This window comes from Nicotiana sylvestris, chromosome 2, assembly GCF_000393655.2.
Source record: "Nicotiana sylvestris chromosome 2, ASM39365v2, whole genome shotgun sequence".
Lineage (NCBI taxonomy): Eukaryota > Viridiplantae > Streptophyta > Magnoliopsida > Solanales > Solanaceae > Nicotiana > Nicotiana sylvestris.
Window position 1 is genome coordinate 13717719 of NC_091058.1, and position 72089 is coordinate 13789807.

General features: G+C 36.8%; 3 protein-coding genes and 1 non-coding gene across 5 annotated transcripts; 2 read left to right on the plus strand and 2 right to left on the minus strand.

Moving 5' to 3' along the window:
• Positions 1 to 24696: 24696 nt before the first annotated feature.
• Positions 24697 to 40894, plus strand: LOC104211667 (uncharacterized). Of its 2 annotated transcripts, XM_009760762.2 has the most exons (17): positions 24697 to 25319; positions 25412 to 25530; positions 25899 to 25944; positions 26715 to 26787; positions 26874 to 26931; positions 27668 to 27763; positions 28051 to 28168; positions 28235 to 28501; positions 29279 to 29380; positions 29483 to 29840; positions 29932 to 30045; positions 30905 to 31542; positions 31644 to 31840; positions 32421 to 32643; positions 33484 to 33603; positions 36304 to 37077; positions 37624 to 40894. In XM_009760762.2, exons 1-17 carry the CDS (start codon positions 25224 to 25226, stop codon positions 40690 to 40692), a joined length of 6468 nt encoding a protein of 2155 aa, XP_009759064.1. In that variant the 5' UTR covers positions 24697 to 25223; the 3' UTR covers positions 40693 to 40894. The 2 variants fall into 2 exon arrangements, with proteins under 2 accessions (XP_009759064.1, XP_070023817.1); XM_070167716.1 differs by lacking the exon at positions 25899 to 25944.
• A 360-nt stretch (positions 40895 to 41254) lies between these two features.
• LOC104211666 (amino acid transporter AVT6A-like) lies at positions 41255 to 45553 on the minus strand. Its single transcript, XM_009760761.2, has 6 exons — positions 45299 to 45553; positions 44445 to 44969; positions 44158 to 44310; positions 43738 to 43941; positions 42527 to 42992; positions 41255 to 41834 (listed from the first exon to the last, which is right to left on the minus strand). Exons 2-6 carry the CDS (start codon positions 44872 to 44874, stop codon positions 41696 to 41698), a joined length of 1392 nt encoding a protein of 463 aa, XP_009759063.1. The 5' UTR covers positions 44875 to 44969; positions 45299 to 45553; the 3' UTR covers positions 41255 to 41695.
• Positions 45554 to 60427: 14874 nt separating this feature from the next.
• LOC138882689 (uncharacterized) lies at positions 60428 to 63813 on the minus strand. The gene is made up of 5 exons (XM_070163306.1): positions 63142 to 63813; positions 62252 to 62410; positions 61593 to 62203; positions 60866 to 60906; positions 60428 to 60627 (listed from the first exon to the last, which is right to left on the minus strand). Exons 1-5 carry the CDS (start codon positions 63811 to 63813, stop codon positions 60428 to 60430), a joined length of 1683 nt encoding a protein of 560 aa, XP_070019407.1.
• Positions 63814 to 66496: 2683 nt separating this feature from the next.
• Positions 66497 to 66603, plus strand: LOC138886599 (small nucleolar RNA R71). The gene has a single exon (XR_011405649.1). It is a non-coding gene; the product is annotated as a small nucleolar RNA R71 (small nucleolar RNA).
• The last annotated feature ends 5486 nt before the right edge of the window (positions 66604 to 72089 follow it).

The following is a 72089-nucleotide window of genomic DNA, read 5'->3' on the forward strand; positions in this document are numbered from 1 at the left end:
GCGGAAAATAAAAGCATGACATCGGGTGTCACTAAGGCATGAGCAAATACTACAACTATTCTGAAATATAGCAAGACTAACATAGTCTGAGAGTAGCCAAAATACACTAAAAGGAATATAAAGAAGGAGAAAAGCAGGACTGCGATCGCCAGTCAGCTACCTTGCTATCTCCGATGAAAGTCCGCAACTAGAATAGTCAATAGCCGCTACCATGGCCTGAGATACCTGGGTCTGCATACAAAGTGCAGGGGGTAACACGAGTACACCAACTCACTAAGTAACAAGTCCAAACTATGGACTGATAGGTAGTGACGAACGTAACCTCAACAGGTAATAGGAATAAATTGTGCAGGAAAAGTAGGCATGCTATCAGTCCAAGTATACAGCTCAAGCAGTAAAATAAATACCGATCTGAACAATGTGAGATATAAAGCTCAACTAACTCTACATGCCAATGCACAGAATGTATAAAATGCACCATGTGCTCCCACTCTCAAGTGCTCAATCACTCGGTACAGCATATGGCCATCCGACCTAGAGAAATCCATCCTAAAACATATACAACACTGACTGCAAGTCAACAAGTACCGAGGAACAAAGGTAATCCAACCTTGAGAAGAAATCCATCCCCAGGTGTATATATATATACACACACTCAACCACTCAGTACCGCATATGGCGATCCAGCCCAGGGAAATCCATCCCGGAACATACTCATCATTAAATATAAGTCACTCAGTACTGAGAAAAAGGGTAATCCAACCTTTTGGAAAAATTCATCTCTAGATATCAATACTTCGGACAAATCTATGTCCAGGGAAATCCATCCCTCAAAATATCATTTGCGCTCACTAGGAGTATGTTACAGAATCCAGAGGGGCTCCTAAAGCCCAAGCGCTATCAAAATCATTAACATAACTGGTGCGGCATACAGCCCAATCCCATAACTGTCACTCATAATCAGGCTCTCGGACTCACTCAGTCATCACTCTCTAGTCTCACACACACGGGCTCACAATGCCATGAAACTAGCCCGAAACAATGATATGATGTGCCAAATAATAATAACTGAGACTGAGACATGATATGATATGTATGAATAAGATTGAGTACAGAATATCAATGAATCTAATGAAATGACAGCAACTAACGACCATTTGGGTTTCAACAGTATTGGCGTGAAGCCCTAACAGGATATCTAGCATGATTTACAGCACATTTACTTAATCACATGATAGAAACACGGATATCAGCAAAAAAGAGTCACTAAGCGGTGCCATGGAATGAACCAAGCCACAATTCTCACGGTGTACGCCCGCACGGCCGTCACTTGGCATTTGCGTCACCTCAATACTAATCACATAACACATAGTTCGGGGTTTTAGACCCTCAGAACCAAGTTTGGAAGTGTTACTTACCTCAATCAAGCCAAAAATCCTACTCTGCGGCGCCCTTGCCTCTCGAACCGGCCTCCAAACATCCCAAATCTAACCAAAAACAATACAATGCAATCAATATAGGCCAAGGAACCAATTTCATACGAAAAACTATCAATTTAGACCAAATTTCGAAAATCACCCAAATCTGGCCTCCAGGCCCACGTCTCGAAATCCAACAAAAATCACAAAACTAGAAAGTCCTTTCACTCACGAGTCCATACATACAAGATTTATCAAAATCCGACTCCATTTGACCCCTCAAAACCTCAATCAAACTCTCAAAAAATTTCAAGCCCTAACCCCTCATTTTCACCCATAATCTTCACTAATTACATGATTAAACAACGGAAAATCATCACATACACGAGTATTAGAGCTCAAGCCCTGAATTCCTCCTCAAAATCGCTCTCAAAAGCTGCAACGCCGACTAAAAATGGTGGAAAAATGACCCAAAATTCGCGAAGTCCACCTTTTATACATTCTGCCCAAAACTTTCGCATCTACGGTCCTCATGTCACTCCTGCGACGCCTCACCTGCGGAAAACCCATCGCAAGTGCGGTTCCCACTTATTTCCTCATAAACCGCTTCTACGGTCCAAACATTGCACATGCGGTCACGCAGGTTCACTCTACTATTCGCACATGCAGCTCCTGCCTCAGCTTTCCAAATTCTGCATCTGCAGTTCACCTTCCGCATCTGCGACCATCGCACATGTGGTTTCCACTCTGCAGGTGCGGAAACATCAGGAGCAGCAGCTTCAACTGCCTTATTCCACTTCCCAACTCTCCGTTAACCATCCGAATTCTTCCTGAGGCCCTCGGGACCTCAACCAAAAATACCAACATATCACATATCAACATACGAACTCAGTCGAAACTTCGAAACACTCAAAACAACATCAAAATACCAAATTACTCTAGGATTCAAGCCTAAGAATTTCTAAACTTCCAAATTCCGCATACGATGCCGAAACCTAGAAAACCTCGTCCGAATGACATCAAATTTTGCACACATGTCACAAATAATTCTACGAATCTACTCCAACTTTCAAAATTTCATTCCGACCCCGATATTAAAATTTTCCACTACCGATCAAAATCGCCAAATTTTCAACTTTCGCCAATTCATGCATAATTCTACCAGAGACCTCTAAATCACATTCCGGACGCGCTCCTAAGTCCAAAATCACCTAACGGAGCTAACAGAACCATCAAAATTCAAATCCGAGGTCGAATACTAAGAAGTCAAAACTTGGTCTAACCTTTCAAATTTAAAACTTCTAGCTGGGACCATTCTCTCAAATCAATTCTGGATAACCTGAAAACCAAAATCGATGATTCACATAAGTCATAATACATAATACGGAGCTACTCATGCCCGCAAAAAACCGAGCGAAGTGCAATTGCTCAAAACTACTGGTCTGATCGTTACAAAATCTAGTATTGTAAATAAAACCAGTACATCAACAATTTTGTTTTATTCTCGTTTTCTTATTTATTAACTAAATAGAAAAACAAAATAAGAAGAAATCTAAGTTAGTCAAATTTTAGAGAAAAAGAAAAAGAAAAATGAGATATATGTGCAGGAAATGGAAGGGCCACCTTGGCGTAACTGGTAAAGTTGTTGCCATGTGACCAGGAGGTTACGAGTTCAAACCGTGTCTCTTGCAGAAATGCAGGATAAGGCTGCGCACAATAGTCCCTTGTAGTCCGGACCTTCTACGGACGCCGTACATAGTGGGAACCTAGTACACCAAGCTGCCCCTTACGTAGGAAATAGAAAATGCTTAAGTTAATATTTTAATAACTAACTTTTACTAGGTATAAGGGTCGTTTCGCATAATAATGGTGGGAGGATATCGCATGGGGAAGGATCTCTCATGGATTAATTAACTATCTTATCTTCTACATAAAATAGTCAATTCCAATCATTTGAGCGTAAACTTTATTTTGAGCCTTGGAGCAATAATAAAGTTATCTCTGTATGACCTAAAGGTCATGGATTTGAGCCGTAGAAATAACCATTAATATTTGCACTATGGTAGACTGTCTACATCACATCCTTAGGGGATGCGGCCCTTTCCGAGATCCTGCACGAACGCAGGATATCTTATGTACCGGGATGCCTTGTGTACCAGATTGCCTATTATTTCAAAATTAGCTAATACTTATAATCAAATTTCAGATAAATACATATTAAATTTAATCATAGAATTATTATCTTTATCCCTTGTACCATACGATCCCTTATTGGAGAAGGGCATCTTTTTAAGGAGAAAATAACTCGTTATGTTTTTAACCTATTGCGTGAAATAGAGGAAGTAGAGGACGGCACGGTATGCAGGTAGTAGCCAGAAAATTAAGAGTCAGGAGGTCTAGAAAAGGTAGAAGGAAGTAGGGGTCTAAATAGGGATTGGCAATGGGGCGGTGAAGGTGCGGGTGGTGCGGGTTTAGACATATGCCGGGCGAGGCAGGTTTGTACGTATGCGGGTGCGGAACGATGCGGGTGGGTTAAAATAAAAAAAATAAAAAATTTGCAGGTGCATCGCAGGTGCGGGTGCGGGTTAACTAGTTATCTGAGGAATTAAATAACAGAAAAAAAAAATGATGATAACACATTACTAATTCGTTTTAGGGCGTTCATATTTAATTCTAAAAAATATAGTCATGACTTTTCGCATATGAAGATTAACAAACTCATTTTTTTTATTGGCGTAACACACTAATTAGTTTTTGAATTACGAGTTCAATAGGTTATATTATCAACGCTAAAAGTTGGTTCCCAGATTAATTATATTTGTGTCTAAATTAATATGGTTAAACAAAATATAGAGTAATGTAGCGTTTTTGTTTTAAGGTCATTTAAAAATATATTTCTAACTTTAAAAAATAATCAAGGAAACATAAATTTTAATCAACGTATATTGCAGTTATGGCAGTTATTTCATCTCTTATGCATAACAAGTTTTATTTTTTGTTAATGTCTCTGGTTAGAGCTGAATTTGTATGGTTACTGTTAAAGAATCTAAATTTAAATGGTTATTGTTTAACTTATGTATGCTTATAATTGATGAGAAAAAATAAAAATAAAACAAATTGAAAAGAAGAAAAAGATTTGTGGTGCGGGGCGGGGTGGGGCAGGTGGATGCGAGTGTGGTGCGGGGCAGGTGGATACAGGTTAAAAGAGCTATGCGGGGCGGGCAGGTTGAGATTTTGCGGGTTAAGATAGAACCTGTCTTGCACCGGTCCCGTCCCGTCCCGGACCGCTTGCCATCACTAGGTCTAAACATAGAAAATAGTAGTACTGTATTTGGTACATAATGATGCTACTGTCAGGGGAAACGGTCAGACATAAATATATATCTCCCAATTTAACAATTTCTTTTCTACGTGGTAAATATTTATTTTTAAGAAAATTGGTTTGTATTGCCAAATAAAAATAATTAAACATTTTATATTCTGGTTTTGTTAGGTTAAGAGAATATTCCTACCTTTATCTTATTCAATACTCTTATTAAATGTTTGAGAATACTTTGAAGCAGAAATTAGTATTTGAGTGTATATTTTTCAAAAGTACTTTTCGAAAACTATTTTGGAGAGAAATTATTTTTTTCCTGCTTTTCAAAACTATTTCTGCTTCTACCTAAAAGTATTATTTTTATTCTAAAAATTTGACCAAACACCTTAACTTAAATAAAAAGTAATTCTATTAACAAAAAAAAACACTTATGACCTAAAAAGTTTTTTCTATTATTTTTTCTATTATATTACTTATATATATATACTATACATGCACCTCCCCGTCATCGTGTGTGCCTCTTGGAATTTCATTTATTCCAATGTTAATTTTGGAATTTCATATTCTGCTTGCTGACCTGTGTTGTATCTTGTGGTGAAAATATTTTGACTTTCAATTGTGTTAGACGGAAAAAACAGGATTCTTATCTATAACTCCCATTGCATTCTTGTACTGCGAATGTGTTGATTTGCAGACCTTTTTTTAAAGTCTTATTTTGTCCCTTCTTTTGCAACTTTTTACAATAAATGCATTGTTGTACTTTTGTAAATCTAGCGAATGTTTGAGCCTCTTTTCAATGTCCAAAAAGGAGAAAATTTTATTTTGTGTCTCATACAACTGACACTAGTTGTATGAGGCAATTTTTTTGTCTCACAATTTTGTTGATCCAGAATTCTGTGGACCCAGAAGTGTAAGATTGGGGTCCACAAATTTGTGAGACAAAAAGGAGCCTCATACAACTAGTGTAAGTAGTTGTATGAGACACAAAATAAAACTTCTCCCAAAAAGGCATTAAGGTGTTGATGTCACAGTAAGGGGTCGTTTGGTAGGATGCATTAGATAAAATAATGCATGCATTAGCTTTATGTATTAATAATACCTTGTTTGGTATATATTTTGAACTTATGCATTAGTTATGCAAGCATTAGTTATGCATTCTATTTGGTATTATCTTATGCATAACTAATGCATAGAACATTATGGTATTAGCAATGCAATGGTTTTTAATGCATTTATTAGCTTAGTTAAAGACAAAATTGTCTTTCAAAATTTATGCTTGATTAAAATGTGCTAGTTATTATATTAATGCAAGTTTAAAATAATCCAAATAGTGAGAAATAAAATTATATCTCTAGTAAATAAATAAATACTTAGCATATTTCTTTTTTTATAAATAAATATTTAGTTCTATATTACAATATAGGTAGACAAATCAATTTTTTTTTAAACTTTTTCATATAAAAACATTTCTCAACATATATATGTTTCTTTTAAAAAGTTAGAGCGATGGACTGATTTTGACGATATTTTTGTAAACAAACAATTCTTTTAGAAATTGTGCAATTTAATACATCAAACCAAACAATGGATAAAAAATATGTCAGCATAACTAATATCAGTATAACTAATGCAAGCATAACTAATACCAATATTACCAATACACCATAATCAACATTATTCTTATGCACCCTACCAAATGAACCCTAAATGACACCTCTTTTGGAAATAGATATGTGTCAGCTTCTCTTTTTTGGGCACATGTGCTCTCAAAATTTGCTTTTTTTATAATAAAAAATAAACTTCTTCCTATCTTAAAATTCTCAAGCTATATAACCCTTTAAAACTATTTAAAATATGAATTAGGAAAAAAAATTAAAGCAAGCTGGTCTTTGTTTTTTCTTCCTTCACGGCAAGGATTCTACTCATGATTTTACATTTAAAAAATAATTTCTCTTTAGTACTTCAGCACCGTGTTCTAACCAAAAAGAAAGTAGCAAAATTTTTCAGCCAACCACTAAACTAAAAGTAATTTTACAAATAGCGTACTGCTATAAAGATGGATATTACTTTTATAAGTAAAAAAGTGTTATAGAAAAGTAAAATATAACATAAAAATTGATTCCAAAAAAAATTTAACTTTTATAGTGAGTGAATTTTTATATGAGAATATTGTTATAGAGAGATTTAACTCTATTTAGCAAAATAGTAACGATAAATGCTTTGGAAAATCTTTTCTTCTTAAAGACACTTATTATAAAACTAGAGATAGCATTATTTGAGAATCAAATACTGCAAATACTAAATAGCCATTGGGCCTAGACTTAGCTTGGGCATACCTATATTAGTGTAAAAATAGCACGATATAGCCAGTTTTCGGACTGGTCATTCAAAAATAGCCAGCGTTTACGAAGTCAATGAAAAATAGTCACTATTTTGCTGCAACAGAGACCGGTCCAACATAATATACTGGAGTTCGGTGCACCTGTGTATGAACTCCAGCATATTATGCTGGACCGATATACTTTGCTCACTCCAGTATAATATACTGGAGACTGGAGCACAAATTAAAAATTACACAGTGAAAAAAACAGTAAAGAAGAGAATTGGAAAAGTTATCAGCATTGCCCTTTTCTTTAGTTGCATGTCATCGATCCTTATATAACAATCATTCAATATAAAAGCTATATTTTTGCCGAATCGATTTTTATGTTATAATATATGTTATAACGATGTTATGTTATAATATATGTTATAATCGATGTTATGTTATAATATATGTTATAATCGATGTTATGTTATAATATATGTACTCGATGTTATGTTATAATATATGTACTCTATAACAAAAATATCGAAACAAATGAGACTGTTATAGACGGGTTTGACTGTATGAGCAATCCCCCCAGAGTCCCCTACGTGGGGCATTTTCATATATACCCACTTTTGGGGTCACCGTTGAAGTTATACCTGCATTGCACAAAAAATTTCAGAGTCTACCCGCTCAGATCCGAAGTAATTCAATCTCTTCAATGCAACTTTAGAAATCAAATATGAAGTTCTTCTAATTTCGGATGCAACTTCAGAAATTCGAATCTTAAGAGGTTCAATCTCTTCAATGCAACTTCAGAAATCAAATATGAAGTACTTCTATCTTTCAAATGCAACTTCAGTGACTTGAATCTTAAGTAGTTCAATCTATTGAATGCAAATTCTGATATCGAATCTTAAGTTCTGAAACATAAATTTGTTCTTCGATTTTCAATAATCCAGTACACGATTCAAAGCCAAAATCTACTCCAGATGAGCTTAAATTTGAAATTACTTTCAAATATCATAAAGAACAAATCTCAATCATCAAATTGTCAACAACGACAATAAATTTAACAAGCTCACTTTGCAACTAAAAAGAAGAAGAAGAAGAAGAAGAAGAAGAAGAAACTCTAAGCACAAAGAACAAGAAAACAACAGTAAAGAAGAAGAGCAAAGTTTATATGTTTGAAGTTATCTAAAAATTGGGTATCAGTTAAAAAATATTCAAAAAGTGAATGCAAATTCAATAGGCGGTGCAAAATTGGGTGCACCATGAAAATTTTACCCTCTACGTTACCCGAGTTCTTATTTTTTGTATTTTAGTTATGGTAATCTGACTTTAAGTATAATATTAAGCAATATGTTACTGAAATTTCTTGAAATACTAATTATCATATCTTATTGGTCTAGAAAAAGTATCTGCGTGAAAAATAGAATTACATATATCCTAATTTCTGAAGTATCGAACTTCATTTTTTATGTATTATAAATTTTTAAAAGTAATTTAATTTAAAAATTAAATTTTCAATGTCCAAAAAGGCATTAAGGTGTTGATGTCACACTAAATGACACCTCTCTTCGAAATAGATATGTGTCAGCTTCACTCTTTTTTGGGCTCATGTGCTCTCAAAATTTGCTTTTTGTTACGAAATAAAAGCAATTTAGTAAAACATGAACAAGAAATAAAGACAATTTAGTAAAACATGAACAAGAAATTGAGATAGAGAGAAAAGAAGAGATTTTCTTCTTAAATTGTGTGTATTTTCTTATCTATTACAAAGCCTTTATATAGGCATGAAAAGTGAAGAAAATATGTCATGGAATATGTCATTGAACATAGAAAATATGTCATTGAATATGTCATTAACCATTTGAGAGAAAGATCATGGAAGAAGAGTAGACATCCACCATATTTTGATTTTTATCATAACACTCCCCCTTGCATGTCCATAAATAATGTGCCTCGTTAAAACCTTATTAGGAAAAAACCCTATGGGAAAAAATCCTAATGAAGGAAAAAGAGTACACATATTTAGAAATACGCCTTTTGGTTGCTTCGTTAAAAACCTTGCAAGGAAAACCCTATGGGACAAAACCTTGTAAGGAAAAAAGAGTACAACGCGTATTAACTCCCCCTGATGAGATCATCAGTTCACATCGTTGAGCCTTCGTATCCCAATCTTGTACACTAGTTTCTTGAAGGTTGACGCCGGTAGATATTTGGTGAACAAATCAGACATATTATCACTTGAACGGATCCATTGCACATTAATATCACCATTCTTTTGAAGATCATGTGTGAACAATAATTTAGGTGAAATGTGTTTTGTCCTAACTCCTTTATGAATCCTCCCTTTAATTGGGCTATGCATGTTGTATTTTCTTCATACAAAACTGTGGGTAGTTTATCACACTTTAAATCACATTTGTCTTGAATAAGATGTATAGTAGACCTCAACCATACACATTCTCGACTTGCTTCATGAATAGCAATTATCTCAGCATGATTAGAAGAAGTAGCCACGATTGATTGCTTAGTCGATCGCCAAGATATGACAGTGCCACACATGTAAACACATAACATGTTTGAGATCAAGCCTTGTGTGTGTCAGATAAATACCCCACATCGACATAACCAATAAGATCGGTATTGCAATCATTGCCATAAAATAAGCACACACCGGTAATCCTCCTTAGATAACGCAATATGTGCTTGATTTCATTCCAATTTCTCCTTGAGCGGAGCTATATCTTGCTAAGACATTAACTGAAAAAGTTATGTCATGCCTTGTAGTGTTAGCAAGATATATTAGTGCACCAATTGCATTAAGATATGGTACTTTAGGACCAAGAAGCTCTTCATTATTTTCATGAGGTCAAAGTAGATCTTTATTTATATCGAGTAATCTCACAACCATCGGGGTACTTAATGGATGTGCTTTATCCACATAGAAGCTCTTTAAAATCTTTTTAGTGTATGATGATTGAAGGACAAAAATTCTATCTTTTATATATTCAATTTGTAGACCAAGACAAAATTTTGTCTTTCCAAGATCTTTCATTTCAAATTCTTTCTTTAAACAGTCTACTGCTTTAGGAAGTTCTCCGGGAGTTCTAATGATATTTGAATCATCAACATACATGGCGATTATAACAAATTCAAGTCCATATCCTTTTATAAGGACACAAGGACAAATTGAATTATTCTTATACCCTTCTTTCAATAAGTACTTTCTCGGGCGATTATACCACATGCGCCCTGATTATTTCAATCCGTATAAGGATTTTTGAAGTTTTATTTAATAAATTTCTTGGAAACCTTAATATGCTCCAAGACAATTTAAATCTTTTCAATGATATCCACTATACGCATATCAAGTTTTTCATATATTGCCAGATTAAAACCTGAAGTGACTATATCCACTATAAGAGAACATGTCTCCATATAATCAATGTGAGGATATTTACTAATTTTCTTGTGCCACAAGTCGTCTTTATGTCTATCGACTTGAACCTTTCGCACAAGAACACATTTATACCTCAATTGACTTTATACTTTCAGGTGTTGGACTATCCGTCCAACTTCACATTTTTCAAGTGAAGTCAATTTCATTGCGTATTTTTTATTTGGCCAATCTTTTATCCGTCCAAATTTCATGACAGATTTGATCTCAAGATCCTCGTCAATATTAATCATATTGAGCGCTACCTGAAATATGACATTTAGCTTTGGGTCAGCAAATGCGTCTGGCAATAATTTGTAAATGAATTATCACTTGAACTTCAAGTTTATATTTTCTTGTACGAGGATCTATATGTATTCATAATAATTCATTTCACGTATCACTTTCTCAGCTGCCCATTTTCTCCCCCTAATGTTGGGATCACCAACACATTTCCCAACCATCTTTGGGAACTCATCTTTGTGCATTTTGGTGGCATAATTAAATCATATAGCACATCCATATTTCTATATAGAAATTATTTGGTTCCTGACCCTGAACCGATTGTGATAGGGAGAAATTTTTATAATTTGGCTAGATGCGTACAAGTGCTGCTGTATATTAAATAATAAATCTCATACCAAATTTTATTTTTGGGAGTTTTGTTCTCATAACCAATGATTTAGCTATAATTGGAGGCATACAATTTCTGCTAAACCAACTTGGATTTAAACCAGTATTATTAAGATAAATCATCATAATTTATATTCTGGAATTGTTGTGATGACCCAAAATGTCATCTTTAAATTAAATAATCATTTCGGTATTTTTAAGACCTTAAAAGCGGTATCAATAATTCCTCGACTTGCGTGCGCAGTTCGTATAATTTTCCGGAAGGTTTTTATGTGAAAAATGGATTAAATTGTGAACTAGAGCTTTAAAACTCAACTAAGTTGACTTCGGTCAATATTTTGAGCAAACGAACCCGGATAAAAGTTTTGACCATTCCGGTAGTTCCGTATTGTGATTTGGGACTTGGTCATATGCCCGAAATAGAATTTGGAGGTCCCTAGATTAAATTATCGTCATTTAATGGAATCTAGAAATCTAAGGTTAAAGATTTCTTAGGTTTGACCGGAGAGTTGACTTTTTGATATCGGTGTCAGAATCTAGTTCTAAAAAATTTCCTAGCTTTGTTATATCATTTATGACTTGTGTGTAAAATTTGAAGTCAATCGGACTTGATTTGATAGGTTTTTGCATCGAATATAGAAGTTGGATGTTCTTAGTTTCATTAGGCTTGAATGGGGGTGTGATTCACGATTTTAGCATTGTTTGATGCGATTTGAGATTTTGACTAAGTCTGTATTATGTTTTAGGACTTGTTGGTGTATTTTGTTGAGGTCCCGAGGGCCTCGGGTGGATTTCGGAAGGTTAACGGATATAAAAAGGCTGCTGAATTTTCTTTTACAGCATGTGAACAGTACCGTGTACAGTACCCCGTGTACAGTACCCCGTGAACAGTATCGTGTACAGTACCCCGTGCACAGTAAAAATGCGTGAACAGTAACCCCCGAATTCTAGACAGAATATTTATTTCTGATTTTCCATTTTTGTCAAATTGGAGCTCGGGAAGAGGAGATTTTCGGGAGATTTTCAGAGAAAACAACGGGGTAAGTGTTCTTAACTTAATTTTGGTTAGATTACCCGAATCTATTACTAGTTTTGGTATTAAATCTATGAATTTAGTTGGAAGAGTTTGAAAACTCTCTCGGATAGATTTGAGGATTTGAGGGTCGAAATGTTATCGAAATTTAGTAATTTTGGTATGGTTAGACTCGTGGTTGAATGAGGTTTCATATTCCGTATTTTTTGTCGGATTCCGAAATGTGGGCCCCACGGGGCAAATTTTTAGTGCAATTTCGGATTTTTAATGGAAAATGTAGAATTTCATATGGAATTAATTCCTATAATTTTTATTGACTGAATCGAATTGTTTATGACTAGATTTGAGAATTTCGAGCACGAATTCGCGAGGCAAAGGCTTGTTGGAATTTTGAATTGGTTGCAAAGCGAGGTAAGTGTTTGGTCTAACATTAACTTGAGGGATTAGGAGTTGTGTCTTAATTGCTACATGTTAATTGTAGAGTACGGCGTATAGGCATGGTGACGAGTATCTATACGTTGGTGTCAAGCATGTCCGTGAGTCTTGTATTATAATTGTTATGACTCTGTTGTGGTTTATTGCGCTTCATATGTTATTATCACCATTGTTCCCTTGATAGGATGTTTGTTTGATATTATTGTTGCCTTGCCAGGATGTTTGTTTGATATTATTGTTGCCTTGCCAGGATGTTTGTTTTGATAGTATTGTTCCCTTGTCGGGATGTTGTTGAAATATTATTGTTCCCTTGCCGGAAAGTTGTTATATTGCTCTTGTTCCCTTGTCGGGATTCCTTGTGATTATTGTTGGCTTGTAACTGGGAGCGGGTGGTACGCCTACCACAAGATATAATGAAATGGGAGCGGGTGGTATGCCTACCACAAGATATATATAATGAAATGGGAGCGGGTGGTACGCCTAGCACAAGATATATAATGAAATGGGAGCAGGTGGTACGCCTACCACAAGATATATAATGAAATAGGAGCGGGTGGTACACCTACCACAAGATATAATGAAATGGGAGCGGGTGGTACGCCTACCACAAGATATAATGAAATGGGAGCGGGTGGTACGCCTACCACAAGATATAATGAAATGGGAGCGGGTGATACGCCTACCACGAGATACATGAAATGGGAGCGGGTGACACGCCTGCCACGAGATACATGAAATGGGAGCGGGTGGCACGCCTGCCACGAGATACATGAAATGGGATCGGTTTGCACGCCTGCAACAAGATGTGAAAAGAAAGTGAAATATGCTTTTGTTTCCCTTATTCTTGTTAGTGATTGGATTTTGATTCCTTTATAATTCTCTTGATATTCTATTTTTACTTTTTTATATATGTTCAATACTCCAAATTTCAACAATTGTTACATTTTTTTAACTCAATTGATTTCTCAACTAAATTTTCCTTAAACCGTTTGAGGTTGTACTTTACAAAAAAAAGAAATTTCTACTATGTTTTGATTTATTGATTTCTCGTATTAAAGGTGAAGGATTCATTTGATATTGTACTTTAATTGAAAAGGGTATCTTCTTTATCAAATGATTTCTAAAAATAACTTCATATTTTCTTGTTGATTTCCTAATTGGGTTGGAAGTTGTACTCTACTTTATGTTAAGTGAATGAGGCGTCACAAGGTGACATTTACTCGAAAGAATTATATTCGAAAGATGCTTATTTGAAAGATATTTTATTTAAAGGAAATATATTCGATATATATTCATTGAAAAGCATATTATCTTGGAGATTATTACTTGAAGGATTTATAGGCGAAAGATTTATATTTGAAGGACTTGATGAATTGATTGCACTTGTATCTATTATTTGTTGAGAAACATTTATGGTGTTCTTGTGGCCTGCTATTTACATCACTGGTTGGTCATTGTTGCCATCATTGTTATCTGCTTCCTATTATTTTTGTACGCTATATTACACATGTTTATTTGGTAGTCTGGTCCTAGCCTCGTCACTACTTCGCCGAGGTTAGGCCAGGCACTTACCAGCACATGGGGTCGGTTGTACTGATACTACACTCTGCACTCTTTTGTGCAAATCCCAGTGTTGTAGACTTTAGACCGCAGTGAGATTGCTGTTTTCTTGTTCATCAGGCGATCCGAGGTAGTCCTGCAGGCGTCCGCAGGCCTTGGCGCGTCTCCTTCTATCTACTATTCCTGTTTCTTTCATGTATTTCCAGAGATAATATTGTATTTATTTCTTTCAGACCTTTATTTGTAGTACTCCTAGACAGTCTGTAAAGTTGTGACACCAGTCTTGGGTAGTTTTGTTATGGTTTGGTATTAGCAGTATTATTAAATCTCTACAATGCAGTCTTCCGCTCAATTCTATTGTTATCTAATTGTTGGCTCTTAACCATTATCGGATTAAAAATGAAAATAAGGTAGATAGTTCAATTGGTTAGCTTGCCTAGCTTTCACTAGTAGGCGCCATCACGACTCCCGAGGGTGGGAAATCCGAGTCGTGACAATTGTGCTCTAATAATTTGAGCAAGCAATCTTGCAAAAACCAAGTTGATAACAAATGCACATGTGACCATAAAATAGACGCATCTATTAAAATCATATAATAGTAAACGGTCCACATGGCAGGTGACTGGGCCCATATATATATCACCTTTTATTCCTTCCAGAAATCAAAGGATTCAATCTCAACCTTTAACTGGTATATCATGAGAATAAGCAGCACAAGAGAATTCTTGAAGAATCTTCTATTCTTTAATATATGTCAATGTAATTCTTAATTAATTTTTCGCATCATAATTGAACCGAGATGGTCAACCGGTCATGCCAATTAATATTTGTTTTAGTAAACCTCTAGTTTACTTGTGGCATATGATTCCAGCATCATGCTTATATTTGTTTAGTACAAATAGAAAGAAGATCGGGTAACTTTTCATATTTACCCGGTATGATTATAGAAATATGAAGATATTCAATCTTCCTTTCATTTATAGTCTCAATATGCCAATCACTTTGACTTATATATTTAAAACTCAAAAAGTTTCTTTTGAGACTTTACAATATCAATGTCATGAATAACTTTATTCATCCAGGTAGTAACAAATTAGTTTTTCCGGAGTTCTTAACAATTTTTGTACAACAAGATCTTTTATCATACCATTCATATGGTAAATGTCTCATTCACGGAGAAAATTATATCATAATAAATTATCATGGTCAAAATCATCACAAGCAAAATCATTTCTTGCTTTAATTTTGCCTTTAATAACTTTTATAAGGCATGCCAAAATAATATTTGGCATATCACATGTACGCGACCAATGACATATTCATGTAACCACACAATATTATTTATTCTCTTTATTTTACTCAAACCTCCCTTAGAGGTGAGTTGTGTGGTATTCATATAATCATGAATTGCATGTCTTTATTCATTGCTTTTATCACATATTGCCACATTCAACTTTAGGAATGGGTTTGCATTCTCAATGCTTATCACAAGTCACATTCTCTTCAAGGAATGGATCATAATCAGCGACGTGCTTTATTATTTTCATACCAATTTGATGGTAAGCATTGCCTTCACATTTTGAAGGACTATTTTGAGAACCCTTATTGTTCTCCTTTTATAATCATAGTGATGATTATTATTATTTTGATATTTGGAACGCCCACGTTCATTGTTCAACTACTTGTCTTCATTGAAACTTATTATGCACTGAACATTCACTTCAAGAATGGAGCAAATCAAGTAGGACAATTTTTATGCATTTTCATGAAAAATATATTATTTTTCTTTAGTCATCATTATATCATCAATATGGTACATTGAGACTCAAACTCAATGTCTTACCAATATAAAGGCATGTTAGGCCATAATAAATTGGGACTCAAACCCAACTCTTATCATTATGGTGCATCAGGACTTGATCCCGATATCTTATTCTCAATTAATGGCATAATAGGCTAAACAATATTGAGATTCATTCTCAAGCATTAATTTCAATCACATGCCAAGAAAGTTATACACAACTAATTTGTAACTTAGCAAATCAAATTTGCTTTCTTAAATAAGTATACAAATCTCAAATCAGCGTAAAGCTTTATTAATTATTTGTAGCATCTATATGAAATACAATTGTTTGTAGTCAGAATATTTCTTCTAAATTCTATTAGAGTTTAAAAGGATCATAAAATCATTGTCATAATATTTATTGAGTCTCTCTCAAAAATATTATTGTTTTCGGGGTATACCCTACCTATTGGATTTGATTTAACGTCATGACTTTCCTTCACTCAATTCAACCAAGCAATTAGTGAATAAATTTATCAAAAGTACACCATATAGGTAACAACACATATATAGTACTAATACATAAATTCAGCATTTATATTACCTGAAAAGTGACATTATAGGTAACAACTTACCAGTTGTAGCTTGTGCATCATTCATATAAAATACTTAAAAATGGTAAGTCAGTAGCAAACATCAAGTAGGTCATGGATACTCAAAAATACCTCTTCTAGTAGTCATACTAATCATTGTTTGCTTTCAAATGATACGACCATAAATTATGAAGTATACTTTCTCAATAGCTGGTTTGTTTTCCAAACTTCAAAGAAGTAATTAATCAACCTAGATAAAGATGTGAAGTATTTCTTGTTTTCTTCAAGATGATTTATGCTTTTAATCAGTATGACCAATTTTATTTTATTTTTTATTCCTTTTTTTGGTACTATATGCAAGTGTAAAAATCCAAAAGGAAAAAAAAATATTCATCCAAGTAAAAGAAAATGTTAAAAGCGGCAGGACAGATTGAAGATAGTTAACACATAAATATGCATAAGACAATTTATATAAAATATCCTTGGTTACCATGACATGCATCATATCAACAATTAACTGCTACTATGATTTTAACATACAGAACTTCGAAAATTTTATTCCATTCATGTGATATAAAAGATGTAATATTAATATGTGCTTATGCAATACAGGTGTAGTACGAAGTTGTGTGCATATGAGATTTTAAATGAATGACAAGTATAAGATAATCATACATTCTTACATTTCATTACTTACCATATGTAGTTTCTCATTACATTTAACCATGTGATGATATGTTTGGCTTCTAATTGTAATCTTTCTGGATGTAGGAAATTTTTTGTAGATATATATATACAATTGGTTAGAGACTCGTGCTGATAACGTGTTATGAAATAAAAGCAATTTAGTAAAACATGAACAAGAAATAAAGACAATTTAGTAAAACATGAACAAGAAATAGAGATAGAGAGAAAGGAAGAGATTTTCTTCTTAAATTGTGTGTATTTTCTTATCTATTACAAAGCCTTTATATAGGCATGAAAAGTGAAGAAAATATGTCATGGAATATGTCATTGAATATGCCATTAACCATTTGAGAGAAAGATCATGGAGGAAGAGTAGATATCCACCATATTTTGATTTTTATCATAACACTTTTTTTATAATAAAAAATAAATTTCTTCCTATCTTAAAATTCTCAAGCTATATAACCTTTTAAAACTATTTAAAATATGAATTAGGAAAAAAAAAAATTAAAAGCAAGCTGGTTTTTGTTTTTTCTTCCTTCACGGCAAGGATTCTACTCATGATTTTACATTTAAAAAATAATTTCTCTTTAGTACTTCAGCACCGTGTTCTAACAAAAAAAAAAGTAGCAAAATTTTCCAGCAAACCACTAAAGCAAGAGTAATTTTACAAATAGCGTACTGCTATAAAGATGGATATTGCTTTTATAAGTAAAAAATATTATAGAAAAGTAAAATATAACATAAAAATTGATTCTAAAAAAAATCTAACTTTTATAGTGAGTGAATTTTTATATGAGGATATTGTTATAGAGAGATTTAATTCTATTTAGCAAAATAGTAACGATAAATGTTTTAGAAAATCTTTTCTTCTTAAAGACACTTATTATAAAACTAGAGATAGCATTATTTGAGAATCAAATACTACAAATACTAAATAGCCATTAGGCCCGAACTTAGCTTGGGCATACCTATATTAGTGTAAAAATAGCATGATATAGCCAATTTTCGGACTGGTCATTCAAAAATAGCCAGCGTTTACGAAGTCAATGAAAAATAGCCACTATTTTGCTGCAACAGAGACCGTTCCAACATAATATACTGGAGTTCGGTGCACCTATGTATAAACTCTAGCATATTATGCTGGACCGGTATACTTTTCTCACTCCAGTATAATATATTGGAGACTGGAGCACCGGTGCTCCAAACTCCAGTATATTATACCAGACAATTATACTTGCTGGAACTCCAGTATATTATTCTGGAGTTCTAGTGTACTTATACTGAAACTTCATCATATTATGCTGGAGTTCCAGCACACTTATCCTGGAACTCCAGTATAATATATTGGCGTATTTTTCGGGTTTTGAACAGTGTTTTTCGCTCAGATTTATCTTTACATGAAAAGTGGCTAAATTTCGATTACTTTTGAAACTGGGCCATTTTTGAACGACCAGTTGTAAATATGGCTATTTTTGAATTTCTCCCTATATTAGTGCTAACAAAAGCCCAAACCAAAACCAAATCAATACTAGTGCTAACAATAGACATTCAATTCAATACTACGAACGGGAATGTATTGAATATCTATTTTTTATTTTGCAATAATTTAGATAAAATGCATAACCTATTTGAATAATTTAGATAAAATGTATAACCTTTTACCCAGCGAGTATCCCGTCTAATCTCGAAGAAGTAGAGACGAGAGGTCGACTTCGACACTTGCTAGTAGTCCAATAGTAATATTATTAATGCGATCAATCACGAATTTATTAAGAACAACAGTAAATTCAAATAAGTCACGAAACAGGTAAAAGTTCATTTTTATTTAAAGTCTCCGGATTCATAATCCATTAGTTAACAATTATCTCAAGTCGGGGAGAGCAAATATCAATATCAATAAATCTCAAGGCAAGCAATACAGCATGCATAAATCATACCGAGGATGTACGACCCGATCCAACAATATTTAAACTGTGCACTGGCAGAGGGTCGAATGACGCGAACCATAGATGCATCTATTTAATCTACCAAGGCGTTCGGGCCGTTCCGAAATTAAACACATACAGACAGTCAATCAGAAGTCAACAAAGAACAATTATCCAAAGAAAAGCCAATTCTCTTTTAACAAATTTATAAAAAGGAAGTTTAATCCTTTTAGAAATTCATTTACCAATTCGATAGGATTTAAGCAATTCATCTGTTAATAAGGTTACAAATATTCCAAGTATAGCATGCTTTTTGATCCTAGACTACCTGGACTTTCACATGATAGCAGCTACACACGGACTCTCGTCACATCGTGTGTACGTAACCTCCACAATTAGGAGCACATAACCAATTATTTCACCTATGAGGACAATTCCCTCTTACAAGGTTAGAAAGGAAACTCACCTCGCTCTGAAGATCCATAACCGACATTCCACGCCCTTCCGAAGACTCGAATCGATGCACAATGCTCCAAAACTAGCCAATAATTATGCAAATCCATTAATATATATTCAATTACTCATTACAATCCAATTTATAGCAATTCCTAACCCCGATCAAAAAGTTAACAAAATTGCCCTCGGGCCCACGTGCTCGAATTCCGAATTTTTTCGAAGATAAAGTTTACCCATGAACTCACGAACTCAAATATATGATTTTCTCTTAATTTCATACCCAAAATAGTGGTCAAAATCTAAGAATATCAATTTTCTAGGTTTTCTTCAAAATCCCAAAATTTCTACTAATTTACATGATTTTTCATGATAAAATCTAGATATAATCCAAGAAATTAACTTGCAATAGGTGAGAATCACTTACCGTGACATGGATGATGAAAATGGAGCTCCTCGTGAACGCGAAGAACAACACCATACACCAGCATCAGCTATTGCAAAACATCCCGAAATAATCCGAAACCATCCCGAAACACACTCGAGGCCCCTGGGGGCCCCATCCAATCACACAAGCCAGTCTCATAACATAACACGGACCTGCCGAGGCTTCAAATCACATCAAACAACATCGAAATCATGAATTGCACCCCAATTCAAGCTTAATGAATTTTAGAACTTCAAACTTCTACATTCGATGTTGAAACTTATCAAATCACGTACGATTGATCTCTAATTTTGTACACACGTCATATTCGACATTACAGACCTACTCCAACTTCCAGAATTGGATTCTGACCCCGATATCAAGAAGTCCACTTCCGGTCAAACTTCTCCAAAAACCTTCAAATTTCTATCTTTAGCCAAATGACTTCAAAGTGACCCATGGACCTCTGAATTCACTTCCGATCGCGCTCCCAACACCATAATCACCATACGAAGCTATTCCCAGACTCAGAATCCCAAACAGACATTGATAACACTGAAATGCACTTCAACCCAAACTTATAAAATTCTTCCAAAATGCTAACTTCCACAATAGGTGCTGAAACATTCTCGAGTCTTCCAAAACCCGGTCCAGACATACGCCCAAGTCCGAAATCATCATACAAACCTGCTGGAACCTTCGAATCCCAATTCCGAGGTCGTTTACTCAAAAATTCAATCTTAGTCAATTCTTCCAACTTAAAGCTTCCGAAATGAGAATTCTCTTTCCAAATCAACTCCGAACTTCCCGAAATTCAATTCTGATAATGTGTACAAGTCATAATACCTGAAGTGAAGCTGTTCATGGCCTCAAAGTGCCGAACGATGTGTTAGAGCTCAAAACGACAGGTCGGGTTGTTACACCAATACTCTTTACTCTTAACAAGCCCTATCACCTCTCCAAATCAAAACTGTTTAGACTTGAGACATACTGGTGCTATCACCCTGAATTTGATAACATTGTCAGAGATGTTTGGTATAGGAACAACCTTCCCGCGGCCACTACTTCTTTCCAACAAAAAGCCTAAAAATGGGCAAAAACAATTTTTGGCAACAATAGTAAAAATAAACTAAGAATCCTAGCAAGACTTAAAGGTATTCAAGCCTCGCCTCGTTATCCTAGTAATAGTAGTAGCCATTTCCTTCCTGGAAAACGACCTTATTAATGATTATAATAACTTGCTGAAAATTGAAGAAGATTATTGGAAAATCCGCTCATGTATTAACTGGCTTAATGATGGAGACGCTAATACAAAATTCTTTCATCTCAATGTAGTAAACCGCAAAAGAAATAATAGGACAGCTTTCTTTAAGGATAGTGAGGGTAACTGGATCAATGATCCAGCACATATATTAAACCACACATATACCTATTTCCAGAAAGCCTTTCAATCTGAACACATAGAAACTCCCTGGAAAAATATCATGGCCTCCCCCACCTCCTTTGACAATACAAACCTTACAATCCTAGATCGACCCTTACAAGATTTTGAAATATCACGTGCTATATTTTCTTTTAAACCCTTTAAAGCACCATGCCTTGATGGTATTCACCCCTTCTTCTATCAAAAGTATTGGTATATAGTTAAAAAATCTTTTGTTACTTTTTGCCGGGGAATCTTTGAAAGCCTCTCAATTCCTGAGGCACTCAACTCAACGTACATTTGTCTAATACCAAAATTCATAATGCAAACAACCTCAACAATTTTCGACCCATAGGTCTTTGCAATACTATCTATAAGGTTATCACCAAGATCATTGTAAACAAGCTCAAACCCTTCCTTGACAAACTGATAGGACCCTACCAATCCAGTTTCCTCCAAGGCAGACTAACTAGTAATAACGCCATTATTATTCAAGAGATTATTAACCATTTTCAGAAAATCAAAGGGCGCCAAGGGAAAATACTTTTCAAGATTGACCTTGAAAAAACTTTTGACAGACTCGAATGGTTTTTCATCTATAGAGCCCTTCTTTTCTTCAAATTTCCTCCACGAATCACCAAACTTATTATGAGCCGTGTTAGTACCTCAACAATAGCAATCCTGGTCAATGGGCCAAAGACCAATTTTTTCAACCCATCCAGGGGCATAAGATAGGGCGACCCGGTGTCACTCTACCTTTTCATCCTCTGCATGGAACTTCTTTCAAAATACATCAACCACCAAGTCAAAATTGGGCTTTGAGATCCAATTAAACTAAATCCTTCTGGACCCCACTATCCCATCTATTCTATGCCGATGATCTCACTCTTGCGACAAATGCAAATTTAAAATCAATCCACTTAATAAAGCATTGCCTTCAATTCTTTTCCCAGATCACCGGTCAAAAAATCAACACTAGCAAATCTAAAATTATTTTCTCAAAAAATTGTGATACCACTACAAGAAACAATCTAGCCAATATCCTAAACTTAAAAAGTAATGACAATTTTGGCAAATACTTGGGATTTTCCATTCTTACACATAAGCCTAAACCTTCCGATCTCCGTTACATCATTGATAATTTAAATTCTAGATTGGCAAACTGGAAAATAAATTTTCTTTCTATAGCAGGGCGTACCACTCTGGCTAGATCAACCCTTAACTCCATCCCAAACCATTGTATGCAATATATAGCTCTTCGTGCCTCAATTCTCAAACAAATTGATAGAATCCAATGAAACTTCATTTGGGGAACTACTAATTTAAAAAAGAAAATCCACTATATTAAGTGGGACACCGTTACCTCCCCAAAAAAGCTGGAGGCTTAGGCCTTACGAGAGCAGTAGATAAAAATAAAACTTCTCTAGCTAGCCTTGCCTGGCGACTATTCACTAACCCAGGTTCCATTTGGGCAACCACTCTCATTAGCAAATATAGTAACAAAAGAAAGCCCTCCTCACATTCCTTCATATGAAGGAACATATTAACTGGCTGGGACACCTGTCTAAAGGCCTCACATGGATAATTGGTCCGGGCAATATTAGCCTCTGGACCTCAGCATGGATCCCAAGTCTACCACCCTTAAACACAGTTATCCAAGGACTCCTAACCCAAAGCGAATCTACCCTAAAAGTCAGTAATCTGTGGTCCAATGATCACTGAGACATCTCAAAAATATCCTTCGAACTCCCCTCCCCCCCCACATATCATCACAAAAATCATTTCTATGAGCAAACCCAATGTAGAATATTCCAAAGATATCCCGATGTGGTCACTCACTTCCAACTGTTTATTCTCTACCAACCCAGTCTACAAAATAATCTCCCCCAACCTTCAAATAACTCTAATTATCACTGCATTTGGAAGCTTAACACTCTTAATAAAATAAAATTCTTCCTTTGGCAGTGTTCCCACAATCGCCTCCCAACAAAAAGTTACTTCACCACATTGGTATGAATGTAGACATCATTTGCTCAGTTTGCAAAGGTGCGGAGGAACCGATTTAAATTGCAAAGGTATGAACCGGTTTGAATGCCCTATAGCACAAACTTTTCGGAATGAGGTTCACCCTGATATTCTTCTATTAAATGTTAACGACGCTCACCGACTCTTTATTCTTTAAAAATCTAATATCAACATTGACCATATAGGTATTTCATGGCTAGAATTTTTTCCATTTGCTCTTTGGCACCTGTGACTAAATAGAAATCATAACTCCTTCGACAATATTTGGAACAACCTTTCCACCAATATTGTACTGATGCGTTCCGTAGAATATAAGTACTGCACCAACTCAAATCTTGAAAATCCTCTAACCTCAACTATCACTGTCAAATGGCACCCGCCTCACACCACTGCCTTAAAACTCAACATTGATGGAGCTTTTAAAGAAAAATACAAAAAAGGGTATTGGGGTGGTGGTGGTGGGTGGGGGGTTTCAGAACCATCAGGGGACTGAAAACTAGGATACTATAGCGCAAATTTTGGTCTCACACCAATTCATATGGAATTACTAGCTCTCAAATTGGGTTTACAACTGGCGTGTGAAACAAACCTATCCAACTTGGAAATCGAAATTGATGCACGAATATACTAATCCTAACTGATAAAAATAACTATTCCATTTATGCTAACATTATTAATGAGTACAGGTCATTACTGAAGAGATTGAGTAATCCGATGATCCGACATAACTTCCGTGAAGGAAACAAGGTGGCTAGCTTTTTGGCAACTGAAGGATCAAAGCAACCAAACATTAACTTCTTGACAATCTTGCACCAACTACCTACAAAGTTTTTGAAGCTACTCTATGATGACAAAATTGGTGCCACTATCACTAGAAATGTCTCTGTAAATGTACTTAATAGACTAGCAGAACTTGAAATCCTAATGTTAGCTATTCTACTAGTACCAGTAGCTATGATAGCCAAAATACTGGTCATCCCCCGAGAAACTCATCTTTATGTATTAATGCTTGTTAATGAATGATAATTTCGTTTTTCTACCAAAAAAAAGTTAAACTATTTGTCTAAGTATCATTATATTTTCTTCATTAAGTTCAATTGTGTTTGACATTCATGTCAACAATCTCCAAAATAAAATGTAAATTTTATACATGAGGCATTCATATGATCTATAACATCAATAGTTCACAGAATTTTCTTCTTAAAAGATTATTAATTATAGGATTGTGAGTGTTTTTAATGTTGGGAATTCTTATTTTTGCTTGTATTATGATGACAACATAGAGTCAATCGGAAATTGTTAAGAGAAAAAGGGACGACAGCTAAGAAAGCACTGGTAGGAGTAAGCATAAAACCGGTCTACAGCTAAATTCCAATCAGCAGAGCAAGAAAAAATTGCAGAAACGAACCGGTTGTAAAACACATTTTAAGCCGGTTCCGTTTTCTACATTTACCAAAAAAAAAAAAAAGGAAAAAAGAAAGAATTCAGCAACAGACAGGACGATGCAGCAGAAATAAAAACAAGAAATATTGGTGTATCCATGTGGGAAAAAAGATCCCAATGACTAAATTAGAAGACGAAGAACAATCATGCAGTCGCCGTTGAATATTCAGAAATTTCGAAGTCTGTTTTTGCTTCCATCTGAATTGGGGATCACACAAAGTTACAAAGTGGACATTTTTCTGTTGGGTATGAAATCTGAAGTTCGTAATTCCAACAAAGTGGTGTAAGATTGAGAAAAAAAGAAGAAGAAATGAAGGCAGGGAGTGCAGCAAAGCTGATAGTAGACGCGTTGCTTCAGAGGTTCCTTCCACTTGCTAGACGTCGCATTGAAACCGCTCAAGCTCAGGTACTTTTTTAAATTTTTTTGATAGGTATTTGTGCTTAATTTTATTTTGACTTAGGTTTTGCAATTTTGTTCTGAAATTTGGGGAAATGCAGGATGGACAGTACCTTCGGCCATCTGATCCAGCTTATGAGCAAGTACTGGATTCATTGGCCATGGTTGCACGTCACACACCTGTTCCTCTTCTCGAAGCCCTTCTAAGATGGAGAGAAAGGTGCACATTTTCACTTACAATTCGTCCTAAGCATTGCACATGGTTTTTGTTTATGTTTCAAGTTCAAGTGTATTTTTCATCTTTGCTACCAATTCAAGCAAGTCTATTTAGGTGAAAGGAATTGTGTACTTTGTACAGTTGTGTTAGCAGATCCATTTGGTAAATATATATTGTTCAGTTGTTTCCCTTACATGTGCTGTATGAAGATGCCAATAGCTACTTTTTTCATTTCAAAAGATTTACATACATGATAATCCGTGATAGGTTATTCACTAGCTTTGTTAACAATTAATATAAGTATTTTTTCCATTTTGGGACATCTCAAAATATTTGCCACGATTCCAATGATGTACTATGGTTGGTTGCAGTGAATCTCCCAAAGGTGCAAATGATGCATCAACATTTCAGAGAAAGGTTTGTTAATCTACCAACTCTCTAGTCCCTGACTCTTAGCATTGAAGTATCAAACTGATTGTTCCTCTGCACTTCCATTTTCTGGTTGTTGAACAAGTTGAATGAAAATGACTTATTACATAATCTATGGAAAAGCAAAAGAATGGAACTATGGAAGCCACTTCTATTAATCACAGATGTAGGCCAAAATTACATCTGTGTTGGACAGTGAAGCTATTTCCAGGTGAAATGGATGTGCGCATGCTCTCACTTTTAGAGAAACTTAACTTTCCTAGTACAGAACCTCATGCAGTTGGATCCCCTCAGGGACATTCGATAAAATTGGTGCACCCCATGCAGTTGGCCTTATAAAAAAATGAAGCGAACCTCATGCTGCAAAGGAAGAAAGTAGAAAGAAGAGACTGCCCTTATAATATATGAAAATAAATCTGAACTACTCTAACTGAGTATTTTTAATATGTAACATATTTTAACCTCAAATGCTTGAGTAACGACTAACGAGCATGAAGACATTGCTCATGTATAATTTACCACTACTCACTTTTTGCCTAATGATACCAAAGTGGTACAGCATCATAGGTACTTCACATGCTTTTTTTTTTATGGGTAAACTTTACATGCATATATTCCTTTTTTTAAGTATGTGAATAAGTTTTGTATGGTTTAGCAACTTAAGTGGTCATATTTGCTTAAGCTCCTGAGTAAGTTCTTCCATGGTTCTTAACATTTCTCACATGCTTATTAAAAAAGTAAGTTCTTCCATGGTTCAGCTTGCAGTGGAGTGCATCTTTTGCTCTGCATGTATTCGCTTTGTGGAGTGTTGTCCACAAGAAGGACTTACAGGTAAATTCGCAGACTCAGTAGATCTACCTTTCTCTAGGGAGCTAATCCACTGCTATTTGAGTTTAACGTGCTTTTCTGAACTGCAGAGAAGCTTTGGATTGGAGTTGAAAATTTTGTATTCGATTGGCTAATAAATGCAGACAGGTCGGTTAAAGCTGGTTCATAACTTATGGCACTCGGTTTCCTATTTGAGTTTGCCAGAATAATAGTTTAATTGGTTGGCAACTGCTTTGGTCCACCTTTTTCATTCGTTTCTCCTGTTGTGGTTTATCCTTATTTACTGGAGCCATAAATGTCACTTCAGTATGCTTTTCATTCCTCTTCCTGTTTTTTTTCTCTCTTCTTTGCCATAACATATTCAAAGTACAATTTTTTTTGTAACAAGACCTTGTCTTGTCCAACATGCAAGCAACATTTCAAACTTTTGCTGTATTGCAATTTACCATCCTTAAAAAAAGGTTCCTGGTTTTCGTAGAGGGTATGACTGGCAAAGCACAGTAATTCTATTGTATTAGAGTATTCTTCAAAAAAAAATTTATTAGATAGGTTGGAGTAATGAAGTAATAGAAGTGAATGTATATAATATTTATTACCAAAATCCCCATCTGTATTAGACATTTTGGTCTTAAATGGACTTCTGCAGGCCTTTCCATGCCGGATGTACTGATATTATCACTCTGGCATGATTACTTTTATTTTGTACTTACCAAAAAACATTGCTTTTATATTGTAGATATATTTATTTGTTTCTTTAGCTATTTAGACAGCCAAGAGAGATTAACTGATCAACATTGATTTATTCATTCTTGACTTTGATGTCGAATTATGAAATAATGATAAACTTTGAAGCTATATGCTGAACCAATGTTACCTGTTGCAGGGTTGTTAGCCAGGTTGAGTATCCTTCATTGGTTGATTTGCGGGGGCTTCTTCTGGACTTAGTTGCTCAACTCCTTGGTGCTCTATCACGGATCAGGTAATTGAAGGAGACCCAACTTTTCATAGCCCAATCTTCAAACTCACACTTGATCCTTCGATAATTACTCCTAAGAGAGCTAAGCAAAATGAACTATGTGCTTTGCCCCTTAACATGTTTCACGTGAAAAGTGACATGTTAATTCCATACAAATGTGGTAATCTTTACCCTGTAGACATTATAGAATTTGTAATTGTAGCAAGAAACCTTGTTGATCAATGAGAATGTGACTTTCAGGGCCATGGCTAGTTTATATGTGTCTTAATGTTTCCCTTATGTGTCAACAGATTTAGTTCGGTGACAGAGCGCTTTTTCATGGAACTCAATACTCGTCGTATAGATACTAGTGTTGCTCGAAGTGAAGCACTTAGTATTATAAATGGGATGCGCTATCTGAAATTAGGGGTACGTGTTATTTATTCTTGCTGAATAAATATGCGTAGGAGCATCATAATGATATGTTATTTCCAGGTGAAGACAGAGGGTGGACTGAATGCCTCAGCTTCCTTTGTGGCTAAAGCAAACCCTCTGAATCGTGCTCCTCATAAGCGGAAGAGCGAACTTCATCATGCCTTATGCAATATGCTATCAAACATCCTAGCACCTCTGGCAGATGGTGGAAAGGGTCAATGGCCTCCTTTGGGCGTAGATCCTGCACTAACTCTATGGTATGAAGCTGTGGCACGAATAAGGGTGCAGCTCATGCATTGGATGGATAAACAGAGCAAACATATCTCAGTAAGCATAGGAAGCCTTTTATAGAACTTCCACTTTCAGTATCATCTTTATTTGGTCATAAGATGTGAAGATAATCTTCTTTAGTAATACCTAAGGAAGAATATCAAAATTAATTTTTTTTTGTTTGCTGTCAAACAGTACCTCAAGTTTGTTCTATATCAAAGTCAGTTGGTTTTCCACTTCCTGCTTGTTGACCAAGTTAGCTTCTGTATCATCCTTTTCTCCATAGAGCATGCAGGAATTCTTACATATTGGTTTTTGGGGTCGGATTTCTCATTTGGTGTTGCTGTCTCATTTCTGGACTATTAGCAGATATTTTATATTGTATGTGCCTAGAATATCATTTAATGTGCCTACAGTTTTCATGGATTAAATCTTCTATTGTAATATTCTGGTATTTTAGCAAGAAAAACTTGGAATCCAGTGAATAACAGGAACTTGTTTTACTTGTTCCCTTCAGTCAGCTCAATGGACTGTATAAATTGGCATCTAGAGAATGAACCATAGTGCTCACCACAATTATATACTAGCCATTAAGAAGTTACAATGGATAATGACCACTCAGCTTGTCTTGAGCTTCATGTGGATTTAGTATGTGAAGAGCCCAGCCCTCTCAGAACGCTAGAAGGAACACCAGCATATAGTGAAGAGTCCTCCCATAAATGCTAATATTACTGTTATAGCCCCCCCCCCCCCCGCCATGGTTGTAATTACTTATTTCTATGTTCTTAGACTGTTTGGTAATTTCTCTAATTTGTATGTGCTTTGCAACCCCAGGTTGGCTATCCTTTAGTTACACTTCTTCTGTGTCTTGGTGATCCGCATGTTTTTCTCAGTAACTTTGGTCCTCATATGGAGCAACTGTATAAGCATCTGAAGGTAAGCTGTAATTAAAGTTTTTATTAGCAAAAAAGTAAAGCCTTGTTGTGACTGCCTTTTTGAAGATTTTCCGCACACATTTAATGTTGATCCTTTTCACAGGACAAGAACCACCGATTCATGGCCTTAGACTGCTTACATCGTGTGCTGAGATTCTACTTAAGTGTTCATGGTGATTCCCAGCCTCCAAATCGTGTATGGGACTACCTAGACAGCGTGACATCACAACTCCTTACAGTTCTCAGAAAAGGCATGCTTACACAGGATGTACAACACGATAAGCTTGTAGAATTCTGTGTGACGATTGCTGAACATAACATTGATTTCGCTATGAACCATATGATATTGGAGTTGCTCAAGCAAGACAGTCCAAGTGAAGCGAAAGTTATTGGTCTTCGTGCTTTGCTTGCCATTGTCATGTCTCCTACCAGTCAGCATGTTGGCCTGGAAATTCTCCATGGTAATGATAACGTACTTGGTCTCATTGGCACTTTCTAGTCGTTTGGCGTTTCTATTCTGGATTCATGACTTTCTTTTATCACATATGGCAGTTCGTGGTATTGGCCATTTCATCCCAAAAGTGAAGGCTGCAATTGAGTCAATTTTGAGATCTTGTCATCGGATGTATAGCCAGGCTCTTCTTACTTCTTCAAGGACCACCATAGGTAATTATCTACGGTACAAATAGCTTATACTCTTGAATATTAATGGGAGGTAACTTGTGTATCTGTATGATAGTTTTAGCTGATATCTGAGAATTTGATTCAAGAATTTTTTACTTGTAATAAGACCAATTGATGTTGGTAGTATCAAAAATGGATACAGACAATACACCCTTCCCCTCAGTTTTTGTATCAATCATGCTTCGTTCTTGTGTCTACTGGCTATAATTTACAACATTCCTTATGGAAAAGGGGTGAGGATGCGGACCTTATCAAGCCCTTTTCCAGCCTTTTGACTTGTAACAACTACTCAGCCATATATGATTTCTTGAGTCAGTTGAAGTTTCTGCATTGCTATTTCTCTTTTAGGAATTCTACTTTATGCTGTTTGGTGATTATCTATATTATTTATTTGCCTGAGCAGCTTTTTAAACTTTTTTCTTCAGCATCTAGCTGTGGCAGCTTGGAACTTGGATAAATATTTTGTAGTTTCACTTAACTGTATGAAAATGATAGTATGTAGCACGTGTTCAGTCTTCTTTTTTCATCTCATGCCGCAAGATTGACATATTAAACTTTGGTTATTCACTTCTAAAATTTACAACATTTGTAGTTTGCATTCACCGGTGAATACTCTTTTTGATCCTGCTAGTTGCTGCTTGCTTTTATATCTGCTTTGTTCTATATTTATGGTTTGAGATGTAATGTTAATTCACCACCCACACTTTTTAGGTTGCTACTTAATAAACTAGCCGTTTTTCCATTGATCTCCTAAACAGTATCTTTCTTTTTGTTAGATTGAACTGCCCTCTACATTGTCTGAAGTAGCGGTTTTATATATAAAACTCTTTTGTTGCCCCAGATGCTGTAACAAAGGAGAAGTCTCAGGGATATCTATTCCGCTCAGTTCTGAAGTGCATACCATATCTGATTGAAGAAGTTGGCCGAAGTGATAAAATTACTGAGATAATACCTCAACATGGCATCAGTATTGATCCTGGTGTGCGTGAGGAAGCTGTACAGGTACTCAATCGGATCGTGAGATACCTGCCACATCGTCGCTTTTCAGTTATGAGAGGGATGGCAAACTTCATTTTACGCCTTCCAGATGAGTTCCCTCTTCTCATTCAAACTTCTCTGGGGCGCCTTCTGGAGCTCATGCGTTTTTGGAGAGCTTGTCTAGCTGATGATAAGGTGGAGTCTGATGTTTCTGATGCAAAGCGTGATGCAAAGCGTGTGCAGAGAACTGAGGGATTCAAGAAGTCTTCTTTCCACTCTCAAGAAACACTTGAATTTCGTGCTTCAGAGATAGATGCAGTTGGTCTTATATTCCTTAGTTCTGTGGATAGTCAGATCCGGCACACAGCACTGGAGTTACTGCGCTGTGTTCGTGCTTTAAGAAACGATATACGGGAAGTCTCGTTGCATGAGCGATCAGATCAGATTTTGAAACATGAAGCTGAGCCCATATTCATAATTGATGTTCTAGAAGAGCATGGGGTGGGAAGAATTCTCTTTCCCTTTTAATGCATCCTGACATTGTTTTATTTTTAAATTAGGAAGTTCTAGTGCATTTCTAGTAAGGATCTTTGCTTCTGCAGGATGATATTGTTCAGAGTTGCTACTGGGATTCGGGGCGTCCATTTGATTTGAGACGAGAGTCTGATCCTGTACCACCTGATGTTACTCTCCAGTCTATGCTATTTGAGAGCCCGGATAAGAACAGATGGGCCCGCTGTCTTAGTGAGCTTGTCAAGTATGCAGCAGAGCTGTGTCCAAGTTCTGTTCAGGAAGCAAAGTAAGCAAGTTTTGGAAATTTAGACATCTTAAACACGTGAAAATGTGCAAGCTTCCTTCTTTAGTATGTCGTTATCTTTCGTGAGCACTTCTTGGTATATTTAGGAAAGTCAAAAAGACCCTGTTGTGGAATGATTTGTGTGTACTGGTGTTCCACCTACACCTACAATTTTGCCAATAGCCTAATGTAAAAAACTTAAAACTGTAACAAAATTCTTTGCTTACCCTTACCTCACGAAGTGTTTTTCCTTCTTTCTTCAGGAAAAATACCTATGAATGCCCGTTATGTTAGGTGATAGTTTTCTCCTGACTTTTGGTATATGTTCATGCTGTGCATTGCTTGATGGATATCACATTTCTGCTATGACATATTCCCTGGGAAGTCATCATGTTGCATCCCTAGAAAATATTTTACCATGACACATGCCTTCCGTAGGGCTATTTTGGTCATTGTAAAAGAGATTGAATATTTGAAGTTCCATTTCTTGATCATCCATGCAATTCCTTATTTTAAAGTCTCAAACTTGAGTCATTCTGTGCAGAAAGCTTGAAGTTTCATCTTATATTGATGTTGCTTGCAGATTGGAAGTTATTCAGCGTCTTGCTCATATCACGCCTGCTGAGTTGGGAGGAAAGGCCCATCAGTCACAGGACACTGACAACAAGCTAGATCAATGGCTGATGTATGCTATGTTCGCATGCTCATGTCCACCTGATAGTAGAGAAGGTGGTGGCTCGGCAGCAATAAAAGAACTTTTCCATCTCATCTTCCCGTCCTTAAAGTCTGGTTCTGAAGCAAATATAGTGAGTAGATACCACCAGAAATCTTTGTGATGGTTGCAAAATTTTCATATTGCCTATGTGTTCATTATCACTACATTTATATGTCGGTGTTATAAATTTATAGACATTTCCATGCTAACACATAGGAAATTTTGTAATGCCAGAAACACACCCATGACATTATTGTGATTAACTTGGATTGATGTGTATTTTCACTGGGGATACTTGAGCATCCAAGCTCCAAATGTATATTTGGTTTCAAAGTTATTAAGACACTACTTTCTGGAAAAAAAATTCCAGACATATTAGCCATTAATAACTTGCTTAGAACAAATACCTTGATTCTGGAACTTTGTAGAGTGTCAAAACCAAGATTTATTTGGTAAGCACTGGAAGACTGTTCGTAGGAATGGTGGGCTGAGATCGCTTATATCCAATATCAAGGGGTTTGCTTATAATCCTGTAGCTGGTCCCTATTTGACACAGCCACACTGATAAGCCTCATGTGCACATCAAATGCTGTAGTATTGGTACTTGTCGAAATAAGTTTTTTGGATATTTTATTATACGAATTTTTTAAATTAAATATAAGAGCCCAAGAAACAACCTCTTGCAGAAATGCAGGGTAAGGTTGCGTACAATAGACCCTTGTGGTCCGGCCCTTTCCCGGACCCCGCGCATAGCGGGAGCTTAGTGCACCGGGCTGCCCTTTTTTATAAGAGCCCAAGAAACTATGTTATAGATAAGTTCTTTTTTTCCATAAAGAAGTATTTGCATGTTTGGAAAGGGTAGGATTGAAATAAAACTCTTCATTGAATTGGCGTCCATGTGTTAAATGACTTTTTCTTTTGCTTGTTTTAGCATTCAGCTACAATGGCTCTGGGCCACTCCCATCTTGAAATATGCGAAGTAATGTTTAGTGAGCTTGCATCTTTCATTGACGAGGTCTCTCTGGAGACGGAAGCGAAACCAAAATGGAAGGTAATCTTTTCAAACATTTTCTTGTCATTGTACTTCTCTTTTTGTGTTCACTTTCTTTAAATATAACGTCCCTTTTTGTTTCTTCAGATGGATTGAGCAAAATGATGTTTTATCCATTTATTATTATTAATAAGTAGCTTGGGAGTTTTTTCATGTGTGTGTGCTAGTATTTAAGACATATAAAAGTTTAACTCCTTATGGTTCTAATACTACAGTAGAAAACGATCGGGCACACAGTGTTGTAGAAAAACTTGAAGCGGTCAACAAGGAGATGAAATTGTTAAGAAACAACAACAACAACTACGCCTTAATCCTAAGCTAGTTGGAGTCGACATATTCATTTCGCTCTTTTTGGACCCATTTTATTCTATCATTTAATATTTGGGTGTTCTCTAACACTCGAGGTTCTAACTTATAAAAGAAATGCTAATGTTTTCCGCATGTTTTACTGACATCCATATATCTAAACAGACAAAGGCTCCTAGCGACATTGGGCCTAATGTAAGCATACCTCAAAGCTAAGCTTTAATTCCAACTAGTCAGTGTCTCCTACATGAATCTTTTGCTTCCAATTTGTCTTATTTTCTCAAAGAGATTGTACGTCTTTTGAGATAACTTCCTTCCATGTGATTTTAGGTCTACTTTGTCCTGGTTTCACACTTACGGGACGACACATTTGGAGGTCTACGTAGGACATTTACGAACCATCTCAACTCTCAAGCAACCTTCTCTTACTTTATCCTCTATGTGTGCTACTAGAGGATTAAATGAGAATATGTCGCTTAAGATGGTTTTGGTCATATCTTATATGAACTTTCAAAGGCATCTGTCTGTAGGTATGAAAACCATGATGATTGACAGATAATATCATTAAGAAACACACTTATCCAAAAAAAAAAATCGTTAAGAACTATCAAAAATTTGTGTTCAATGGGAATCAAGAAGAATTTGGAGTAAAGCATAGCCAAAATTTACATTGGAATAGCTTACTTGATTAATACATATAGAACAAGTTAGACTATGCAAGTATTCCAAAACCAGAGTTCTTTTCCTTGTTTTGTTTTTTCTTTTCCCCCCTCTAGTGTTTTTGGGCCAGGAAAGAGAACAGCTATTTTGAGTCGTCATGAGCTCTTTGCTTTCTCAGGTTTGAGCTCTTTCGTACAGCACACCTACTAGGTACATTAACGCTTGAGTGATAGAGTTGTGCTTAAAATAAGCCTTATTGAAATGGCAGGTTAAAATTTTTTTGCTTGTAGGAATGCTAATAGTTGCACATATGTAGCTGATGACGTTCTTGTATACATCTTACTCTGTTCATAAAACTTTTGACAAATTTATATGTTAAGCAAGAACCCCAATCTTTATGGGGCAATGTGATCAAAGCAAAGTATGGTGAGGAAAATAACTGGGTATCAAAAAAAGTCAGAACATCATATGGAGTAAGTGTGTGGAAGTCCATCAGAGAACTTTGGCCTATAATGAAGAATCACTCCTCCATAAGAGTGAGCAACGGAAGGAACACATCATTCTGGAATGATAATTGGTTAGGAAACGGAAGCTTAAAGGAAAGATACCCCGATATGTTTGGTTTAGCACAAAACCAGCATAAGACAGTAGCTGATATGAGGAGTCATCAAGGATGGGAAATCGTTCTAAGAAGACAGTTGAATGACTTGGAGATAACAAGACTAGCTGACCTTTACAAAGAGCTGGAAGCATTAAAAGGATTACAGGAAGGTTTTGATTCACTTTGGTGGAAGAGGCACAACAGAGGGGTTTACCGGGTGAAGGATGCATATAAGATTTTGAATCATAATAATCAACAGTTGGACCCATGGCCTTGGAAACATATATGGAAATCAAAGATTCCATACAAGGTAGCTTGCTTCACCTGACTACTAGCAAAGGAGGCGGTATTAACCCAGGATAATCTTATAAAAAGGGGAATTTATCTGTGCTCAAGATGTTTTCTGTGCGGGGAAAATGCAGAAACTGTCACACATTTGTTTCTACATTGCAAGATTACAGACCAACTATGGAAAATCTTTATTAGTCTTAGGGGTATTTCATGGTCAATGCCATACAGGCTTAAAGATGTCCTTTATAGCTGGGAAGAAGCTGGAGCTGAAGCAACTAGTAGAGATAGATGGAGGACGGTCCCGACTTGTATATGGTGGATAGTTTGGAGGGAAAGGAACAATAGATGTTTTGAAGATAGAAGCAATCCAGTGCAGAAGATTAAACTCAATTGTATTCTTCTTTTTTGTTTTTGGTGCAAACAGATTTACATAGAAGATACATTGACAATCATAGACATACTAGGATCTTGCTAGGTTTCGAATTAGAAAGTCTACTAATCCTCTCCATGTAAATCTGGTTTTCAGTGCAACCCATGTACTGATGTTTTTAATATATACAAGAGTTACCAATTCAAAAAAAAAAAAAATGTTAAGCAAGAATGAAATGAGATGTCAAATTCATTTGTTGTAAAAATATACTACAGTTTACAGACACATCTATTACATGCGTATGAGATTTCCTAATTTATGCTAAAGAAAATCACAGGCATGAAACTGCAGCTACATAGTCCTTTGAAATACCCCATGCCAAAGCTTGTGCATTGCTGATTCTCTGTGTCATTATCTGTACATATTCTGTGCTCTGGATCTTTTTAGTAGAATTTCAATTGTTTTATTGCAGAGCCAAAGGTCCCGTCGAGAAGAACTTCGTGTCCACATTGCAAATATATACCGCACAGTAGCTGAAAACATCTGGCCTGGAATGCTTAGTAGGAAACCTGTTTTCCGCCTACATTATTTGAAGTTCATTGAAGAAACAACCAGGCAGATATTAACAGCGTCTGCTGAGAGTTTCCAAGATATGCAACCACTCCGTTATGCACTTGCTTCTGTACTGAGATCTCTGGCCCCTGAATTTGTTGAGTCGAAATCGGAGAAATTTGATATTAGGACTAGGAAGCGGCTTTTTGATCTTCTGCTCTCCTGGAGCGACGATGCTGGCAATACATGGAATCAGGAAGGTGTTAATGATTATCGACGCGAAGTAGAACGATACAAATCTACTCAGCACTCTCGATCAAAAGATTCTATAGACAAACTCACATTTGATAAAGAACTGAATGAACAGGTAGAAGCCATCCAATGGGCTTCCATGAATGCAATGGCTTCACTGTTGTATGGACCCTGCTTTGATGACAATGCGAGAAAGATGAGTGGCCGGGTAATATCTTGGATAAATAGTCTATTCATTGAGCCTGCACCAAGGGCTCCCTTTGGGTATTCACCTGCTGATCCAAGAACTCCATCTTATTCAAAGTATACTGGTGAAGTTGGCAGAGGATCAACTGGTCGTGATAGGCATAGAGGAGGCCATCTTCGAGTTTCACTCGCAAAATTAGCTTTAAGAAATCTTCTTATAACAAATTTGGACCTGTTTCCTGCTTGCATTGATCAGGTGCTTATTTTTCCTACAGCTTGTAGGAAGTTCATGGTGCAATTCATTCATTTGTTATACTCCACATTTGTTTTTGTGGAAGCTTTTATTCTGATTTTATGATAAAAAAGCATTCCATAATCATATTAGCCTTCTGAAAAATGAATTTTATGTGACTTGTCAATATTGTGGGTGTGGGTGTGTATAGTGTCATGATTTTATGTGCTATACAATCCCCCAGCTGTTTCAGGAGGTAAACCATTTTAATAAGTTAATAATTTTCACGGAATTTTTTGTTGGAAAATTAGTTGCCTCTGTTTCTTTTAAGAAAGTGGAAATGAGTTGCCTCTGTTGTTCCTTCTCTTTAATTGGAACAGTGGTGGCATTCTTATATCATTTTTATCTTTTCTCTTTTTAGTATCAGTAAATACGGTTCAACATTCAAATCCCTTTGCTTTACTTTTTTTGACATGGAGCAAGTTATAACACTTTTCTTGCCCTTGGCAGATGTTTAGCATATATGTTGTTATACCTTTGAAATACTTATTAAGTCTTTCGTTGTTACAGTGCTACTACTCTGATGCTGCAATTGCAGATGGCTACTTCAGCGTGCTAGCTGAAGTCTACATGCGTCAAGAGATTCCAAAATGTGAAATACAAAGACTTTTAAGCCTGATCCTCTACAAGGTGGTGGATCCTTCCAGACAGATTCGTGATGATGCCCTTCAAATGCTTGAGACGCTTTCTGTCCGCGAATGGGCTGATGATGGGATGGAGGGTTCAGGAAGCTACAGAGCTGCTGTTGTTGGGAACCTTCCGGACTCATATCAACAGTTCCAATACAAACTCTCCTGCAAACTTGCTAAAGATCATCCTGAACTGAGCCAGTTGCTTTGTGAAGAAATTATGCAGAGGCAGCTTGATGCTGTTGATATAATAGCACAGCATCAAGTCCTCACCTGCATGGCTCCATGGATCGAGAATCTCAATTTCTGGAAACTTAAGGACTCTGGCTGGAGTGAGAGATTATTGAAAAGTCTCTATTATGTGACATGGCGACATGGTGATCAGTTTCCTGATGAAATTGAAAAGCTTTGGAGCACAATTGCTAGCAAACCAAGGAACATAAGTCCAGTTTTAGACTTTTTGATTGCAAAAGGGATTGAAGATTGTGATTCAAACGCATCAGCTGAAATAAGTGGTGCATTTGCTACATATTTCTCTGTTGCTAAAAGGGTTGGTTTATACTTGGCTCGTATCTGCCCCCAACGTACTATTGATCACCTGGTTTATCAACTGGCTCAGCGTATGCTTGAAGATAACATAGAGCCTCTGAGGCCTAGTGCAAACAGAGGAGATGGTAATGGAAGCTTCGTATTGGAATTTTCTCAGGGGCCATCTGTGGCTCAAGTTGCATCAGTTGTAGACAGTCAACCTCACATGTCACCTTTATTAGTTCGTGGATCTCTTGATGGTCCTCTAAGAAACACAAGTGGGAGCTTGAGCTGGAGAACAGCAGCGGTTGGAGGCAGAAGTGCGTCGGGCCCCTTGAGTCCTATGCCTGCTGAGATGAATATTGTTCCTTTACCTGCTGGACGGTCTGGCCAACTTCTTCCATCACTGGTGAACATGTCAGGGCCATTAATGGGAGTACGGAGTTCAACAGGAAGCTTGCGAAGTCGCCATGTCTCTCGAGACAGTGGAGACTATCACATTGATACTCCGAATTCTGGGGAAGAAGGGCTGCACTTGGCTGCTGGAACTCATGCTGTTAATGCGAAAGAACTTCAATCAGCATTGCAAGGTCATCAGCAGCACTTGCTCACTCATGCAGATATAGCCTTGATTTTACTTGCTGAAATTGCTTATGAGAATGATGAAGATTTCCGAGAGCATTTACCTTTGCTCTTTCATGTCACTTTCGTCTCCATGGATAGTTCAGAGGATATTGTTTTGGAGCATTGTCAGCATCTTCTTGTTAATCTATTATATTCCCTTGCTGGGCGTCACTTGGAGCTGTATGATGTTGAAAATAGTGATGGAGAGAACAAGCAGCAAGTAGTAAGCTTGATAAAGTATGTTCAATCTAAGCGAGGTAGCATGATGTGGGAGAACGAGGACCCTACGGTTGTGAGAACAGAGCTGCCAAGTGCCGCACTCTTGTCTGCTCTAGTGCAGAGTATGGTGGATGCTATTTTCTTCCAAGGAGATCTACGGGAAACTTGGGGAGCAGAGGCACTTAAATGGGCTATGGAATGCACATCAAGACACCTGGCCTGCCGCTCACACCAGATTTACCGTGCTCTGCGGCCTAATGTAACTAATGATGCTTGTGTATGTTTGCTACGTTGCCTTCACAGGTGCTTGAGTAATCCAGTACCAGCTGTTCTAGGATTTGTTATGGAGATCTTGTTGACATTACAGGTGATGGTGGAGAACATGGAGCCAGAAAAGGTGATATTATATCCCCAGCTTTTCTGGGGTTGTGTTGCCATGATGCATACAGACTTCGTTCATGTGTATTGTCAGGTGCTGGAGCTCTTTTGTCGTGTAATTGATTGTTTATCATTCCGAGATAGAACAACTGAGAACGTGCTTCTTTCAAGCATGCCCCGGGATGAGCTTGATTCAACTGTTAGTGACAGTTCTGACTTCCAGCTGGAATCTCGGAATGCTTGTGAGCCATCACCCTCCAATGCAAAGGTGCCAGTCTTTGAAGGGGTGCAGCCGCTTGTTCTTAAAGGGCTTATGTCAACTGTCAGTCATGGTGTTTCCATTGAAGTTCTATCAAGGATCACTGTGCCTTCATGTGATTCCATCTTTGGTGATACAGAAACACGCCTGCTAATGCACATTACAGGCTTACTTCCCTGGCTCTGCTTACAGCTTAGCCAGGATGCAGTGGTCGGTCCTGCGTCACCACTCCATCACAATTATCAAAAGGCTTGCTCTGTTGCAACCAACATAGCTGTGTGGTGTCGAGCTAAATCAATAGATGAATTGGCTGCTGTGTTCATGATTTACTCCCGAGGTGAGATCAAAAGTATAGACAACCTTCTAGCTTGTGTTTCACCATTACTATGCAATGAATGGTTCCCCAAGCACTCGGCTCTAGCATTTGGGCACCTCCTACGTCTTCTTGAGAAGGGGCCAGTTGAATATCAGCGTGTCATACTTCTTATGCTGAAGGCATTGCTTCAGCATACTCCGATGGATGCTGCTCAGAGTCCACATATGTATGCAATTGTATCTCAGTTGGTAGAGAGCACTTTGTGTTGGGAAGCACTTAGTGTATTGGAAGCGCTCTTGCAGAGCTGTAGCTTACCTGGATCACATCCGCATGAGCTGGCGCATTTTGAGAGTGGACTTGCTGGCGCTGAAGAGAAGATTCTTGCACCTCAAACCTCATTTAAGGCTCGGAGTGGGCCATTGCAGTTCGCTATGGGCTTTGGACTTGGAGCTGGTTCTACACCAGTTGCCCAACCAAATGCATCTGAATCAGGTTTATCGGCCAGAGAGTTGACACTGCAAAACACGAGGCTGATGCTAGGGAGAGTGCTTGATAGTTGTGCACTTGGGAGAAGGAGAGATTACCGAAGATTGGTTCCTTTTGTAACAAGTACTGGGAACCTATAGCAATATATTTTGCACATTATTTTGGTAGAACAAAGTTTGAAGATCCAGGGATTGGCTTTGTAAATATGTGTAGTCCTTGTTTCACTATGTAGAGTTAGTTCAGTTACTATATTCAGAATGCACCAAGCTCCCTCGTGTAAAACAATTTTTATCAGCTATAGCTTTTGCCTCTAATCAATTACTAAAATTTTATATATTTCAATTAGTCTTGCAAGGTTCTGCAAATTACTTTGGTTTAGCATCTAATCTATCAAATGACAAATTATACTTCACCATTGAAATAGTTTTGCAGATCCTTCAAAAATCGTTCTATTGGAAGTGCAACCCACTTGAATTCCTTTCAGAAGATGAAGTTTTTATGCTTGTTAAAGGAAAAATAACAAGAGAGTGAAAACCGCCCACTGGATGGATGATTACTTATGTTAAAAGAAAGTAGTAATTATTATAATAAACGGTTGACAGAATTTCACTCACTCCTTTCACCATAAAAAAATCTCCTATGAACAAAAGCACCGACGCCAAAGAAAATAATAACAATACAAATAAGTTGAATAGTACTAAATACCAGCCAACTAGAAAGACCGTCTAGCGGACAATGATATTCATAAAGGAAGAAAAAATCCAGCATGTGAATATTACATCAAACTCAACCAAGGGAAACAAATACACAAAAAAATAAACGTATATCATACAGGAAACTGAAGCCATATCCAAGTTGAACTTGCTGTGGCTTTTGCATTCAGTTTACACATCATCATCTATGTAAGACAAACTGCCACTGGATATAGTGTACAAGAATGTCGAGCCATGCTTTGATACATGTTGAGCAAAGCTACTCAAATTTTGTAATATAGCAGTATTTATACACTTATTAAAATGCGACTCCAGCAGCTTCAAAGAAAAGCACCATTTCCTGAACCAGTATCATCTTGCCTTCGCTCTATCTTCACAAAGGAGTACAACTAATACTTCCACTTCCTCTGTTGCACAGGCACACGAGAAATCACTCACGCGGTGCTGAATTCTTTTTAATCAAGGCATAGGCGTCGCTATATATGGCCACCAGGTTCGAAAAGACAGCAAGGACAATCATAAAAATACACAAGATCCTGTCCCTCTTAGTTGATATGCCGTACCGATCCCTGGAACAGAAATACAAACAATTCAATAAATGCTTATCTGATTTAGCCATACATCTGGAAGAAGAGGGTGGTGGGCTTCGGAAAACACAGAGAAGAAAATCTATTGCAAATATAAATATAAAAATATATCTGATTCTGTAGATCTTATAGTTCTGAATGTAAAAACAACAAATTATTTAATCCATCAATTGTATCAGTGATTGAAGCTAGTTGTCAAGATGTTGCAGAACCATCCTTTAATTGTATTTAACCGTGCAATATCCAAGAACCTCCATATTTACTACCACAGAATTCACAGATGTGACCTCTCTCTTAACCACGATCTCTTTCAATTCACAACTGTGAAAACACTTGGATAACAAAATATTCTTAGCCTTTTGACCAACTCTTCTCCCATACAAGTTAGATGTCTGTGTTGTTAGTCTCACATTTCGCTATTTATAAAGGGAGAGAAGGTGGATAACAAAATATTCTTAGCTTAATGGCTTTCTTGACTGGAGGGCAGAGTAAAAATGTGACCACCAAAATTTATGAAGGGCAAATTAACATATGCGCCAACAATGATTTTCCTCAGTTCCCGTTCCCATAAAACTCAGTGCTTGCAACAAGTCAAGCTATTATCCAAGTTTTGGATTTGCAAAGCATCAGTTAAGTAATACTTGAAATAAATTGTCAAACAGAAATGTGATTACCTGAGTGTAATAGCAGCAGGAAATATGAACCCAATGCAAACAGCAGCAGTTGCTCCAGTGAATTGGAAAGCATCCCAGATGCTTGGGATGAAATTCGCCCCCAAAAAGATGATGGCAATGAGCCCACTGCTTAAAAATGCAAACCTCGAATTGTCCAAGGTTAGAGGCCTCGCAGAGGGAAAGAGAAGGCCGTCCAAGTTAAGCCGCAGTGGGTAGAAAACAATGGGAAAGACAAGCATAAGGTGAGCAGCATAGCTGACACGCACAACATCATTAAGCAAGGAGCCAAATGGAATTCCAAGATCAGCATCAAAGTTGGCAAGCACATCATCAAGAGTCGCATCGCCGAATAGTAGAAATCCAAAAAGGCTTGTCAACACATACACACTTGAGCAAAGAGCTAGCGCACTTTGCACCACCGCTCTGATCTGCCTGCCGTCTTCAAGTTCATTTTCTATGGAGTGAACTGCAGACGTACATTTTTTAGTCTAATATCTTGTGGCAAGTCATAAGATGGATGTACAGTTAACTTTCCATTAACAACTGCATCGTCCAGATTGACAAGCATGCACATCAAGGAGGAAAATTCACATAGGATATTATAATAAGTCAAATAGAGATAATATAAAGTGGAGTAGACAGTTGAAAGTACTATATCGAGGCCAAAGTAGTTATAAGTAGGATCATTTAAGCTAATAGGAATTCTTGATGGTTTCGCTACCATTCATAGACACAGATCAAATCAAGAGGGATAGACTAACAGACAAAAGTATGAGAATAAAATCATAATGCAAGGAATAATGACCTTGAGAGATGATACATTTGAGTAATTCTTTTGATCGATATGATATACGTGAGTAATTCAGATGGTAATCATCAACTAATGCACCACATAACCAGAAATTTTGCATTAATAGTACTTTCAATATGATAAAACATTTTGCACTAAAAAAGTTCGAGATATGCAAGACTCGTTCTACTAAGAAGTCTGAAAGTATAAGATAAGAATACAAAAGCTACGGAAAGTATGTAGCAAAGATTAATGAAAAGCAATTACTACAGACAGCATAACATAAATGTTTTTACTGTTGAAACTTGAAACTAAGTGTTCCTTATCATAAAGCATTAGCAGTTCATCATTCATTACTCAAATATCAGCCAAACAAAGTAACAGCAACATCTTAAAAAGAAGAAGATATAATTGGGATTACCATTATAGTGACAGATGTATGCAGTGACAAGTACAGGAACGACAGTGAAGAGGTTGAGGAATGATGTCAGATCATGAAAATCGGGAAGCAATCTGGGCATAAGAATGGATCCATTTATCAGCTTGAATACGGTGATTCCCACAGTCACGACCAGGAATACAACAGCCAAGGCAACTGATAATGCGGATGTATATCTCAATGAATCTGTAATACCAAAATGAGGAACTTAATATCGCTGCATTTTGCACTTAAAATACAAAGAGATGGCGCTACTGATATTGAGATTAATGCTGTACAGAAAAACTTCTATTTAAAGGAAAAAGGACATACAAACTTATATATGGGAAATAAAAATAGCATGAAAGGATTGTATAACTAAATATAATTCAAAAAGCTTATACATTTCCGGGAAAGGATTACCTATACGCTTTAAGCAAGCCAACGGTGCAAATACGCCAAGGGTGGTGACAAGAAGAACAAAGAATCGTCCATTCCACCAATGAACCCCAAACCAGCCTTCCAGGACACCAGCATGGTGCGTTCCACTTGAAGCTGTTCCGGAGAGAACGTCACCTTTACAATGAGAATATAAAGAGTGAGTGTCACAATCATCATGGAATTAAACGAGGGTAACAAAGTAGTAAACTTGGTACTCATGGAAGCTAAGTCTTTAAGGCGTCGGTAATCAATTAGTAGTTCACACCTACCTATGATAATCATGTATACAACAAGAACACCAATATTATTAACTAGTACACATATTTGAAGCAACATCTTCCCATATTTTCCAAAAGCATCGCCCATAAGACCTCCATAAGAAACTGATTTCGAAGTCCTACTAAACCTGATTAACAACTCAATTGAAGCTTCTGTAAGGAAAGCCATCAAGATGATCATAACAATCCCCGGAATGAGTCCCAACACCTTCATAGTCGCGGGCAAGGCCATAATTCCAGCACCGACGATTGTGGTTGATAAATTAAACACAGCCCCGCTAAAAGAAGCCCCATTGAACTCATCGAATCCGCCATCTTCCTGGTGCTTGGTAGGCAATAATGGTGATTGCTCGTCAACCACTGCTTGTTTGCTCTTTCTTGATTTCTTCTCTTTTACAGATTTAATGCTTCCAATTGTCATGTTTCAATTCTGAAGTTCCTATAGCTGAAAACTAGAAACTTTACCAACTATATGTACAGACCACCTTACACTTTTTGGTCCCTCTAGAAAAAAATCTGCACATAGCACTTAACAAGTATCAGTATTTAGATTCTAATATCCATTTCTGAGATTTCAAACATTCTAAAACAATAATTAAACCAGTGAAACAATTATTAGGGAAAAGTCCAATTATTGACATAAGCTAAAGAGTCAAAATCAAATTCTATTAACTACAATTAAGCCCACTAAGTGGCCATCAATAGTTTCAACAACAACAAAAAAATACTGTATCAATTTTTTTTAGACCAATTAGGAGGTAAGCAATAGGCAGAATTAAATAAAGCTTCTCCAAAGCAGAATCTATTCAGTTTGCTTTAAAGCGTACAGATTACTAAAATCATACCTGAAATGGATTGAAATAACTAAAAAGCAGGAGGCTTTGAGATAAATCTTCTTTTGAAAAATTGAAGAATAAATCAAGAACCCAGAATAGAATAAATCAAGAAAAAATCAGCAGCCACCTAGAAAAATATTGAAGACCAAGAACCACAGGGTCTAGATAAAATGAATTAACTTTAATGGGTTTCGTGTGTTAATATACGAAAGAAAGAAGCAGAGAGGGAGAAAGGAGAAAGCTTCACGCAATGAATTATTGAAATATTTCTAATTAATACAAACAAAATGTATTGTACAGTTTTATTGACTACGACTTCAACAAGAAAATAGAAAAGTCGGCCCTTTGATTAATTTTTATCTTGAATATGGCCTTGTCAGTAATTTTCAAGAAATGGTTTTTTTTCCTTCTTTAGATTAAAGGCGATACCTTTATGTTTTTTATTTTATATTTTCCAATAGAAGGATGCTAAATGCCGTACTTGTTAATGGGTTTTCTGCCCTTCAATTTGAAAAGCTTAAGATTACTGGTTGCTGTTGAAGATACAGAAGGAAAAGGTTTGTGTGTCGTTGGTTTTATAATGGAGATTTTTTTCGACAATAAATTGTGTCCAATTGTTGATTGAGTTGGATATTTGTCTTCTCAGGGTAACAACTTATTGCGCCTTATCAACTCCAACTCCTTTCCTACTCAACATTTAGTGGGCGTTTCAACATAACAATTGTAAAATTCCAAAAAAAGTTGATTTTTTTTTAAATGAAAATGGTGTTTGAAATTTAGAGTTGTGTTTGGACGTGAATATTATTTTGGGTTGTTTTGAAGTTTTGTGAATGATTTGAGTGAAAATTTTGAAAAACAGTTTTTTAGAGTTTTTCAAATTTTTCAAAATGCATCTTCAAATGAAAATTGAAAATTTTATGAATAAACGTTGATTTCGAAAAAAAATAATTTTTTTTGGAAAAAAGGAAAAAGTTTCTTATATCTAGACGGGCTCTTAAAAAAGCCCGTTTGGACATAAGATTTTTTTTCACTTTTTTCGATTTTTTTACCTTTTTTTAAATCAGTGTTTAGCAATAAAATTTTCAATTTATACTTGAAGATGAATTTTTGAATTTTTCGAAGATTTGAAAAATTCTAAAAAGCTATTTTTTAAAATTTTCACTCAAATCACTTACAAAAATACAAAAATAATACAAAATTATATTCATATCTAAACACAACACTAATTTTTAAATAATATTTTCAATTAAAAATAAGTTTCACTTTTTTCGAGATTTTACAATTCTTATGTCCAAACGCCCACTTTTAATTTTAACATCTGAGAAAAGAGAATCCTTATCGGCGTCAAATTTATTAAAATCCCTGACATGACCTCAAATAGGAATTTACAAGAATAGCAGTTGTCTACTCCTGACTTTATAATTCACACGTGTGGACAAGTTTTTTGACGTACATAGTACTTGGTTAGGTGGATCGGTATTACACGCAATCATTTCTTATTCACATAATATGTCTAATTAAATATAGTAGTAGCAAAAAAGGCATGTCAAAATGTCTTTGTACTATTTCGAGTTATTCACTTTATCCTCAATTATAATTTAAATCAATATATATCCTTATAATTAGCAAATAATCTCGTATTTTTCATTGCTACTAACGAAGCTCATGCGCAAAATGAATGGATTTTATTTATAAATACTTTAAGAAAGAACTTTCAAATTTACCCAATATAATTTTGATTATAGTTTAAAGCTACCCTCCCATTACAGATCTTTTAGAGGTCAAGGATAAATACAGTATTTTTTCTAGCTGCAGATAATATTAGATTAAGTATAATATAGGACAAAATCACTCACAATCAACGAGCAAATTTAACCTTTTCCTTATTAAAAAAATAAGACGACGTTGGATTGTGGTTGTATCCCTTATTATATCATGGACACTCTTTTTTCATCTAGCCCTCTGCAAAATTGAAAGATAAGTCCAGTAAATTCATAACCCTGAAGCATTAAATAACAAAAATGTAAATGAAAATGAAAAAGAAATAAAAAATCCTAATCAAGCCTTCATTTAATCAAAGTACCTTCCCAATCAAAGGTAGGCCATTGATGTGTTTGTCACGTAATTGGCATAGTTAGACGACAAAAGTAATGGAGTACAAATTATGTCAATGACGGCAATTATTTTAAAAAAAGAAAAACAGACTTGGCCATGGTAGGTATACTAGTTTTAAATTTTAATTAATTATTAACCACACGGTAATCAAACTATTATTCTAACATAAACGTACGGATGTGGTTGTGACAAGTGCTGAGAACGTACTGAACTACTGACTAGATTAGAAAGGAATCAAGGTAATTTACTTCATTGGCTAATTGTGATTCATTAAAATGGACTCCTTATTCTTGTAATCATAATCTTGTTGCTTTTATCTTAGATTAGCTAACAGAGAAATAACACTAGCCAAGCATTTGACAGTTTTGAGGAGCTCAAATCAATTTAAATATTGATTTACTACGACATTTTTTTTTTTCAATTGCTCTTTGACTTTTATTAGAAAAGTATTGTTTTGTCATAATTATTCTTCTAATTTCAAAATACATACCCTAAAAAGTATGAAAACTCGAATATAAATCCAGACAAAACATGAGGATAACCTACACAGTATAGCCGCTGGCAAAAATAATAGCCAATAATAAATATATATATATATATATATATATATATATTTGGCTAGCTGATGTAATAATTTTTTTTTTGCAAACCGACCAAATATATAACTTGCCCAAACATGCATCAACAATTGGACCACCTAGTATTGGTTAATTTTCACAAGTACTATTTATTTGGGTATTATCACTTTTAGCCCGCACCAGAAACTATTAAATCTGGTAGCCAAAAAAATATATAAAATTTGTATAATTTTTGTATATAATATACACAATGTATACATATACAAAAAAAAATATAAATTTTAAATATTTATTCGACTATTATTTTTAAGGCGGCTATACAATGTCATTTTTTCATTATTTATTACTAGTCTTTAAGATATATTGGCATTTTCACATGAGCCATTGAGTTGCGTCCGTCGAAACCAAAAGGGACCATTTAAGGCTAATGCTGCACTGTGGGCCGGTCCCGAACTGGACCGGATCGGGCCCGCGGTCTTAACGGGCCTCACGGGCCTGGTGGGCCGGTCCTGGTGGTCTCTTTAAGCCCGTGGCGGGCTAGTCTTGTTTGGTAAGCCCACGAGCCCGGGACCGTTTAGCCCGGGACCGGCTGGCGGGCCTGGTCCGGGCCCAGCGGGCCTAGCGGGCCTAGCGGGCCTAACGGCTATAATTTTAATTTTTTTTTAAAAAAAACAGCCCAACGGCCATATTTAAAAAGTAGCCGTTTGGGGCTTTTTTTGACCGTTTGGTAGTTTAGAAAATGGCCATTTGGCCCCAAACTTTATTTAACCCCAAACTTTATATAATTACACTTTTTCCCATTTCTCAACTATAAATACCCCCTCATTCTTTCATTTTTATTCACCAATTCATCAATATCTCTCAATCTCTCTACTACAATTTCTTAATCTATTGTTGAAATTTCGTGAAAAATTGTGAAGTTGTTGAATTGAAGTTTTCAAGTGTTCAACGATTTTTAATTTTCAAGAAGTTGTTCGGCAATCCGGTAAACTCGTTTCAACTCTTACGTTTTAAGAATATATTTTTGTGTGGTTTAGATTGCATAATTATAATTAATATGGCATTTTCTTTGAAAAAAATAGTTGGTAAAGAAAAAGATAAAACCGGTGAAAGTAGTGGCCAACCAACTACCCTTCCCCCGGCTCCCCGACCTAGAAAAGATAAGCAAGTTGAAAGTAGTCGCCAACCTAGACGTCCTCCTCCTTCTTTAATTCTTGATAGTGATCACCCTTGTTTTCAATTTACCGATAGTGAATTTTACCATAATGTTGCACCAGGTGAAAGATTAGATGATGAAATTATGAATGCTCTTTATCCTAATGAAACCATCTTAGAAAATATTGAGGAAAATGAGGATGATGATGAAACCCAAGCACCGGATTTAGATGATACACCTACTAGTCCTCTTAATAACCCAACTGATGCACCGGTCGACCCACCTGTAGAAACTCCTACTTTTAATAGAGAACCTGCTAAACGCCTAGAAACATCATTAGTTTGGAATTTTTTTACTCAAGTAAGAGAACAAAATAAGGCTAAGTGTAAAACTTGTGGGAAATTAATGTCGCATAAATATACTGGAGACCGTAGCGGCACGGGTAGTTTGACTAGGCACATAAAAACACACCCTAGAGATAAGGCTAGATTTTTTCAAATGAAAGCGCAGCTAGAGGGGACAAGTGTAGATTCTGCGGTTAACCCTAGTACAGGTTCAAATCTAGTTCAACCAGGAATTAACACTGTCACTGGAGGTATTTTATATTACGATCCAAATAGAGATCGTGAAGAATTAGCAAAGATGATTACTGTTATGTGCTTACCTTATACTTTTGCTTCTAATCCTAATTGGGTTCATTATATTAGAAGAAGTTTTTAATCCTACTTATAAAGGTTGGCCTCGCGCAACAGTTAAGAGTGATATTTATAAATTCAAACATGAATATGAACAATATTTGCGGTATTTATTTACTCATATACCTAATCGGATTTCTATTACTACTGATATTGGTAGAAGTGGTAATGATTGTGATTATCTAACTGTTACAAGTCATTGGATAGATGAGGAATGGATAATGCAAAAACGCATAATTGCATATAGAATAATTAATTCGCGTCACACAGGTAAGTTTATAGCTAACACTGTTGCAGATATTTGTAGATATTTTTGCTTTAGCGATAAAATAATGGCAATTTCTATGGATAATGCTTCTAGTAACACTAGTGCTATAGGCATGCTTACAACAACACTAAATCCTGCATTTACTAATATTTTCCATGTTAGATGTATTTGTCATATTTATCATTTAATTGTCGGTGATGGTATGCGAATTTTAAACATAGAAATTGAAAAGGTTAGAATGGCTCTTAATTGGCTTTTTTATTCAAACCGTAGAAGTAGACTTAGAGAGTATTTTAAAAAATGTGATGAATATGGCCTTAGAGAAAGAAAGGTTCCTAAACCTTGCCCGACTAGATGGAATTGTATGTACGAAAGTTTAGTAGTTGCATATGAATATAGAAACCCAATTAATGCAACGTTTAATTCTCGGGTAGGTGGTGAGGATGATGATGAAATGCTTACTACTCAAGATTGGACGAATGTTAAAATTCTTTTAGATTTTTTAGAACATTTTCAAATTGCTACAAATGCATTTTCTGGGCAATATTATCCTACTATTTCAAACTGTTTAGTTTATATTGCAGCACTATCTGATTTGTTTGTTGAATTTGGTGAGGGTGGGGACATTTATGAACTTGCTATAAATGAAATGAAACAAAAGTTTAAAAAATATTTTTTTCCTATCCCTCCTATTTATGGTCTTGCTGCAATGCTAAATCCTACAATGAAATTGGGAGGTCCTCATTTTTGGTATTCAAATATTTATAAGGCTTTAGATCTTTCAAATGAGGAAATTGTTACACTTGCAGATGCAAAAGTTTCAATTAAAATTAATGCTCAAACAGTTTATAATGCTTATCAACTTGCCTTAGAGCATGCTAGGCCAACTATTCCAACCCCTACTTCGTCTAGCTCACAATCGTCTAAAAGAGTTGCGGGCTTAAAAGCTCTTAAATCTTGGACGGAGTTCAGGGGTTCTCAAGGTGATAATTATGATGAAACTTCACATCTAAATGAGCTTCAAGTTTATTTGTCTCAGGGACTTGAAAAGGAGAATCCAGACGGCTCTTTTGATCTTTTGGAATGGTGGAAGGCAAGGGAAAAACATTTTCCGGTTCTTGCAAGGATGACTCGGGATATTTTATCAATTCAAGCTTCAACTGTTGCATCAGAGAGCGCTTTCAGTCAAGCAAGACTGCAAATAGGTGATCATAGAGCGTCTATGAGGGATAGCTTGGAAAAATCAGTACTGTTTAGAGATTGGATCCGCTCGGAAAGAAGAAACTTTGGAATTGCAGAAGCACAACCGGCGATAGATGAAGCTTATGAAGAAATGATAGCGGAACTTGCGGAGGATTCGGCTTCGCCCGGAAGTGGTGATGAACAAGCTTCTTTTCCACCACCACCAACGCAACCTCCTCCGAACCTTGAAGGATTTATGAGATTTGTTAGAGATAATACATAGACTAATATGTAACTTGTATTTTGGCACATCTTCCTTAGTTTTTTTTCCTTCTAATGGTGGTATTAGTACCTTGTTGTGCTCATTCCATTGGGGGAAGGATGACTAAGAAAGATATGCCATTTTTGGTAATAAAATTTATTGCTTCTACCCTTGAATATCTTTTCGCAATATTTCTTTGTCTTTACTTAGAATTATTTATAAGCTACAATATATACATAAGATACAATATATATACTACAAGAAAATATATATACATAAGATACAATATATATACTACAAGAAAATATATTATGCGAATATATATACATAAGATACAATATATATACTACAAAAAAATATATTAGAGAATATATATACATAAGATACAATATATATACTATAAGAAAATATATTATGCGAATATATATACATAAGATACAATATATATACTACAAGAAAATATATTAGAGAATATATATACATAAGATACAATATATATACTACAAGACAATATATTATGCGAATATATATACATAAGATACAATATATATACTACAAGAAAATATATTATGCGAATATATATACATAAGATACAATATATATACTACAAGAAAATATATAAGAGAATATATATACATAAGATACAATATATATACTACAAGACAATATATTATGCGAATATATATACATAAGATACAATATATATACTACAAGACAATATATAAGAGAATATATATACATAAGATACAATATATATACTACAAGACAATATATTATGCGAATATATATACATAAGATACAATATATATACTACAAGACAATATATTATGAGAATATATATACATAAGATACAATATATATACTACAAGACAATATATTATGTGAATATATATACATAAGATACAATATATATACTACAAGACAATATATATGCGAATATATATACATAAGATACAATATATATACTACAAGAAAATATATAAGAGAATATATATACATAAGATACAATATATATACTACAAGAAAATATATAAGAGAATATATATACATAAGATACAATATATATACTACAAGACAATATATTATGCGAATATATATACATAAGATACAATATATATACTACAAGAAAATATATAAGAGAATATATATACATAAGATACAATATATATACTACAAGACAATATATTATGCGAATATATATACATAAGATACAATATATATACTACAAGAAAATATATAAGAGAATATATATACATAAGATACAATATATATACTACAAGACAATATATTATGCATGACAATTTAGTGTTTTACTATTGTTTTGTTATTTTTCTTTTTCGTCAAGCACTTTAATAATTAGATCTACATATATACTACATATATATTTTTAATATAGCCATGATACTACAAGAAATTGCCTTAAAAATAACCGCTAGGCCCGCGAAGCCCACGAGCCCGGCCCGTTAAGCCCAGGACCATGTGGGCTGGCCCGTCACGGGCCGGTTCCACCCGTTGAGCCCACGAAGCCCGGGACCGCCAGGCCCGGGACCGCCAGAGCCCAGGCCCACGAAGCCCAGGCCCATGAAGCCCGGCCCGTTTGGCCCACGAAGGCCCGGGCCCGGCCCAGAATACAACACTATTTAAGGCAAGTGGATGCAGCGCCACGGGAACATATTCTTACATCAGTTTGATATTACTTTATGTGCGAAAGCATTTGTTTGATCATTTGTCCCTACAACAATAGCGTGTACGCAGACCTTACCCCTACCCTAGGGTAGAAAGACTGTTTCTAAATAGACCCCCGACATCCTTCCCTCCAAGAACTTCCCATCTTGCTCTTGGGGAGACTCAAACTCACAACCTCTTGTCTCATTTGTCCCTACCTTTTTCGTAAAAAGTTCTTTACTTTTTTTTTGAAGGATAAGTACTTCGCAAGACGGATTCAAGAATATTTAAATTTGATTAACATAGTATTTAAAATTTTAATACTAAATTTATCGTACTTTTAAAATTATAAATTTAATTTTTGTTAAATGTTTACATATGTTTAATGTATTCATATAATTATGTTTCGTATAATAAATATTGCATGCATTTGAACCTATTGTTCAAGGGCTGCATCCACAACTTCGAAATACTTTTTTAAAGACCTTTCTTTTTTGAAATACTCACATAACTTTTAGAAAATGACATCAACCAAAGGTGCATAAGCTTTCCCGGTAAGAAAACCTTTTCAAATGAACTTCCTGAAGAAGAGTTTTCTATAGTAAAAAGTTGTCGAATGAGGTTGAGGATCGTTTTACAGTACTGTTGGAGAAAAAAAAAGGGAATCACGTCCCTAATTTAATTAGTTTCTTTGCAAGAAAAGAAAGAACATAAATTACTGGATGAAGAGATCATTGTCTTCCTAGTTAGATAATTTTTTTTTAAAAAAAAATCATCTTTTTGTTTGACCCAAAAAATATTGAAACATTTCTGATTAAATCAATTAATGAAAATAAAGAGGTAAATCTCAGCTAAGTATAATTAAAGGTTGGATATTTGGTTTGGGTCGTGGGTTGCCCATATGGACTGATCCTACCCATTTAAAGGAGATAAAACCTAAAGAGGTTACTAGGGAGGTTAAAACACAGATAAAATAAAATAAAAAATTGTTGCACGTTAGAAAGAGAAGGGGAATATGGGATTGAATGTGAGCGGGCAATTTTTTCCTCTCTTGAAACTCCTCTCTCTCCTTTATATATATCTTTATTCTTCAACAGAGAAAGATAGAAGACTTGAAGTAATTCTCCCTCGAGAAAACACACTGCGAAAAAGGTATTTAGATCGTGAACAAAAGCTCTGTTTCCTGGAGATTCAGAATACTCCCTCCGGTCCAAAATAAGTGATTTTTTGGCCTTTTTCTTGTGCTCCAAAATAAGTGATTTTTCCAGATTTCAAGAATGAATTAATTATTTGTTTCCTACATTGTCCTTGGAGTAAATAGTGTTGGAATATGTGTTAGGATTGTTTATGTGAGTAGTAAAGGTTAATATGGTCAATTTCATTGCTAATTAATGCTAAAAGGTGGATTTCTTAATCTGTGTGAAAACATCCAAAAAATCACTTATTTTGGACCGGAGGGAGTACGATTTGGGGCAATTCCTTTGGTGGTAAGTTCAACAGTTTCCGCTGCGTTAATAAGGTACACAACTTGTTGTTCTCGCCCCGCGTTTATTAATCTAACAATGGTATCAGAGCCACCGTTGTTTCTCTGCTAAAGTACTGTTCGTAGCAACATATGTGAAAGATGATATGTTTATATCCTCCCTCTATGAACTTTAATGGATTTGCTAGTGTTGCCAAAGTAATGTCCTTTTTAGGTTCAAACACTACTACTGCTTCACGTACTCAAAATTTTTAACAATCACTTAATGAGTATTTGAATCCTTTGTAAAATTGAGTTGATATTTTTTTTTGGAAGAACAGTAGTTGTGCCTGAATATTCTTTTATTGTCAGAGCACATGGTTCAATGAAGTTGACCGATTTACTTCACGTGACCAACTAAGCTTCGCATATACATTCATAAAACTGAAGAGAATGAATCCAGACAAACCATTCCATTTAAATATGTTTAAGGACTGTGAGCGTAGGTTACTGGTCAAGTTATTTCATCACAGAGATCCATCCTCTCCACCTCCTCCAAGAATAAGTTAATATTCTTCATTATTTACAAGGACTTGGTAAACTGGACCTCTTGCTCATCCCACTTGAACTAATATTCAGTATGAAGATGAATTGATGCATTTAATTGATAGCTAGATATTATACATATTGGGATGGAATTATTTTAGGCTCTACTGACTAGGTGATAGAACTTCCATTGAATACCTTTGGTTTGTTATTTTGGCCCAAGAGAATGGGCAGTAACTCACTGATCTACCTTTGAGCCACCCTCTTCTTGTGATTGAGGACGGAGTAGTAAGCTCGTAAGGTGGCACTGCAGCTTGAATTATCATTGCTATTGGATATTTTCTGAGACTAGAAGCTTGTAAAAATGTATTTAGCTGCAGTAGAGACTCCACTGAGAGGAGCGCGGACCGTCTCATCTTAAACACTTGTACAATCTTGACCAGATATACTTTATGTATATTGGATATTGTATTTTCTCAAAAATCTTGTTCAAAGTTGGAAAACACATAAGCAAAATAAGGTTATTTCCAGATTTGTTTTATAATTAATATACATTTGCTGACAGTAGATAACTCTTATTTTATTAAATAGTAAATTTTGGTTAGTCTTAATCCCTTAAATTAACATCCTCCTACAAGCAATTGTGATATATATTTCCACATTGAATGATCGTAGCTATTCTTATTGTTTTCTTGATCCTATTTCAGATATAACTGAATAGGGACAAGTTCGAATTACTCCAAGTGGGAGTTCTCGAAGACAAGGGGACAACGTAGAAGGGTACGTCGTTGCAGGACTTATTTCTATAATGATTCAGACTCGGAGCCTGAAGTCATCAGGAATGTCCCAAGAGCGAGACAAAATGCGTTAAGGGATCGAAAGGCTGAACGAAGGGAAAGAGAAAAGAAATTTAGGGAGTTTAAGGAATTTAAGATGGGCCCTGGTGTTTTCGTTCCTGAACATGTACACCTTTTTAAGATAAAAAGAGTTGAATTGGCTAATTACGTAGAAATTACTGATTGGGAAGCATTAGCTTTTTTAGCGGACTCTCTTCGAGAGCCTTGAGGTGAAATTTTAACTGAGATTTATTATGATGTTTGGCCTAGTGCACCTTTTAGCGTATATGAGCAAGAGTTAGTATTCGATTGGTATATGGATGTCCTAGCAAACATGTAAATTGTTATTATGTATTTTATTTTAATGAAATTTATATTATGTTATTTGTCTCACTAGTTACATACATTGTTTATTATATCTTTTTGTAATGGATTGAGACTTGATCACGCCCAACTATGCCTTATAAAAAGGATACGCGGACATTGCAAATATAATATGAGAATTTAGCCCAGAGTCGAACCCACAAAGAATTAACCTATCAATTACTCTCGTTAGACTTACTAAATTCCACGGAATCAACTTCCCAAACGTTGTAAATACCAGTTGAGGGTATTTCTACTAACTATGAATGAATGTAAATAAGCAACTGAAAACTAACTATGATTGAGTTGTAGACAATTAAGAGAAGGTCCTAAGGTTATGATTTCCCCTATTGACGGAATCTCTTCCGGTTATGTTTCACATAGATTCACTTAATAATCTCTATCAATCATGAGTACTCTTATTATCGTAAATCTCTCCCGAGTAATCACGACAATTTATTAGACGCACTCTCCCGAGTTACGCTAACTGGATTTGTTTATTGCAGCTCACTTTAGATTACACCCAAGGCTTCGTTATCCCTAATCCTGCCTTTAAACCCTCAGTTATTGATCCCTCATATACTTTGGGAGTGGTGTTGTTCAACAATTACCTAAATATGCACTCTCTCCTGAGTTATGCACACTAAATAGGCACAACTAATTGAGGATCTTGTCAATTAACTACAATATACACGAAGTTGAACAAATAGAGATTTAAACTAGGTAAATTATATTAACATAACAAGAATTTCATCCTTCAATAGGTTCCATCAAAACCCTAGACTAGGAAATTAGCTACTCATGACAAAACAAGATAAAACTACTAAATTATTCATAATGGGTAATTGCAAGAAAATAAAAGGAGATAGAAAAACTCTAATGTTTGGTTGATCTTCTCACACTTGTTCTTGCCTTCAAAGTAGTCTAAAAATAAGCTTAAACATGTCTTGGGTGAGCTTCTAAAGTTTATAAGGGTTTGGAACAAATTTTTTCCGATTTACACTTTGGTCCCCAAATTTTCTAGCACGTGAACAGTTCACCGCAGTCGCGGCAAGATCGCGGCTCGACCGCGGTGAACGCTAAACATTCTACCTCGAACACTTGGTCTGCCGCGGTTCCACCGTGGTCGCGGTGGAATTTACTCAGTCCATTTTTTGCTTCTTTGTGCTCGGGTACTTCTTGATTGGGCGTTTTCTTTACATTATTACCTCCAAAACACTCTGTGGTGCTTCCTCATTTAGAATATTCCCTGCGAAGCAAAAGAACACCATTTAGAGCATTTTGTTATCAATTTACCTATAAAACAACAATAAAGCATGGTAATATTAAGGTGTAAATATCAGTTATATAGCCTAATATCAACACTCCACACTTAAATCATTGCTAGTCCTCTAGCAATCCACCACACTCTATCAAAGTTCCTTCCCTAAGCTTTTCTCTTAACGACTCACACCTTGAACAATTTACCAAAGTTGCACCTAGTAGTGAACAACCTTTGCCTCAAAAGTCGAATCTCTCGTACCATGCAACATTCGCACTTACTCAAACTACTCTATACAAGAGTCAAGACTTACCTTTACTTTGTGAATCACATACCCTCACATCACACAAGAGAGTAGTTCCACATATAATGATATTTAGACCAATTAGGAACTTAGATAGACAGAGTTCGCTCACTCTCAAAAAGAACATTCACATGCCACAAAGATGCACCATAGGCTTGCCCGTAGTGTACTACTTACTAATCGAGCCCACTCAGTCTAAGATCAATAGGACTTCACTTGGTTGTAATGTAGGCTAAATGACGGGTATGATATATTTGGATATAGTGACTAATCTCCCTAAGCACTTTTAATACAAAACACATTAACATTTCATATCATTCTTTTGTCAACCACACATTTCCCACAATTTATTTATAACATCCCATTCCTTTAGGTGCATTTGCATCAAGCTACCACTTATCAACCATCATATTTATTTACAAAATTTTGTTTTTTTTCCGTGGTGCTTCTTCTTTTATTCTTCAAAATTCTGCACCTTTTCTCTATTTCAATGGTTCCACTCAAAAACCAAACCACCACCCTACACTTTTGCTTTTGCATAATTTCAATACCATTCAAGTGCTTGTGGGAGGTAAAAGGATTCAAACAGAAGGCTATTCAAACAATTGGATAAGGTTCGCAATGTGGTTGCCAAAGAAACATGCTTATAGGCTCAACGGGGTTAACTAAGATGTATTACATTCAGGTGGGTTTACGTTATATATATCTGGCTTAACAAAGAAATACCTATATCACTTCTAAGACTGAATGAAGCTACTATTTCGCTTTGCAGACACACAGGGCAAGTTCTAGGAATCAAATGTAAAGCATAGAATACAGTATAGCTCACACACACATGGCACATGACTCACTTCGGATTGATTTATCAAGACATCCTCTTTTGAGTGTTCAAGTTAGCGACAAACATACAACTTTAAGGCACTTTATCAAGATCCAACCATTGAGACTAGGCGTTACACTCTAGTGTCGATTGTGTTCAGGTGTACTAACGCCAAGGGATTCTCTTACTATTTAAGCTCTTAGCCCATCGATGCTAGCTAAAACAAACAAACAAAATAAACAAAAACTACCTACACCCGGTTCAAGCTAAACTCTTGGAAAAGAATCGTGGCCCAAAGAAAAACGAAGGGGGAGTTACTACACTACCTAAACAAAATCTTTTTGGTCTTTTTTCTAGACTTACTTCCCTCAAGAACTGTTTCAAATATCCATCATCAGGAAGAGTCCTTATATTCTTCTTCTTTTTTTCGACTTAGTCCCTCAAGAACCCCGTCGAAAGAGATCCGTCGTTGGGACAAGTCACTTACCTACTTTAACTTACCTAATGAGACTATTACTCAAAACACCAAAAACAATTAAAACAAAACACAAAAAGAAATCAAACAACCAAATTGTTACAAATATATACATACATTGAAGTATCCCCCACCCCACACTTAAAATATAGACACGTCCTCATGTCATACAAAATTAAAGAACAATGAGGTAGAGGAACTTCCCTGAAAGGTCACTTCTGATCGGAGACGATGTCTGGGTTCACATTGCAAGCACGACCCAGAGCTCTCAGCCAGCCTAAGAATTTCTTCTTTGACTTCACCTGCCGTTCAACCACCGCATCTACACGGGCACCCAAATCAGTGACTGAGATATGTAACACATCCATCTCCTGCTCCAAAGCTGTCATGCGGGTGCTCCGGTGGGGCTGTGATGGGCCTGCCTCTTCAACTCTCGAAGGTGGTGGGACCTCAGCTGCCTCAGCATCATCATCATCAGATTCATCAACATTCACCACCGGCTCTATACCAATTCTGATTTTTCTTGCTAGGAACGGGGCTTTCAGTGGCAATTTCCCATCAACCCTAAGGTCTTCCGGGACTCTAGCAAGACGGCATAGCCTAGTAACTAGATAAGGGAAGTAGAAGCCTTTTAGTAACTCAGGTGATCTAATGAGCATCTCGTCATGGAGGAGTCGGGCCACATCAAAATCCTTGTGAGACATGAAATAGTAGATCATTGACGCCCGTGGTAGATTGACATCAGTCGTGTTGCTGGAGGGCAACAACCGACTGTTGACAATAGTTAGCCAACACTTAGCCTCCCAATTGAGAGACTGGGAGTTACGTGTGATCTTGGGCTTTATCCATATGTATTCTCTGTCTGGCACACAAATAGTTTCAAGAAGAGTTCCCCACAAGGCACCTGTTCGGATAAAAGTACGATAATTATCAGATTCCTCCCTGAACACTGGCAGCCGGTACACCCTGCGGATGGCCTCGATGGACGCATTTACCCGTGTATTGTGTACAGTAACAACTCCATTCTCATGTTCCGGGCAGTTAGCATAGAAATCCCTTACCATCTGAACATTGGCCTCCTCCGGTACCTCGAAGAAGATATCCAGTTGACACCTCCTCAACTCATTGAAGATATTTGGGCATTCCATCTCTAAGGCATCTCGGTCAATATGCACCTCATGTAGCAATTTCTTAGCTGCTTTTGCATTGTACCTATCCTCCACCGGTTTGGAGACAAACCTAGTGCTGTCAAACTATGGCGCACTGGCTTGCCCCTAGCTCTCAAGGAGCTTCCAGGTCCACTAGCGGAGGACCCAGTGTTGCGTCTCTTCCTAGATGCATTCATTGGTCCTGTCAAACAGAGAAACGCCTATCAGTGAGTGTGTGAAATGTGTGACTATGGGTGGTTACTCAGACTTCACCACAACCATATCACATTAGCCCTTATAACGCCATTGGGGCAATTTCCCAAACACCTTGTGGGCAAGACAATTTCTTCATACACATAGCCCATATGGATGCATCCAAGATTCCCCCAAATCACAAGTTCTACTACACCATTACACCCTACAATATTTAGTGCAATCACCCATAAACCTCCACCTTTCCACCACATTATTCACACAGCCCCTTCACCAATAAGTATAAAAACGAATTTCAAAAGAAAACAAGAAGAAAACTAACAAAAATCTACCAAAATATTACTAAACAATTAGAAACACTAGTCTAGCATATAACTACACACAATACAAAAAGAAAAGATAAGGGGAGGTGAGTTGAATACCTTAATGGAAGAAGGAGTGAGAGGAATGAAGATGGGGGAGTGGTGTAAGTGAAGGAGAAGAAGGGGAAAAGAGGGATTTTGGGGATTTAAGGCTTACAGAGAAAGAGAGATTGAGAAGTAGGGGTATGGGGCAGGTGTTTGGGTTGTTTGATTAGGGGGGTTTAAGAAATATAACATATAAGAGGAGGGAAAGAAAGAAAAAGAAAGGAAACAAAAAAGAAAAAAAATAAACGTACCTGGTGTCCACCGCGGTCCTACCGTGGCCGCGGTGGATGAAATAATTCAAGACAGAATGTTTATGTCTCACCGTGGTTCTACCGCAGTCCCATTCCGGTCGCGGTGGGTTGGACGACGCGAGGCAGAATGTTTGCCTCTCACCACGGTGTTGCCGCGGTTCTTCCGTGGTCGCGATGCTGCCCAGTTTATTTTACTAGGAAGTTACATAAGAAAACACTAACAACCACGTTCGTGGGTTGCCTCCCACGCAGTGCCTGATTTAACATCGCGGCATAACGCAGATAAACGCATTTACAGTTTGCTCGACCTCTGAGGTTCTGTCAGGTGGATCTCTGTCACTTCTTTTGGTTCACTCATTCCTACATATAGCTTCAATCTTTGCCCATTGACTCTAAATGTGTGAGAGTCTTTCTCCGAGGTAATCTCCACAACCCCTGAAGGGAATACCTCTACCACTCGAAATGGACCAGACCATCGTGACTTAAGCTTACCAGGGAATAACCGTAATCTTGAGTTATAGAGCAATATCATGTCCCCGGGTTTGAAATGTCGCTCAACAATGTTTTGGTCGTGTAACCTCCTCATTCTTTCCTTGTACAAACTTGTGCTCTCAAAAGCAAGATGTCGGAACTCGTCAAGCTCATGCAATTCAGTGATTCTCGTTGTGCCCGCAGCCTCTATGTCTAGGTTCAACTGTTTTAGTACCCACCAAGATTTATGTTCAAGTTCCACTGGCAAGTGGCAGGCCTTTCCAAACACCAACTTATATGGTGACATACCAATTAGTGTTTTAAAAGCAGTTCTATAAGCCCAGAGTGCCTCATCTAGCTTTTTCGCCCAATCAGTTCTTGTGGCGTTCACAGTCTTGGTTAGCACACTCTTTATCTCTCTATTGGACACTTCAACCTGTTCACTAGTATGCTAGTGATAAGGGGTAGCCACCTTGTGGCGTACATCATACTTTGCTAGAAACTTCTCGAAGGCTCGATTACAGAAGTGGGTGCCTCCGTCACTGATAATACCTCTCGGGGTCCCAAAACGGGTGAATATGTTCTTCTTCAAGAATCCCACCACTACTCTTGCATCATTAGTAGGCAACGCTGCAGCTTCTACCTATTTGGACACGTAATCCACAGCAACAAGTATGTACTTATTGCTAAAGGAGTTGACGAAAGGTCCCATAAAGTCAATCCCCCAGACATCAAACACTTTCACCTCTTGAATTGGGTTCATGGGCATCTCATGGCGACGGTAAATGTTCCCGGTTCGCTGACATTCATTGTAACCCTTCACCCATTGATGCGCATCTTTAAACACTATTGGCCAAAAGAACCCGGCCTCTAGAACTTTCGCAGCTGTCCTGACTCCTCAAAAATGCCCTCCATATGCTGATGCATGACATGCCTGCAAAATAGAAGATTGTTCTATCTCGGGGATGCACCTCCGAATCATATTGTCAACATAAATTCGAAACAGGTAAGGTTCATCCCAATAATACATGCGGCAGTCACGATAAAACTTTTTCTTTTGTACAGAGGAAAAATCATAGGGAACTATACTGCTGGCCAGGTAATTTGCAAAGTTTGCATATCATGTCACTTCCTCAAGACTAGTAGCGAGCAGCTGCTCGTTTGGAAAGGTTTCTAGAATATCCTCAACCTCAACTGAGTTTTCAGCTCCCTCAAGTCATGATAGATGGTCAACTACTTGGTTTCTGTGCCCTTATGGTCACAAATTTCGAGGTCGAATTCTTGCAGTAGCAACACCCAACAAATTAGGCGCTGCTTAGACTCCTTCTTTTAAATCAAGTACCTGAGAGCTACATGATCAGTGTATACAATTACCTTAGAGCCAATCAGGTACGATCTGAATTTGTCGAAAGCAAACACCACAACCAACATCTCCTTCTTAGTCATAGTGTAGTTCAACTGGGCTCCACTCAGCGTTCTACTGGCGTAGTATATTGGATGCATTAGCTTGTCTTTCCGGTGTCCCAGCACTGCCCCCACTATGTATTCACTGGCATCATACATGAGTTCTAATGGTTGCTCCCAGTTGGAGGCAACAATGATGGGTGCTGTAACTAGCCTCTTTTTCAAATCCTCGAATGCTACCATGCAATCATCAGAAAATAAGAAGGGGTGATCTTTTTCTAATAACTTACAAAGAGGGTTGGCAATTTTTGAGAAGTCTCTTATGAATCTCCGGTAAAAACAGGCATGCCCGAGGAAGCTCCTGATTGCCTTGACTGAAGTTGGAGGTGGCAGCTTTGCTATCACGTCAACTTTAGCGTGATCCACCTCAATTCCTTTACTTGACACCCGGTTCCCCAAGACTATTCCCTCTTGTACCATGAAATGACACTTCTCCCAATTAAGAATCAGGTTAGTCTCAATACACCGTTTCAGCACACGAGTCAGATTGATAAGGCACTCATCAAATGAGTTCTCTACCACTGAGAAATCATCCATGAATATATCCATTATGTCCTCCACCATGTCAGTGAATATGGCCATCATGCACCTTTGGAATGTGGCGGGTGTATTGCATAGGCCAAAAGGGTATCCTCCGAAAGGCATAAATGCCTTATGGGCAAGTGAAAGAGGTCTTCTCTCTGTCCTCTAGTGCAATGGAGATTTGATTGTACCCTGAGTACCCATCCATAAAACAGAAGTGTGACCTCCCTGCCAATCTGTCTAGCATCTGATCAATGAAGGAAAGTGGGAAGTGGTCTTTCCGGGTGGCTAGATTTAACTTTCTATAGTCCATGCAAATTCTCCAGCCCGTGACAGTTCGTGTTGAGATCAGTTCATTGTTATCATTTTGATCACCGTCATGCCACCTTTCTTAGGCACACATTGCACTGGGCTAACCCAGCTGCTGTCAGAGATTGGGAAAATAATTCCCGTATCTAACCACTTTATCACTTCTTTCTTCACCACTTCCTTCATGTTGGGGTTCAGCCTTCTTTGATGTTCCCTGGAAGGTTTGTGTCCCTCTTCTAGCAGAATTTTATGCATACAGTAGGCGGGGCTGATCCCCTTGATGTCTGCCATGGTCCACCCAAAGGCAGTCTTACACTCCTTGAGTACCTGCAAGAGTTATTGTGCCTGCATATCTAACAAACTAGATGAGATAATAACAAGTAATGTGGAGTCAGGTCCAAGGGTCTCATACCTGAGATGGGCGGGCAGTGGCTTCAATTCCAGCTTTGGTGGTTCTTCAATGGATGACTTGACTAGAGGAGTTTCTCTATTTTCTAAGTGCAATGGCTCAAATTCAAGAGTTCTATCCCAGAACCCTATGCCCTCTAACGCCAATACCCATTCTGCCAATTCTTCTCCATTCACCTCATCTAAATTCATCAGACATGCAGCAAGAGGGTCCTCAATAGTTAGCATCTCATCATCATTTTCTACAATTACATCCACGGCATTAATAAGAGAGCAATTGGCGAAGGTCGCCTCATAGATTTTTGCACATTGAATGTATCTCTTCATCATTCAATCTCATCTTGATCTCCCCAGTCTCACAATCAATGAGAGCTCTCCCAGTGGCTAAGAACGACCTTCCTAAAATTATGGGAATTTTTTCATCTACCTTGCAGTCTAAGATCACAAAATATGTAGGGAACACAAATTTCCCTACCTGAATCAACACATCATCCAGAATACCAGAGGGTGTTTTTACAATCCTGTCAGCCAGCTACAACAACATGAAAGTGGGTCTAGCTCTTCCAATCCTCAGCCTCTTGTAAATCGCCAGGGGCATAAGATTTATGCTAGCCCCTAGATCACAAAGTGCCTTAGCAAAAGCAAAATTACCAATGGTGCAGGGAACTGTGAAACTCCCCGGATCAGATAGCTTCTCAGCAATTGGTCTAGTCACCACTGCACTACAGGTCTGAGTAAGAGTCACTATGGCCAGGTCTTGGAAATCGAATTTTCGGGACATCAAGTCCTTTATCATTTTTGCATACCCAGGCATCTCTTTCAAAGCATCTATCAATGGGATATTTACCTGGATTTGTTTCAGCATCTCCAAGAATTTTTGTATTGCTCCTCTTTTTAGTACTTGGCCAGCCTCTAAGGGAATGGTGCCAGAGGTCTCTTCTTCCCAATGATTTGGGATTGCTCTTTATCAGCTGCCACCTCAACTACTTGTTCCTGGGCTGTCTTAGCTTCTTTCTTAGTCTCAATCTGAATGTTATGTTCTTCCTGGGTAGGCTGGACTGTCACCTTTGTCAGTCTCGTTGACCCATCAAACTCAATGGGCACTGGTATGAGTGTCTCAGCCTGTCTGCTTTCTCGAGTCCTCTCTTGCTCCACGTCTAAATCTCTGCCATTCCGTAGACTCACTACTATCAGCTGCTTCGGGCCTTGATTTTTTGGGTTTATTAGAGTGTCTGCAGGTAATGTCCCATGTGGACGATTGTTTAAAGACATCGAAATTTGGCCCATCTGCACTTCAATATTCTTGATAGCCGAATCATTTGCATCTACTCTTTCACTAATTTTTGAATTAGACCTAATAACCTACTGCATCATTGCCTCAAGTCTAGCAAACCCATCTTCCTGTCATCCACCATGCTGTTGCTGAGAAGGGTGATACCCCTACTGCTGATTTTGATTGTTATATCCCTGTGGCCTTGGGTAAGGTGCCATATTGTTAGGAGGTATCATACCTCCCATGTTCCCATTGTTGAACTATGGTTGGACGGGCTTGTACGACTGATTTTGCTGGCCCCAATTCTGACCACCCTTTCTCTAGCCTCCATAATTAGACACATAGTTCATGTCTTCAGGGTAGTGCTGATAATCATGTTCTGCATTCCACTGGTTGCCAATTGGCTGACTAATGCAAGATGTGCATAATCGCCCATTGGTAGTATTTACGATATGTACCTGCTGCTTCTACCCTGACTCTTCCACCTTTTTGGTGAGGATACTCATCTGTGTCAATAAGGTGGCCATATTTTCAGCCATAGAGTTGGATGGATCTAAGGGCACCGAGTGAACCACTGGAGTGATAGGTGTATTCCTGGTTGTCCATCCCAAATTCTGTGCCATCTTGTCAAGCAGACTCTAGCCTTCTCTCCATGTTTTGCTCAAAAATGCTCCACCAGCTGAAGCATCAACAATGTTCTTCACACTATCTGACAATCCCATGTAAAACCGTTGTCCCAATATCAGATCTGGAATACCATGGTGCGGACATATAACCAGCATCCCTTTGAATCGTTCCCATGTTTCATGTAGTGTCTCCATTGGTCTCTGTTTGAAGCTCAAAATTTCATCAATTTGTTGAGCAGTCTTGTTGGGTGGGTGGAACTTGTTCACGAATTGCTTGACTAACTCCTCCCAAGTTGTTATGGAATTAATGGGGAGTGAGTTTAGCCAGGTCTACACAGCTCCTGTCATTGAGAATGGAAACAATAACAGCTTGATTGCTTCCGAAGTTATGTTGGGTTGCCTTTGGGTTTTGCAGATTGACAGGAAATTCGTCAAGTGCTGATGAGGATCTTCAACTTGTGTCCCCAAAAATAGTCCCTTGTTTTTCAACAAGTGCATCATGTTGTTCGTGATTTGGAATGATTCAGCCTGTATCTGCGGGACTAAAATCGTTGTGGCCAAATTTTCAGTTGTGGGTTGTGCCCAGTCATAGAGAGCAACCTCTGGCACAAGAGGTGCCACTGGTGCTATTGGTACAACTGGGTCTACTTCGTGATCCCCCATGTCAGGTTCAAATTGTTCAGTTGTTTGTTTTTCCGGTTGGCCCGATTCAAGGCCTTGAAAACTCTTTCGGGATCTGATAATGCTTCAAATACTTCACCAGTTCTCGATGAGTTTCTAGGCATGCACCCGTACAACCAAGTCAACAAACGTTAAAATTTCAATGTAAAGATTGGGTATAGAAAAAACTGACTACACTAAGAATTTTTGTACTTCTTTCAATTGTAATTGATAACACCGTTAATTCCCCGGCAACGGCGCCAAAATTTGATCACGCCCAAATTCCCCGGCACTAGCTGGCTTTGTTTATTACAACTCACTTTAGATTACATCCAATGCTTCGTTATCCCTAATCCTGCCTTTAAACCCTCAGTTATTGATCCCTCATATACTTTGGGAGTGGTGTTGTTCAACAATTACCTAAATATGCACTCTCTCCTGAGTTATGCACACTAAATAGGCACAACTAATTGAGGATCCTGTCAATTAACTACAATATGCATGAAGTTGAACAAATAGAGATTTAAACTGGGTAAATTATATTAACATAACAAGAATTTCATCCTTCAATAGGTTCCATCAAAACCCTAGACTAGGAAATTATCTACTCATGACAAAACAAGATAAAACTACTAAATTATTCATAATGGGTAATTGCAAGAAAATAAAAGGAGATAGAAAAACTCTAATATTTGGTTGATATTCTCACACTTATTCTTTCCTTTAAAGTAGTCTAAAAACAAGCTTAAACATGTCTTGGGCGAGCTTCTAAAGTTTATAAGGGTTTGGAACAAGTTTTTCCTGATTTACACTTTGGTCCCCAAACTTTCTGGCACGTGAACAGTTCACCGCGGTCGCGGCAAGACCGCGGCTCCACCGTGGTGAACGTTAAACATTCTGCCTCGAACACTTGGTCTGCCGCGGTTCCACCGCGGTCGCGGTGGAATTCACTCAATCCATTCTTTTGCTTCTTTGTGCTCGGTACTTCTTGATTGGGCGTTTTCTTCACATTATTGCCTCCAAAATACTCTGTAGTGCTTCCTCACTTAGAATATTCCATACGAAGCAAAAGAACACCATTTAGAGCATTTTGTTATCAATTTACCTATAAAACAATAATAAAACATGGTAATATTAAGGTGTAAATATCATCTATATAGCCTAATGTCAAGACTTAATATATGTACATACTAAGAAGTGATTTTAATATTAATTAAACATATTTAGATATAGATGATGAATGGAAACGTAGTGACCGTTCAATTCTATACTAAATGTAGAATTAATATTATAATTAATTTTCTTGAGTGTGTAATCACATGAATAAATTAACTGAGGTATATATTGATGAGTTAAACTTGTAATATTGTCTCTAATAACAGACATGGCATCAAAAAGTATCATTGCTGACTTGAACAAGGGTGACAAACTAAATGGTGAAAATTACGATATCTGGAGTCGTAAGATATGGTATGTACTCGAAGAGCAAGATGCTCTTGAAAGTATTAACCATGTAATGAGTCACCCAGAGGAGGGTAATACTGCCCAACACAGGAGGGATATAGAAACTTACAATGTTTGGAAAAAGAAAGATTCCACTGCACGTGGAATCATTGTAAGTTCAGTTGCTGATGATCTCATCCACGAATGTGAGCAATATCCTACTGCTCAAGCCATGTGGGCACATTTAAGGTAGGCATATGGGGGTACGACTGTGACTCGCCTTCGACATTTGACAATCAAGTTTGACACGTACAAATAGCGTCATGATCACAGTATCAAGCAACATCTAAGGGTAATGTCAAATATGATTGCTCAACTCAAAAGTGATGGCCATGTTCTCTCTGATGAGCAGCAGGTTCAGGCAGTGATTCGGTCTCTTCCCAATAATTGGGAACATTTGAAGGTTAACTTGACCCACAATAATAGCATCAAAACTTTTGCTGATGTTTCCCGTCATATGGAGCTTGAAGACGAGCGACTTGGTGCTGCTAAAGTTGTACCCAATGCCTTTGTGGCAAAATCAAGTGGTACAAAGAGATAAAGCTTCAAGCGCAAGAGAAACTGGAAAAATGACGGAAAGGGTAAGGAGACCAGAGAAGGACCCTCCAAGAAAAGAAACAAGCCAAATTCCAAGAAAGGAAAACGGTTCTACAAGAAGAAAGACAAGAGCAAGATGAAGTATTACAATTGCCAAGTTCCAGGGCATTTTGCTCGTGAGTGCACTGAGCCGAAAAAGGTAGCATTTCAAAATGCATCTCTTAGTGCTATATATGTTTCTAGCACTATTTTACTAACTGAATCTTATCTTGTGTGGATTGTAGACTCAGGGGCCATCGACCATGTGAGTCGCGATAGAGAATCGTTTATAGAGTTTCGTCGAGTTCCACCTGTATCAAAGCATGTATATGTGGGAAATAATGCTAAGCTTGAAGTCAAATGGATATGCACTTGCAGAATGGACATGCGTGGTGACCGATATTTGATGTTTCATGACGTCCTATATGTTCCAGAAATTCGACAAAACTTAGTATCTGTGTCTGTTCTTCTAGATTTAGATTTCAATTTGAACTTTTGTCGCAGTGGTCATAGAATTACTCAAGATAATATTTTTTTATGATTTTGGACATCGTTATAATGGTTTTATTGAGTTAGATTGTAATCCTTCTACGTATAACTATTATGTTGACCGTTGTATTATGGCATGTTATTCTAGTAACAATGATGTTGATGTTATTACATGGCATGCAAGATTAGGTCACATAGTGCAGGATCGAATGAATAGATTGGCTAAGGAAGGACATCTAGATCCTTTCTCTAATTGAAATGCCCACTTGTGAAACTTGTCTTGCCGGAAATATTACACGTAAACCATTTGGAAAGGCTAAGAGAGCTCATTTTCCATTGCAATTAATCCATTCTGATATATGTGGTCCAATGAATGTGAGGGCTAGGTCTGGTGCATTATATTTTATTACGTTTATTGATGATTTCACATGCTTTGGTTATGTCTATCTGATCTCTCATAAATCTGAAGCACTTGAATGCTTTAAGAAATATGTGAATGAAGTTGAGAATCAATTAAACAAAAGGATTAAGACCTTAAGAACCGATAGATGGCGTGAATATCTTTCAAAAGAATTTGAAGGATTGTGCAATGAAAAGGGAATCACCAGATAGTTAACTATTCCATACACACCTCAACAAAATGGTGTAGAAGAAAGGAGGAATAGAACACTACTGGACATGATAAGGTCCATGATGGCACATGCAAATTTACATATCTCCTTTTGGGGAGATGCGTTATTGACGGCAACTTATATATTGAACAAAGTGCCTTCTAAATCAATTTCTTCCACTCCTTATGAGCTATGGACTGGTCATAAACCAAACTTAAAGGATTTATGACCTTGGGGTTGCGCTGCATATGTAAAAAATTCTTTTAGCAAGTTTGGTAAATTAGGTCCAAAAGGCAAGAAATGTATCTTTATAAGATATTCAGAACACTCCAAAGGGTATGTGTTCATTGGTAAATTAGAGGATGGAAGTGTTACTGAGATTGAATCACGAGATGTCACTTTTTTGGAAAATGATTTTCCAAAGAGGGGCGAGGTAAAGAATGGAGAGCCTCTTTATGAAATATTGAACTCAGATAGTCAGCAAGTGTCTTCTGACACAGTTGATAATAAAATTGATCAAGATTTTATTCTTGATCCGAGTGGGAGTGGAAACTCTCAATCCCGAAATCCTTCTGACGAACCTAAATTTCAACTACAGGAAAAATATACCCAAATGTACTTATGAAATTGAAGATTATATTTTCTTGGTATTTGCCATAGAAATGGATGAGCCAAAGTTTGTGACTGAGGCTTTATCGAGCCTTGGAAAAGATGAGTGGATGAAAGCAATGAAAGAAGAATTAGAGTCCATGAAAACTAGCAAAGCCTGGGATCTAGTTGATCTTCCGCCCAGGCGTAGAGCCATCGAGAACAAATGGGTTCTCAAAGTTAAACACAAAGCGGATGGGTCAATAGAAAGATACAAGGCACGATTGGTGGCAAAAGGCTTTACTCAAGAAGCTGGAATAGATTATGAGGAAATATTTTCACCAGTTGTGAAGTTTACCTCAATTCGCTTACTTTTGGCTATTGTTGCACGTTTGGATTTGGAATTACATCAAATGGACGTGAAGACAGCTTTTCTCAATGGAGAACTAAACGAAGAGATCTACATGGAACAACATGTAGGCTTCATCGTTAAAGGCCAAGAAAAGAAGTTCTGTAAATTGAAAAGATCTATTTATGGCCTGGAGCAATCTTCAAGGCAATGGTATTTGAGATTTCACAAGGAGGTGATCTCATATGATTTCACCATGATCAATGAAGACCATTGCATTTATGTGAAGAAGTCCAATGGGATGTTTGTTATTCTTTCTCTTTATGTGGACGATATTTTATTGGCCGGAAATAATTTGGAGTATTTGAAAACTATCAAGTCATGGCTTTCAAAGTCATTTGACATGAAAGATATGGGCGAGGCAGACTATATCCTTGGAGTTAAGATCCAAAGAGACCGTTCCAAAAGGTTATTGAGTCTATCTCAAGAAACTTATATAAAGAAATTTTTAGAGTGTTTTTGCATGAATGGTTGCAAATCCATGGATACTCCTATAGCGAGAAGTGAAACTTTAAGCCTTGAAATATGTCCCAAGATTGAAAATGAAAAGGAAGACATGTCTCGAGTTCCGTATTCAAGTGTTGTTGGGAGCTTGATATACGCTATGATGTGTACTTGCCCAGACATTTGTTATGCCGTAGGTCTGGTTAGCAGGTATCAATCCAATCCTGGAAGAGATCATTGGAAAGTTGTGAAGAGAATTTTCAGATACCTAAAGGGAACTGCAGATTATTCACTATGTTATAGTGGAAATGATTTATACTTGAGAGGATATATAGATGCTGATTGGGCTGGTAATCGGAATGATAGAAAGTCAACATCCGGTTATGCCTTCTTACTTAATGGTGGTGCTATATCATGGAAAAGTAAGAAACAAACCTATA

Bases quoted from the DNA above. Each gene is read 5' to 3' on its own strand.
- LOC104211667 (XM_009760762.2), top strand. From the start codon at position 25,224: ATGAAGGCAGGGAGTGCAGCAAAGCTGATAGTAGACGCGTTGCTTCAG. The intron at 25,945-26,714 runs GTTTGTTAATCT...TCCATGGTTCAG, and splicing joins CATCAACATTTCAGAGAAAG to CTTGCAGTGGAGTGCATCTT. The intron at 37,078-37,623 runs GTGCTTATTTTT...TCGTTGTTACAG, and splicing joins TTCCTGCTTGCATTGATCAG to TGCTACTACTCTGATGCTGC.
- LOC104211666 (XM_009760761.2), bottom strand. From the start codon at position 44,874: ATGACAATTGGAAGCATTAAATCTGTAAAAGAGAAGAAATCAAGAAAG. The intron at 42,993-43,737 runs GTAATCCCAATT...GTACGTCTGCAG, and splicing joins ATACATCTGTCACTATAATG to TTCACTCCATAGAAAATGAA. The intron at 41,835-42,526 runs GTAATCACATTT...TTTCTGTTCCAG, and splicing joins CCTGCTGCTATTACACTCAG to GGATCGGTACGGCATATCAA.
- LOC138882689 (XM_070163306.1), bottom strand. From the start codon at position 63,813: ATGGCCATATTCACTGACATGGTGGAGGACATAATGGATATATTCATG. The intron at 62,411-63,141 runs GTAATTGTATAC...GTGTCCAAATAG, and splicing joins CGTACCTGATTGGCTCTAAG to GTAGAAGCTGCAGCGTTGCC. The intron at 60,628-60,865 runs GTGATTGCACTA...TCTGTTTGACAG, and splicing joins GGAAAGGTGGAGGTTTATGG to GACCAATGAATGCATCTAGG.